The 70,202-nt window shown below is 50.9% G+C and overlaps 3 protein-coding genes across 5 annotated transcripts in view; 2 read left to right on the forward strand and 1 right to left on the reverse strand.

Annotated features, from left to right (window-relative positions):
• Susd3 (sushi domain containing 3) overlaps positions 1-2,535 on the forward strand; it is a 15,841-nt gene extending 13,306 nt beyond the window's left edge. For both annotated transcript variants that reach the window (XM_052156869.1, XM_052156867.1), the window contains one exon: positions 2,036-2,535. In XM_052156869.1, coding sequence (XP_052012829.1) covers positions 2,036-2,231 — 196 coding nt within the window. In that variant the 3' untranslated portion in view covers positions 2,232-2,535. The remainder of the gene's footprint in view (positions 1-2,035) is intronic.
• A 14,748-nt stretch (positions 2,536-17,283) lies between these two features.
• On the forward strand, positions 17,284-29,843 carry Card19 (caspase recruitment domain family member 19). Of its 2 annotated transcripts, XM_052156870.1 has the most exons (6): positions 17,324-17,448; positions 24,623-24,765; positions 27,318-27,471; positions 28,852-28,911; positions 29,048-29,119; positions 29,557-29,843. In XM_052156870.1, exons 1-6 carry the CDS (start codon positions 17,442-17,444, stop codon positions 29,670-29,672), a joined length of 552 nt encoding a protein of 183 aa, XP_052012830.1. In that variant the 5' UTR covers positions 17,324-17,441; the 3' UTR covers positions 29,673-29,843. The 2 variants fall into 2 exon arrangements, with proteins under 2 accessions (XP_052012831.1, XP_052012830.1); XM_052156871.1 differs by lacking the exon at positions 28,852-28,911 and having other exon boundaries at positions 17,284-17,448.
• An 8,068-nt stretch (positions 29,844-37,911) lies between these two features.
• Positions 37,912-47,176, reverse strand: Ninj1 (ninjurin 1). Its single transcript, XM_052156872.1, has 4 exons — positions 47,015-47,176; positions 40,442-40,670; positions 39,150-39,313; positions 37,912-38,557 (listed from the first exon to the last, which is right to left on the reverse strand). The coding sequence occupies exons 1-3, from the start codon at positions 47,087-47,089 to the stop codon at positions 39,159-39,161; spliced, it is 459 nt and encodes a 152-aa protein (XP_052012832.1). The 5' UTR covers positions 47,090-47,176; the 3' UTR covers positions 37,912-38,557; positions 39,150-39,158.
• Positions 47,177-70,202: the final 23,026 nt, after the last annotated feature.

Raw genomic sequence — 70,202 nt, forward strand, 5'->3', positions numbered from 1 at the left:
CCCTTTACTGTCGGGGCATGAGGGGGTTCTGATGGTGAGCTAAGAGTCCAAAGTGATCCTCCTGGATCTGCTGCAATTTGGGGGTTACTAGGTAGTGTATTGACTTGAGATTCTGGCATCTTGCGGAGTAGCCACAGTATGCTCTCCAGTTCTTCTTTCTCTGTTCATTTCTTTGCTATTGGTTCACAATGAACTCATGTTCTTTTTGAGAGAGAAAAAAATAGTTTTTTTTGAGTCAGGGCCTCATGTACCTAAGCTGCCCTCACACTATGTGGCTGATATCCTGAACTCAGGATTCATCTCTTTCTACCTCCCAAGTGCAGGGATTATAGGCATTTGGCACCATGCCCAGCAAGACACTTCCATAAATGTCCTGGAGGGCTGCCCTCTGCCCCTCTGCAGCCCTGCACGTTCCTTGGCTCTGGTGGCTTATTGGGCAGCAGAGCCCTGCGCGGCTGCACTCGGCTTCTCCTGATACACTTTGAACGTGGGCTTATGTGAGCTCCGGGCCTGCTTGAGGCTGCTCTCTGCCCTACTTGCTCACCTCAGGCAGCAGAGCCCCTGCTCCTCTCTGTGGGGTCTCCACCGCTTCATAGCTCATCTGCCTTGACTGGAATCACGAGGTACTTGTACCCCATGCCATCTAGACATCCCGAGGCCAGGCCTGTGACTCTGCCCTGAGGTCATTCGAGAGCTCAGTGAATTCCTGCCATCATCGTCATAACTGCGTCTGTCCTTGTGTAGGAGAGGAAACTGAGGCCTGGAGATAGCCACCTTGTATGGCTCCCTGTTACATATGATGTAACAGGTCTGATGATTTCAAAGAAAGTATCCATTTTCCTGTGCCATCGAATCATGTAGGGAACTGGCTCTGCCTTCCGCTCTCTGCCTGATGACAGGTCCTGTTTACCATGGCAACCTGAGGGCTTTGAATCTTATCCTTGATTCTTTTTGTTTGACTGGCTTTAGGTTTTGCTTTGTTTCCCAGGCTGTGTTGGAATTCCTGAGCTTAAGGGAACCTCCTGCCTCAGCCTCCTGAGTTGTTAGAGATGTATACCTGGCTGTTTTTCTTTATTGGGTAGCATCTTTGGGCTAATTCTAGGAGTGGATTGTTTAAGTCAAGTAGTTTGATTCTATGCCCCTCAGTTCCTTACAAGTTCAGCTAATTCTTAGGAGGAATGTCATTTCCAAGGGAGGCCAAAGTTACACAACAAAACGTCAAAAAAGAAACATGCAGAGGCATAGGAATATGTTTTATAAAGGCTCAGGCAGCAGAGGGCTTGCCTTGCATACTTGAAGCCCTGGGTTCAGTTCCCAATTCTGGGGAAGCTGTGCCTGGTGCCACATGCCTGTAACCCTAGCACTTGCTCGTTATTTCATTCACGTGTTCACAGAACCACTAAAGCATTGCTTAATTTCTGCTACCTGTAGTTTTCCTCATAGGGAGGGATGGAGAGAGCATTGGTCTGGGAATGCGTCCAGGAGGTAATGCTGGAAGCGACTGCTCAGGAGAGTCTACCTGTGGGAGGAAAGGGAGACAGTACCTCAAGAGAGGGGCATGTGTGTGAAGAGGTGGGTAGCCAGGCAATCTGAAAAGAGCAGAGGTCTGGAATCTAGAAGCTAGAGATTGGAATGGGGTCAACGGGTAGCCAAGGCCAGCTCATCACCCTGGAGAATTGGTTTGTGAGGGAGCTGAAGGGAACTGGGGCTATAGAAGGGAAGGTAGGTGGCCCAGCCTCCAAAGGGGACATATCCCAGAGAGGAGAGGACATCTTTTCTGGCCTGGGACATCCCCAGACCCTGGGTCCCTTGGTTCCCACAGACATTGGAACATCCCTAGCAAGTTCCTTTTCTCTGGGAACTGGCATGAAGAGAGCTCAGATCTAGGAAGATCTTGTGGCAGGGCTTGGGGGTGGCACTTCTAACAGGAGATGGCTGCCTGGGCAGTGGTCTAGCCTGAATCCATGAAGACCTTGGGTAAGCCCAGAAAGACCTATGACACTCTTCTCCCAGCTCCTGCCTCTTCTTCCCACAGAGACCCCAATGACATCAGAGAGCAGTCTTGTGTGGCCCGCAGTGTGGACAAAGACCCTTGGACTTTCAGGATGGGAACTCCGGGCCCCGGTGGCTCCTCCAACTTTCCATGCACCTACATGATGGTCCACCCAATGAACTCTGCGGGGCTGGCCCCTGGAAATCCCACAAGGCCCAAAGTGTACCTTCCAGGGTGACCCCACTAGCCAGAGGCCTGCAACTCAACATTTGCCCAGCTTGATATGGGTCAGGGCAATCACCTCCAGGTATAGGGGGCCGTTGGGAGCCTAGCTGACATTGAAGGCTGGGGCCCAGCGGGGAACAGTCTCTCCTGGAGGAGACCCCTGTGGCTGTTACAGGACCTGCTCATTGAACTGCTACTGGGGTGAGATCCCAAAGAAGTCACCACATCCAGGGTTCTTTTAGAGAGATTGAGACATTTTAAACAGACATAGTTTTGCATAGTAGAATATGAGAATATTAATAAAGTACTTTCAGCAATGCAGGTAGCCACCTTGTTATCATCTCCTGGGGCATGGACACACCGCCTGGAAGCAGGGGCCCCAGGACTTCATCTGTAAATTGTGGATAAGGGAAATAGATGTGTTTTCTTTGCATAAAACATAAATAGCGTGTAGCTGGAAGTGTAACTCGGTTGGCAGAATGCGTGTGTGTCATGCAGAACAAGGCTTCAGTCCCCAGCATCCTACAAACCAGGCAGGCTTGCTGGAACCTGTAATCCTAGGGCTTGGGAGGAAGGGAGAGGAGGAGGAGATGAACTTTACGATTGTCCTCAACCACATAGTAGGTTCAACCTATGAGCTATGGGAAACCCTGTCTAAATAAATGGAACTCACTTTAAAGTAGAAACCACTGTCCCAGCTGGCCATCCCATCACATCCTTGAATCCAGTTACTGCAAAACCGATCATGTATTATCAACCCCTGGAGTTCTGAGCTTGTTGGGGACATGAGAGTCATTGAGCTCTGGTTGCTCACAGGTCTGTGTTTGCTGCTGTCAGTCAATGGGACGTTCTGAAGCCTTGGTGGGAATAGTCTTCCTTCCACAGACACCCTCCCCCACCCGACCCCAGTTTCTACATAGCCTAGAGGCTGATTTCCAAGGTGAGATGTGATGTGAGTTCTAGATGGGAAGTAGTACTTTGCAGTCTTTTGCCTTGAAAGTCTCTTTCTTCCCATGTCCTGTTCATCAGGAAACCCCCTAACCAGCTGGGTTTCACTGGTGTGGGAAAGCACATGAGGTGGCAGACATGTTAAAGCCATCATCACATCTGCTGGGTTTACAATCATAGTCCAAGTCACTCGGGAAGCTGAGGCAGAAAGCTCACTTCTGAGCTGGGAGTTGGGGAGGGGGCTAGCCTGGACTGCATAGCAAGACGCCCCCACCCCATGTCCCCCATATCTCAAATAAAAAACCCTAAACCCCACCACAGCTCAGTGGTAGAGCCCTTAGAGAACATAATGTGGTTGGGCGTTCATTCTCCAAGTCAAAACCATCATAGTCACCTGGAAGCCAGCAACTTTGTCAAATCAGTTTTATAAAAGCTAGCCCTGCCAGGCATGATGACACATTCTGTTAATCCTAGCACTTAGGAAGCAGACCAGCCTGCTCTACATAGTTCTGGGATAGCCAGAGCTATGTAGAAAGAAACTGAGGTCCCAAAAGCCATGCCATGACCAGGCTTCTTTTAAAGAGACTCTGAGACATTTTAAGCAGATACAGTTTTGCACAGTAGAATAGGAAAATACTAATAAAGTACTTTCAGCAATACAGGTAGCCATCTCACCATCCTCTGGGGCTGTAATCTCAGCAACCCACCACAAGGCAGGGGCTAGGAGGGACATGGCAAGTTCAAGCCCAGCTTGATGTACATAGTAAGACTGTCTTTAAAAATATATAAATGGAAACTAAAAACAGACCCCAACTTACTGGCCTCAGGCCTCACTCTGAGGGAAAGGCTTTGTCACCCAAAACCTTATATGCATGCACACAATACATACCTGGTTGGAGGTGCTTTATAATTTTGAGTTCACTGTATCTTAGGCTCCGGGCTTCTCTTTCACGTTAGAGCCCAGAGTTTGTCTTGGCCAATTAAGAGTAGATCTCACGCAGTGCTGTGAGATATTTCAGTGCATAAAAGTGTTTGCCACAGAGCCTGGTAGTCCCCAGAAGCCACATCAACCCCCGCAGCTGACCTGATCTTTCCATGTACACCATAGCACATGCGTATCCCATCCATCCCTTAGGAGGAGGGCTAGAGGTCAGCAATTACGAGGGAATACTGCACTGAGAGAGGGTCCCTGCTGGGTGCCTCATAACCCCCTGTAGCTCCAGTTTCATGGAATCCAAAGTCCTTTTCTGGTTTCTGTGGGCACTTGCACTCACATGTACACACACGGTTTTAAAAGATCATACACACTTATAGTCTCCCACAATTTGGGATATGGCCTATCTCTGGCCATTGAGAAAAGTTAACTTTGTCCCGTCTCCTTCTGGAGGTCTGAAGGAACCGTGAGTAAGAGCCTGAAGAGATAAACAAGAGAAAGCTGGCACAGCTGTCCGTAGACCTAGGTGTTCCTTGCCTGCTGACGCCATGGTTATAATTTTTTACATAAACAACCATACACCTGATAGAAGTCACACTGTCCCTCTAATGAATGCTATGTATGTATCTGTATGTATGTCTATGCATATACATCCCCACACCAGCTAAAAAGACACTGGGTATTTTGCATTCTCAGGTAGTACATTGTGGACACCTTTGTTCTGATGCTCTTGTGCTCTGCAAATTTCCAGGGTCAGAGGTCAAGGGCAGTGGTGTGTAGGCTGGCAGGCTCAGAGCAGTATTCTGTGGGTCCTGTGGCCTCAGCTCTGCTGTGGTCAGGTCTGCTTTGCCACATTTCAGTCTACCAACCAGGGTTTAGATGGACAGCAAAAGGCTCTGGGTTCTTCTGAGGAACCACTGGTTCTTGACCTCTGGTGGTAATCAAGATGGCAGAGGCTGGACCTCCCACAATTTGGTGTATAAAAATTCTTTTTAAATATTAATTATTTTTATCTGTATGAGTGTTTTGTGTGAATGTATGTGAGTGTACCACACATGTGCCTGGTGCCCACAGAAATCAGGCAGGGGCACAGGATCTCCTGGAGTGAAGCTTATAGACAGTTGTGAACCATGTGGCTGCCAGGAACTAAACAGAGGTTCTCTGCAAGGGCAGCAGGTACTTTACCTGACGAGCTGTCCCTCTGGCCCCAGCCTCTTTTAACTTTCAGTTTGAGACACTGTTTCATTAAGTGGTTGGCTAGTCTTGAATTCATATCCTCCTGCCTCAGTTTCCCTAAGAGATAATCGTCTGAAGTCATCAGGGACCCTGTACTATAGTGGGTCTTTAGTTTGTGAGATGGGGGTCTTACTGCATTGCCCAGGCTAGCCAGGTTGTGGGCTCAAGAGATTGCCCCACTTTTGTCTACAAAAGTAGCAGGGACCACCTTCACCACACCAACACAGCTATCCCAGCTCCTACACCCTGTCTCAGTCAGGGTTTCTATTCCTGTACAAAACATCATGACCCTCTGGGCGTAGTAGTGCATGCTTGTAATCCAAGCACTTGGTAGGCAGAGGCAGGCAGATTTCTGAGTTCGAGGCCAGCCTGGTCTACAGAGTGAATTCCAGGACAGCCAGGACTACACAGAGAAACCCTGTTTCGAAAAACAAAACAAAACAAAACAAAACAAAACAAAACAAAACAAAACAAAACCATCATGACCAAGAAGTGAACTGGGGAGGGAAGGGTTTCTTAGCTTACATTTTCCACATTGCTGTTCATCACCAATGGAAGTCAGGACTGGAACTCAAGCAGTCAGGAAGCAGGAGCCGATGCAGAGGCCATGGAGGGATGTTTCTTACTGGCTTGCTTCCCCTGGCTTGTTCAGCCTGCTCTCTTATAGAACCCAGAACTACCAGCCCAGGGATGGCACCACCCACAAGGGGCCCTCCCACCCTTGATCACTAATTGAGAAAATGCCTTCCAGCTGCATCTCATGGAGGCATTTTCTCAAGGGAGGCTCCTTTTTCTGTGATAACTCCAGCCTGTGTCAAGTTGATACAAAACAGCCAGTACAATTGACCCCTTGTCAACTTGACACACAAACACATAGCTATTAAGCCTTAACCCTTACTTTCTTTGTTTTGTTTGTTTGTTTTTGGATTTGGTTTTTCGAGACAGGGTTTCTCTGTGTAGCTCTGGATGTCCTGGAACTCACTCTGTAGACCAGGCTGGCCTGGAACTCAGAAATCCGCCTGCTTCTGCCTCTCAGAGTGCTGGGATCACAGGCGTGCGCCACTACGGCCTGGCTAACCCTTACTTTCTTATTCATCCCCAAATCTAAATAACTTTAAAAGTCCCATGGTCTTTACATATCAAAATTTCAATCCTTTTAAAATAGCCAAAATCTTTTGAAATTCAAAGTCTCTTTTAAATTTGGGCTCCACTAAAATACTTTCTTATTTCAAGAGAGAAAAATATCAGGGCACAGTCACAATCAAAATCAAAATCAAACTTGAACCATCCAGTGTCTTGGATCCACTCATGATCTTCTAGGCTCCTCCAAGGGCTTGGGTCACTTCTCCAGCCCTGCCCTTTGTAGCACACAGCTTGTCTTCTAGGCTCCAGCTGCCTGTACTCCACTACTGCTGCTGTTCTTGGTGGTCATCTCAAGGTGCTGGCATCTCCAAAACACCGATGTCTTCCACTGCAACTAGGCTTCACCAATAGCCTCTCATAGGCTCTCTTCATGGTGCCAAACCTCAGCTCTTTTGCATGACCCCTTCAGTCCTGGGCCATCAATTGCAACCAAGGCTGCACCTTCACCAATGGCCTCCCATGGCCTCTCACAGTGCTGAGCCTCAGTTGCTCTTCAGGACCCTTCAAAACCAGTACCACCTGGGTGACTCTTAAATATCACCAAGTCCTGCTTTAGCACGAGGTACAACCTTGGCTACCTCTGGAACACAGCCTCTGTGCTCTCAGAAAACACTTCCCAGAAGATTTCACCTCAATGATGCTGGTCTCTTCTTAATCACTGCTAATTTCTTAGCTCCAGCTAGCCAGCATCAGTAGTTCCAGTAATGTACAGGTTTTACATTAGTAATTCTAGTATCTTGTTAATCATAGCGGATTCTTCGTCCCCAGCTAACCAAAACCACAGAATCTTTACAATCAAAACAGCATCAGCCCTGATAAGAGTCTTTAATCTTCCCTCTGAAATTTCACAAGCCAGGCGTCCATTTTCTGCATTGTTCTCAACATTATCTTCCAGGCTCTTACAGAAGATCCCACAGAGCTCTTAACACCCAATGGCTTTTCTAGATCAAAGTTCAAAAGTCCTTCTACAGTCCTCCCCAAAACATGGTCAGGTTGTCACAGGACTACCCCACTATACTGATACCAATTTGTCTTAGTCAGGGTTTCTATTCCTGCACAAAACACCATGAGCAAGAAGCAAGCTGGGGAGGAAAGGGTTTATTCAGCTTACACTTCCACACTACTGTTCATCACCAAAGGAAGTCAAGACTGGAACTCAAGCAGTCAGGAAGCAGGAGCCGATGCAGAGGCCATGGAGGGATGTTACTTACTGGCTTGCTGCGCTTGGCTTACTCAGCTTGCTTTCTTACAGAACCCAGGACTACCAACCCAGGGATGGCACTACCCACAATGGGCCCTCCCACCCTTGATCACTAATTGAGAAAATGCCTTATAGCTGGATCTCATGAAGGCATTTCCTCAAGGGATGCTTTTTTTCTTTGTGATAACTCCAGCTTGTGTCAAGTTGACACACAAAACCAGCCAGTACAACTCCCAACCCTTCTTTGGAGGCTTCATTTTCCTGAAGCCCAGCCAGATACTCCTAAATTAAAGATTACCCTGAACTACCAATCTTCCTGTCACTATATTCCAAGTGCTATAATGATAGGCACACACTATCACATCCAGTTTGTCTTGCTGGGGATCAAAACCAGGGTCTCTCTAGGCTCTATAACGAACCGCATTGTCGGCTCTCTGGTTATCCCGCCCTTTGTAGGGGCCACATTTGGCTGCTGCTTTCATCCACTGGCAGACCTGTGAATGGATTCAACCTCTCTGTTACTCTATGTGATGCTGCTACACACAGTGTGCCCTTGCTTCTTCGAGACTCAGCTTTCAGTTCTTTTGTTTATCTAGAGAATTGACAAACCATAACAGATCACTGTAAGCCCATCCTAACCCCAAGACATCATCCCTCAAACTGTGAGGCCAACTGCTTAGCCTGCACATCCTTATATGATCTTTGAATGGCTTCCTGACATGACCCTCTATTGCTGGTTCCCTCAGTCCACTCCAGCTACACCGGATGCCACACCGATACAGGAAGGCCACTCTTGGATCCAGCGTGTACTATAGAACCCCTCCCTAGTTATGCTATAGCACCTCCCTTCAGCCAGTTCTGTGCTCTGGCATAGCCAGTGGGGGAGCACTTGTGAGTCTGCACAAAGCCCTGTGTTGGATCCCCAGCATCATGTATGCATGCTTGGACAAGAATCATTTATCTCTGTTGGCTTGTGGGTGTATAAACTGAGGATAGAACCACTCTATGGTATAGTTAAAGGGAAGAAGATTGTTATTGTAGGTTTGAGAGAAAACAGCCAGAAGCATCTAGAAGAGTCCAGCGCAGAAGAGAAATAAGTAGACTGAACCCGGCCAGCAGAGTGGTCCTGGCCAGGGCTATCTGTGAGAGGGGAGAATACCAGGGAGAGAGAATAGAGAGAGCACAGTGAGAGAAGCAGGAGCTGAGCAGGGTGGGGGAGGGGAGAGAAGCCTGTGAGCTGAAGGGAGTTGAGCAGGGTAGGTCTCTGGAAGGATGCTAGCCTGGACTCTAAAATGGGTAAACGGTACTTGTGATACCTGTGAGCCTGGAGGCCAGCAGGAGAGTTGCTATGCTAATAGGCACCACAGATAGCCCTATGTTCCTTCTGCCAGAAGTAAGGGAAATGACTCCTTTTAGTAGATAGGAACCAGCTTCGCAAGTTCCTCCATTAGACATCTTCCTATAGTCCAGGTTGAGCCCACTGGACTGCCTTTTGGAGTTTGGGGAATTAGAGAATATTATATATAGATATTTAGGTATATTTCAGCACCAAGGGAAGTACTTTCGAGTCTATATTTAGAAGACAACCAAAGGAGGTTTGAGCCTGTGATTACGATAATGGTAGCCAGCGTTTCATTAAGCTAGATTAATAGCTTACCAGAACTACATTAATACGTTAAACTCTGAACTTTTGAAGTCTTAATACCATGAATCATCTTTAAGTCTGTTTTTTAAACATACCTTAAATCACTTCCTTAGACCTTCACAATTTATATTTACATACTTGTTTCACTTCCTTAGACTCTTATAACTTACATCAACTTTAAACCCTTTTTTTTCCATTCAGTCATTACAAGACATAGGTAGTTGATGATTGAGAGTAGTCACTGAAAAGCAAGTTCCTTTAAATAAAGGAATAGTAAAAAATAAAATCGTAGTAACAGTAGCACGATAGCTTGAGTTTGGTTTTACACTGAAGCCTGTTTTTCCACGTGCCGCCTGCCAGCAAGGTAGACCTGTCTATGAGTCTGCCTCTCTCAGGAGACCTAGTAGTAGCTCTAGAAAAAGCAGGACCTGAATTTTACATATGAGAGTTTTACATAGAGACAAGGAAGCTGCAGCCTTGGCATGAGCAGCTGTCTGGTTAAAGTCTGCTCGCAGCTGCTAAACTGATGAAGCTACTGTTGTGATCATAAAAAGAGAAAGAGGTGTGAGAATATGGTATACGGTGGTGTGGGGGAAGGGGGTGCCTCAGTGGGCCCATGCCGAGGCATCCCTTCCCCCTGAGGGACCAGACACACACAAGACAGTATAGTATGGAATAGAGTTTATTCAGGGCATGGAGAAGGGAGTTTAGGGGGCAGTAGAGGCAGAGAAAGGCAGAGAGTAGAGAAGCAGAGGCCAGACATGACCATGTGGAGAGAGGGGGGAGAGGAGGAGAGCCAAAGAGGGGGCAAGAGAGAGGCTAGGAGTGTGTGAGAATAAGAGGCAAGAGATGTAAGAGAGAGAAAGGAGGCTTACCTGGCTGTTGCCAGGTAACTGTGGGGCGGGGCTTAGACAGAGTCCTAACAACTACAACTTGCTATCAACACCATCACAGAGATGTGAGAAGGATAGATTTGAGTAGGAAGTATAATCCAAATGGCCTCTGCATAATTTAAAATGACAAAGACTTACCTTCTACCTAGACAGCCATTCAGGGATTGTCCAGGGTGATCTTGATGGCTCTGTCTGGGGCAGAGGTCATCCATCTTGGGCTGTTGCACAGGAAAGCATTAAGTCCTCTGGTTATACACAGGCCGGCATCAACCTTCAGCTGTCACACCTAGAAGGGCTGAGAGAGTTTTCTCTGGAGGAGGAACTTGGGAAAACTGACCTATTTTGGTAAGGCGCGGCGGAAGGACAGTCAACCCAACATGTCCACAGCTGGTCTAGGGCTCTAGCAGCAAAACAGGCACGGGGTGGTTCTTTTCCTGAATGGCCAGCATCAGCACAATTGAAGTAAGCTCCAGGTGGGGTCCGTTGACGTCCATCTCCTGTAGAGACAGCCTCAGCCGCTGCTACCAGAAATTGGTATTTCTAGCTATCAGGGGAAGCCTTTTTCACTAAATACCTTAAAGACCATATTCAGCAGATCTTTCTGGGGAGCTTGAAGGACATCATCTAATTGAAGTCTAATCTGGTTTCAAACAAACACTTATTTGCTTTTAGTTACCTTCTTCAGGCTTAACCATGACAGCATACACAGAAGGCTAGAACTTTCCCCTGTAAATGAATTCATTACATTTGTTCTTAGCATGATTACAAGCTCTGAGCACATTAAAGAATTTCATCATTTATGAAGTGACTGACCATTAACTTGCGTGTGCTATTGTCTTTAACAGTTTACAACACGCTAGTAACTTTCATAAGATTAGGATCTTACAGTTTTATTCTTGTTAAAGCAGGAGCTTTGCTATGCTAAGAGGCACCACAGATAGCCCTATGTTCCTGCTGCTAGAGCTAAGGGAAATGACTCCTTTTGGTAGCTAGGAACCAGCTTCACAAGTTCCTCCACTAGAAATCCCATAGTCCAGATTGAGCCCACTGGACTGCCTTTTGGAGTTTGGGGAATAGGAGTTCCATTTGGGGGCTGGAGAAATGGCTCAGAAGAGCCTTGGCTGCTCTTCCAGAGGTCATGAGTTCAATTCCCAACACCTATCTGGTGGCTCGCAACCATCTATAATGAGATCTGGTGCCCTCTTCTGGTCTGCAGGCATACATGCAGGCAGACTGCTGTATACATCATCATTATCATCATCATCATCATCATCATCATCATCATCATCATGGTTCCCTTTGGACCTAACAGTGGGGTCAGGAGTTCAGGCTCAAAGTTTCATGATGCCACAGCCAGATGTCAGCTGGCTAGGTGGGTAGTCGCATCTGAAGCCTCAATTGGGGCTAAAGATTCACTTCCAAGGTGACTCCCTCACCAGAGTAGGTGCTGGCTGGTGGCTGGGACTCAAGGACTTCTTGATCAACCTTAGGACTGCAGCTGCTTCTCCAAAGAATATGCCCCCCAAATGACCCAGCCTGGAAAGTCATACAATCTCCCCCAAGCTACACATGTGTCACATGAATCATCCTGGTTCCCTGTGGGAGGAAGCCACACATTATTACAACCATACCAAGAGGCAGCCATCTTGCCTGCTGACAACCTCCTGAAGCATTTTCTGCCTCTTGCTCTGACACAACTTCGGAGTTTTTTGTTTGTTTGTTTGTTTTGTTTTCTCAAGACAGGATTTCTCTGTGTAGCCCTGGCTGTCCTGGAACTCACTCTGTAGACCAGGCTGGCCTCGAACACAGAAATCTGCCTGCCTCTGCCTCCCAGAGTGCTGGGATTACAGGCATGCACCACCACCGCCCGGCTCTGACACAACTTCATAACACTCATTAACACCTACACAGATGTGTGTCTGTGACCTCCCATTTGTGTGTGTAGGGGTGTGGTGGAGAGGGTGGTCTCCCTTGTGATTTGGTTCTGGCTTGAGCATTTAGGAGATATTTATTGAATAAATTAATAGATGAATGGATGGTGTCCTCTGGTCACATGAGAATGTTGAGGACATCCTATCTTTTGCTTAACATAAAGGCCCCTCATGAGCCACTGCCTCGTCATATGGTTCCGTTCACCTTCAGCTGTGCAGACCTCCCATACATAAGTACCATGTACCCCACCTCCAGCTTGGGGACACTTTGTCTAGCTTCATCCTCTCAGGAAGGCCCAATAACCCTGTCTTACAGTATATGTTCTTGCCTTTCTGTCCCTTACCGCAGTTATAAACTGTATTATTCACATACATTCATTAAATGACTACGGAACAAATGTGTGTATGCTATAGCACAGATGGTGGCCAACAGGGAATCATCTTCAGAAGGTAACTGACAGTGCTCTGGAGTTGAGAGCACGGTGTCATGTGAGATGGCCTCAGAGGTCACAGAGGTGGTAACATTGGGGCTGAGACCAGCCCAAGGTAGGGAGGACATCCAGTGGGGAGCTGGGGGGACAGACACTCAAAGGCCTGGAAAAGGCAGGAACCACTGAAGGGCCAGGAAGGACATGAACTCCAGGGAACAGCCCACCTTACAGTCACAGCCCTGGTGGCTTCCATGTGGAGCGCAGCTGAGGGGACAGGAGAGGACAAGAAGTGCGTGAGGAAGTAGCTGCCAGTATCCAGGTTAGAAATGAAATAGCGACCACAGAGGTGGGAAGTGGGCTGGATATTTGGGATATCTGGAAGAGAGAGCTGACAAAAGAAGACGGAGCAGGTAAGTGGTTAGGTATAAGGAAGGGATGGTGAAATCAGGGACAGGCTTCTCCTTTCTAGTACACACTGCCCTAAAGGGAATGAGTTTCTCTGTGCAACTTTTAAAGTTTCTTGCTCTCATATAGCAGACTCTCTCCTCAAACTCAATCTTCCTGCCCCAGCTTCTCAAGTTCTGGGATCACACGTATTTTCTGATATTTGTCATGCTGACATAATGGGACCATTAGATCTTGACAATGTTTTTTTTGTTTATTTTGTTTTTCTTGGCCAAACTTTAGTTGGGCTCCTACCCAGGCCAACTACACCTCCTTGTTTAGATTAAACAAATGTCCCCATGTGTCAGATTATCATCCCCCCTCTATATACGATGGAGTTCCTCATCCGCACCATCTTCCGATGCTATCTGATCACCTTGGCCTGCCCTCAGCAAGAATACAGAAGGTCACGGTCTCAGCCTGCTTTCTCTCGCTGTAACTGTTTACCACGGATGGGAGAGCTGGTGTGCCTGTCTGGAGAGCATAGTTTATATATCTGGAGCCTGGTGCCAGCATCTTCAGGACATCTGACAAGGGTCTCCCTGCTAGACAGCTCAGTGGAGGACATAGTGAGAGGCGGCAAGCTTACCTTCATTACAAAGCCACTCCTCATACCTCACTAATCCCCTAATCCATTAATTCACAGTTGGATGAATCCATTTGTGAGGGCAGAGCCTTAATCACCTCCTGGCAGTCCAACCTGGTCACAACTCATTGTGTGGATTAAACTGAATGAGTTTGAGCTGTGAAACTCAAACCCTCACAATTAGGTTAGCCTTACACGTTGCCTGTTTGTGTGTGTGTGTGTGTGTGTACATACTTGAGTGTATACACGATGTGTATGGTGCATATAGAGACCAGAATTTGCAGTACAGATTTTTATATGGGTGCTGAACTCAGTTCTTCAAGGCGAGTGGAGCAGACCCATCTCCCATCTCATCTATCCCATCTCCCCAATCCCATTACTCCAGATGCTGCCTTTCCTTCTTTGATACAGTCTCACCTCTTCCCAGCTAACCTTAAACAATGTAGCCAAGGAAGACTTTGAATTCCTCTTCTACCTGCCTCTGCCTCCTGAGTACTGGGATCACAGGTCTGCCTTACCATGACTAGCCTATTTGGTGTTGGAGATCTATCTAACCCAGAACTTCATGTATGCTAGGCAAGCAAACATTCCCACCAACTAAGCTACAAACCCTAGTCCTCTTGGTGTCTCTCAATTTTGTACCTGCCAGGCCTCCACACACTTATTCTTTGGCTATAAACTATTCTTACTATTTCAGAATAGAGCCGAGTTTTCTTCTGAGCCTAGCTTTTATTCTTTCCCTCTACTGCAATGGTCATAAGTCTGTCTCACAGGCTGTGACTTTTGATCAGCTCATTTGACTGTGGCAGTGAGGGCTCCCAGCTCCTTTGCAGGAGGTGAGGTACAACATCAGCAAGCACTCTAGAAACCTGCACTGCATTTCCATATTCAAATAACATTAAGTCAATAGGTCCTGCTAGCAGAGAAGCAGCAACCTGTGCCCTTTAGGAAGAGGAGGAGAACCCAGGGCCTATCCCTAGACCCAGGGTCTAACTTACACCTCTTGTAGATCCTGGAGTTGACACTGGGTGTGTTTTGTAGTCCCCTGTGTACCTGTAGCTGTCCTGTCTCAGACTATGGTCTTCTCTACCTGCAAGCTTGAGGTGGGGGTGGGGAGGGGCCTCCCATATGGTCTAGGATGTAGAATTTCTGTGAGCTGGAGTGGTGTCCTTGGATCAAATGTATAAGCTCTGGAGTGCTAAGGAGCAGGCAGCCTGTAGTTGGGATGCCACCTCCAACTGCTAGAGTGGGTGAGGGACACTGCTCTAGGCCTCAGTTTCCCTTATAGGATCAAGTAAGGTCCTCAGTCAGGTTCAGGAGAAGATATAAAGGTGGAACGCCGGCCTTCCTGATGATGAATCTGGCAAGGGATGCTTAAAAATGGGTGGTTCAGGAAGCCCTCAGTCTCATCCCACTGCTAGAAGACAGTGATGGATGTGCAATAATTGGGGTCAATCCAGGAGGCGCTTCAGAATGGTCCCAGTGGGGTCTGTGCAGGGTTTCTACAAGATGTAGCCCTTGGATCTAGCCCAGACTGTCTCAGGCACACATGTAGGTCATGTGACATACACACTATCCCCTGCTCCGGAACAAAGTCTGCCCATGCTGTCTGTCCCTCTGCAGGCACAGACAGGTGCTGAGGACAGCTGCCTGCTGACTCTCCATCTGCCTGATGGAACCTAAGCAAGCCTCACTTTCTGCAGTGTTTAGCACAGGGCAGGAGTGTATTGATCACTACCATTGGGTCCAAGAGTTTGGAGCTCTAAGTGACCTTGCAAGCCAATCTCCAGATGCATTTTGAGCCTCTCACTTCTAAGATGAGAGGTTGCAGCACTGGGGTGGAGGTGGGGGGGGGGGTCGAGGCAGACGTGGAGGGCTCAGGGACCCAGAGGATTTCTGGACTGTCCGGGAAGTGTACCCAGAGCTGGGGCCCCTTTCCTGGTTTTGGTCCTGATCTGGTTCCAATATCTCAAGTTACAGCTAGAGTGTGCCACTCTAGCTGCACCAGCAGAGAGGTAAAATCTGGTGCCTGCTGCCGTTGCTGGCTGTGAGGATCCTGCCTCTCCCACAGATCTCCATTTCCTAGCTGGGCCTGGGCTTGGGGGCTTCCTGTGATGGGTACCAGAGATGGAAACACCAGGCCTACCTACAAGAGAAGGGAATCAAGTTGGGAGGTGGAAAGATTTATTGCCTTAGGCCACACATTTTATAGTTAGGAAAATTGAGGCTCAGTCAGACTACACGACTTCCTTAACTAGGTTGCAGTGACAGTCATCTGTCCTCTGTGTAAAAGGGGGACTTGGGGAAAGGATGAGCCACCAGACTCACTGTTAAGTTTCAATTCATCACTGTTGGGCTGAGGCCCTGTTCCTTGTAGACTTTGTTTGGTCCACAGTTGTCAGGGAACTCCCACCAGCTTTTTTTTTTTTTTTTTTTTTTTTTTTTGCCAGACCTGACCTCCCTGACATCCTATGTGACTGTGGGTAATTTTCCTCTCTCTCTCTCTCTCTCTCTCTCTCTCTCTCTCCTCTCTCTCCTTACTTATTTATTGAAATTTTTATTAATTATTTTTATACACTCCATATTTTATTCCCTACCCGCCAACCCCTGTCCACCCTCCGACTGTTACACATCCCATACCTCCTCCCCTCCCCCTGTCTGCACCTCCCACCCCACCTGCCCTCTAAACTCCCCGAGGCCTCCAGTCTCTTGAGGGTTAGGTGCTTCATCATCTTGAATGAACACAGGCCCGGCAGTCCTCTACTGTATGTGTGTTGGGGGCCTCATATCAGCTAGTGTATGCTGCCTGTTTGGTGGTCCAGTGTTTGAGAGATCTCGTGGATCCAGATTAATTGAGCCTGCTGGTCCTCCTACAGGGTCGCCCTCAGCTTCATTCAGCCTTCCCTAATTCAACAACAGGGCTCAGCTGCTTCTGTCCATTGGTTGGGTGCAAATATCTGCATCTGACTCTTTCAGCTGCTTGTTGGGTCTTCTGGAGTGCTGTCATGCTAGGTCCCTTTTTGTGAGCACTCCATAGCCTCAGTAATAGTGTCAGGCCTTGGGACCTCCCCTTGAGCTGGACCCCACTTTGGTCCTGTCGCTGGACCTTCTTTTCCTTGGGCTCCTCTCCATTTCCATTCCTGTCGTTCTTTCAGACAGGAACAGGTCAGAGTTGTGACTGTGGGATGGCCCCCCTCTCCCTCATTTGAAGCCCTGTCTTCCTGTTGGAGGTGAGCTCTGTAAGTTCCCTCTCCCTACAATTCTCATCTCTTTTAAAACTCGGTTTCTTCATCGAGGAGATGGGAGTACGGTGGCCAGGGCACAGCAGCAGAACACTGAGCTCTCTCGACTCGGCAAGCACCCAACCCGGAGGTGGGGCGGGGCATAGGCGAAGGGGCATGGGCCGGAAGCTATTGGAGAAGCTGTAGAGAGCAAGCCTTGAGCCAGGACATGACTTGAGTTCTCTGGTCCAGATAAAGACTCCGGTACTGAACTTCTCTGCTAGGTCACTTAGATGCTGGCTGGAACGAGACTCTCGGCTTCGCTAAGGGTGAAGCTCCTCGGGGGCGGGGCTCTCTGGAATGCCTGGTTTAGAGTAAGGGAAGTTGTTTAGAGCCCCGGCTGTTCCACTGCAGATGCGTCCCCAAAGCTCCGTACGGAAAGGGGCGTGGCTAATTGGAGGGATGGGCTTGGGGTTAAGATGTCGTCCCTGGGCGGGGCCTAGAGGGAAGAGGCGGGACTTAGGGCCAGGCCTGCGGGGCGGCGGTCACCGGAGCCTCGGGCCCGGCGGCGGACAGCCGAGGACGACGGGGCGGCGCCGTGTCCTCCGCCATGACAGGTGGGCGCAGGGCCAGGAGGGCGACGGGAGCCGAGTGACCTTGGCGTCAGCTCCCGCCGGCGACGCGGGCGTAAGAGGCGCGCGGCGGCGGGGTGTCCCGGGCTCTGCGCGGCGGGCCAGGAGCGCCAGGGGGTCTCGGGTACGGAGTGGGGGGGCCGTCGCGGGTCAAGGAGGCAGAGCAAGCAGGTGAGCGCTCACCCGGTGCACTGCAGGGCTGCACCTGCGGAGCCAGGCGGTGTCCCGGGACGGGATGGATCTGAGAGAGGGAAATGGTGCTCATCGCCAGTCTGCTGAGACTTTAGAGCGCCGATTGCTCACGTCTCCTTTGGAGGCGGGACCAGCGCTGCAAATCTGGGTAGCTTGTGGTACCAGGGAGACGCCCCTGTTTCCCGCTCTAGATGGGTCTAGAGAATTCGGAACCAACAATTGGATCCCAGTTCTCCAGGCTGGCTTGTTTGCCCCAGCTCTTTGCTCTGGGGACTCACGCACATTATTCCTGATCCCAGAGGAACACAGTGACATTACAGTGCTAAGTTATCCCTGTAAAAGAATGCTGCGAGGATGAGTCAGCGAGGGACCCCGGCTGACATAGAGCCCAGGGAACGTGGTAGCTTCCACATCTGGGAGTCTCTTATACTTCATATGGCAGGGTTCACCTGGGGATAGCCCAAAGAGTCGAGGTAACCCCAGAAGTCCCAGGGGTCTCTAAACTGGAGTCAGCATTGGTCATGCACAAAATAAGACCTCACTGGCCGCAATCTGGTGACTTCTAGAACAGGTTAGAGGAGACCCCATCTTCCAGGTGCTTCTTGTTTTGCAATTTGTGAGCATTATGTGTAGAGCCTGTTTTGAGCCCAAAATATACACTCTTGTTCAGAATGGCCGCGTGGGGCATAAGGAATATTATCATGCCTGTGTAGAAATGGAGAGATAAAAATCTCATGTTGGGTGAGTGTCCCCAGACCACCCTGCTGATCAGTGGTAGGAGCAGAATGGGAGCCTTGGCCTCAGCATTCTTGCCTGGGCCCTGCCCTGCCTCTGGCTTTCTCCAGTAAGTTCATCAGGATGTGTGGGACAGGCTGCGCTGGCCTCCAAGGGCCCACTGCAGAGATAGGATAGGATGCCCATGGAGAATGAGGCACCCATCTCCAGGAGAACAGACAGTTGATGTGTGTATGTGTAAGGGGTGGGCGGGGCTTTTGGCTAGAATGACACAGCCAGGCCCTGACTGTGGCAATGGAACTGTTTCCCCTCTGCTGTCTGTCTACTTGTTGGCTTTTTGACTCCTCTGAGCAGCCCTAGTGGGAGATAGGGACTGAAAAGCAGAAGCCTGAGAGGGTTGGATGGGCAGCCCTGGGGCCACAGATCCTTTCTTCTTGGCTCAGTGCCCTAGTGCGCCAGCAGGGGGTCTGCCATACACATTAGTCTTTGTGTGTGTGTGTGTGTGTGTGTGTGTGTGTTTGGTGGCTATATGGATACTGAAAGTTGTATCTTCACAGAATAGGTAGCATCCCATGGAGTGAGTGATCTAAGCCAAACCAAGTACTATGTCAAGGGCTTCTGGGAGTGATTCAGCGGGCAATTGAGGCCCAAGTTCTGGACCCCAGGACAATGGTGAATTTTTAGAAGGGGACTAAATAAGCTGGGCAGGAGTCAACCAGGCATTCCCAGCCTGCTGTGTGGGTCCTGACTCTGGTTGTGAGCTGCAAACGGAAGGCTCTGGGACCCTGGGGGCAGAGTAAGGGCAGGTGGGACCAGCTGCTTCAGGGTCCCAAGTGCCAGAATGAGGGCTTAGGCCTGGGCTGCAGAAGTTGAAGATGAGGTAACAGGGGCAAGTTTCTGGGACCAGTTGTCAGGGAGAGAAGATACAGGCAAAGGCTCAAAGATTCTGCACAGAGTGATCTATCTTTATCTAGTAAAGGCGGTTTTTTGGCCTTGTTTACCGGAGCCTGGTATCCAGGCAGAGTCTTGCCTGGATTTCTGTTACACCCAGGGGCTGCCTCTGTGTGGTTATATGAGCAGCTTCTAAGAGCCACAGGAAGACAGGACGTACATTGCCCTAAAGCTGCTGGCCACAGCCCTGGGCTGGGCCACCCATGGCAGGTGACTCAGAGCTCCTGTGACTCATGACTTGTGGGCAGCAGAGTTCCGTCTTGGCTAGTGGCTCTCAGGGTAGGAGGAGGCTGCTATCCACCAGCAGACCTCGCCTCGCCTTGGACCTTGGACTGAAGCCCACTCATTCCAGAATTCTTCAGTGAGTGCCTACTGTGTGTGTAGCCTTGGACACCCTGGCACACTGTAGAGTGGGACAGCCTTGGCCTGCTCCTGTCTGGAAGAGAACAGAGCCTTGAATTCACAGTGATTCATATGTAAATGACAGAAGCAGAAAGTCAAATAGCAGTCCTAGCGTGGCTGTTACCTCCAGGCTGATGGCCGCCTTATAACCTTCTGCGCTGTCCTTCATTCTCCTCTCTGAAAGTGGGGCAGTTGCAGAGCCGGTGGGAGGATGGAGGTTATAGGTAGGTATAAATAGAACCACAAAATGTCTGCCCTGTGGGTCGTTCTGTGAGTTAGCTCGGTGTTGTTCATTTGAACTCTTTAACGAGAAGCTGCAGGTATGGGAGCACCTGGCAACGGGTAAGTCGCTGGGTGTCCCTGGGCTGAAGTCTGTCTCCTATACACACTGTCAGGGGCCTGGGCCAGTATCCCCAGTCTCCAGCTGCCATGGTGAGGCGGTGCAGATGGCCTCAGACAGGGATGGAATGGCCGATGAGTCAAATGTGGGCCTTGGGGAAACGATGGCTTTCAACCAGGACAGCCCTATACCTAATCTCTTGGGAGTAGCTTCCTGGGCCAAGGGTGTGCTTATGGGGTCTTTGATGAATGCAGCACCCAATGTCACACCCCCAAGTTCCTGGCATAGGGGAAGCATCTTGATGGGCTGTGCCCACCTGGGTTGGCCAGGACCCCACAAAGCCACCTTCAGAGATGGGAGGTTGCAGGAGTCAGGAGTCAGGAGTCAGAGCAGCTAGGAGGAAGTGGTAGGGGAACGGAGATGTGAGCGAGGCAGCCTGTTGATCCCAAACCCCGGGATGAAGCCAGGGCCAGGTCTCACCTTTCCTGACATGGTGACCCTATTTGTAAAAACCCAATCTACCGTATAAAGGTCTAATCCAATTGGAAGCAGATACATACACTTGCTTTCAGATTTATTTTTTGCCTGTGAGTATTTGCATACTTGCATGTATGTGTACCATGTGTGGGCCTGGTGCCAAGAAGGTCAGAAGAAGCCAGCAGATACGCTGGAACTGGAGCTGTCAACCATGTTCTCGCCAAGAGTAACGTGTGTTCTTAACCAGTGAGCCTCCCCTACACACACACACACACACACACACACACACACACACACACACGTACGTGCGGCCTGCAGCTGTGTAAGCATTAGCCAGGCAGCATCTAGATGGTTCTGTGATGCAGAAAGCTCCTTTAGGCTCCTTAAGTAGTCTGTCCCAGCTCAGGGTGGCTCTGATTTCTGTGACTCCCTTCTCCTGCCCCAGTTTTTCCACAAACATCAACAATGGAATTTTCCAAATAAGTTTTCCTAATAGACGTATTTTTTCATTTATTTCTAGTCTATTTCTTTTTCTTTTTCTATTCTATTTCTTTGTCGCCCAGGCCGCCTCAGCTTCTCCAGTAACTAGGACTGCAGGTGTACACTGCCTAGCTCTGGGCTTTATTTTGGGGACTGTTGACTGAAGATTGGGGAAATGGACTCCCCACCCCTGCCTCACGTCATTACTGTTTTCTATCCACTTCTTATCATTCCTTGAAGCCCAGAATCTGCATTAGTGTTCCCTCCATGTGTTGGACATTCCATGGGCTTTGACAAATATTTTATGCCCTCGTACTGAATAGTTCGCTGCCTAACACTCCCCTGTGGCCTGCTCATCCCTTCCTCTCTCCCTCCCTCCTCATGCCTGGCAACCACTGATTTCATTGTCTGCTTGGTATTGCCTTCTCTGCAGCCTGGTGTAATTAGAGCCATAAGGTCTGGGGCTTCTCAGACAAGCTCTTTCACTGAGCAAAGCGTGCTTAAGGCTCCTCCACACCATTCCGTGTTGCCAGTTTATTTATCCCTTGCAGTGCTGAGGACTGAACCCAGGACCTTGTGCGTGCTAGGCAAGCTCTCTACCACTGAATTGTATCGTAAGTTTTTTATCTTGACGTAGGGCCTCACTAAATTGCCTAAGCAGACCTTGAAGTTGGAGGCCCTTCTGTCTCAACCTAGCTCGTCTTTCTCCCCACATCTTGTGGTGTGTGTGTGTGTGTGTGTGTATGTGTGTATATGTGTGTATGTGTATATATGTGTATGTGTGAATGTATGTATGTGTATATATGTATGTATATGTGTTAGTGTATGTATATATATGTGTATTGTGAATGTATGTATGTGTATGTGTTAGTGTATGTATATATATGTGTATTGTGAATGTATGTATGTGTATGTATGTGTGTATATGTGTTAGTGTATGTGTATATGTCTGTATATGTGTTTATGTGTGTATATGTGTATGTGTATATGTGTGTATATGTGTATGTGTGTATGTGTGAATATGTGTATGTGTGTATGTGTGTATATGTGTATGCGTGTATATATGTGTGTATTTATGTGTGTATAAGTGTTAGTGTATGTGTATATGTCTGTATATGTGTTTATGTGTGTATATGTGTATGTGTCTATATGTGTGTATGTGTGTATGTATGAATATGTGTATGTGTGTATGTGTGTATATGTGTATGTGTATATATATGTGAGTATGTATGTGTGTATATGTGTATATGTGTATACGTGTGTATCTGTACGTGTGTATGTGCGTCTATGCACATGTGTGTGTGTATGTGTGTGTGTGTGTGTGTGTGTGTGTGTGTGTGTGTGTGTGTGTGTGTGTAAATAAGAGGACAACCTTGGTGGCTGTCCTCACCTTCTACCTTGTTTGAGATGTCTCTCTTCTGTTGTTCACTGCTAAGTGTGCCAGGCTAGATGGTCCACAAGCTGCTGGGCATTCCCCAGTCTCCAGCTTCACTTTTGAGGCAGGGTCCTAGAGTTCACCAGTTCAGCTAGACTCCATGTCTAGTGAGCTTCAGGGATCTGCCTATGTTAACCTCCTCAGTGCTGGGGTTACAGGGAAATGCCAACACTCCTGAGGTCCTGGGCTCTGAAGATTTAACTCTGGCCCCCACACCTGTGTACAGCTCCAAGCCCAGCTGAGCCATCTCCTTCCCGGGTTCTTCTTCCTTTGTCTTGCTTGCTGCTGCTGTTTTATTTTTTGTTTTTGTCTTTGGTCTCACATTATTTAGCCTAGACTAGCCTTGAACTCATAATCGTTCTGCCTTGGCATTCCGTGATGCAGATGTCTGTCACCGTACCTGGCCACCCTCTGTCATCTCTGACATTAGTAGTCTGAGCCATTTTTTACCAGTCTAGCTAAATATCTGTTAATTCTGTTGACCCTTTCAATGCATAAACTTTGATTTTGTTGATTTTTCTCTATACTTAATGTCCACTCTGTTATCTTCAGTCCAGCTGGTGCTATTCTCTTCTTCTGTTAACTTTGTGTTTGGCTTTTCTAGTGTTCTCCCTCTTTCCCTTACAATTTGGCTGAGGTGTAACGTTAGAATATTTACCTTTTTTCTTTTAAGACAAGGTCCCACTGTGCACTATGTAACTCCAGCTAGCCTCGACTCTATATAGATTAAGGGGGTCTCAAACCCACAGCAGTCTACCTGCTTCTGTCTCCAGAGTGGTGGGATTGAAGTGTTGCCACACCTGGCCCAGCTTTCTCTTTGTGGCCCTTGTTTCTCCCCCCACCCCCAGGCACGCCTGCCTGCCCCCTCCCCCCCACAGGCTCGCCTGCCTGCCCCCTCCCTTCCATTTGCTGAGTTTGTTTCTCATTTGTCCCAGCGTTGTTTTCAGTTTATTTTGTGGTTTCATTTTAACGTATTAGTAGTTGAATTCCCACAGATTTGTGAACTCTGGTGGTATTGATTCCTCGCTTCTTGTCACGTGATCAGAAAACAGCATTTGATTTAAATGCTTTTAAATATATGAGGATTTATTTTGTGGCCTGGGATCTGCTTGTTTTGTGATCTAAAGTATGCTTAGTATGCACGTGGGAAAAGTGTGGGTTTTTTTTATTACTGGGGAGTTTGTTTTGTGTGTGACTTTTAGGTACAGTTGACAGGACGGGAAGTCTTCCGTTTCCTTACTGATCTTATCTGGTTTTCTGTTGTTTAAAGTGGCATATTAATGTCTCTAAATATGATAGAGCTGTCTGTTTCTCCCTTCAGTTCCACCAATATTTCCTCATATTTGGGGCTCTGAATCTAAGTGTTTATGTGTTTATAGTTGTTACATATTCCTGATAAATTAATTTTTTATTCACATATGCTGGGTATTTTTTTTTAATTTCTTGTACCAGTTTTGACTTAACATATATTTTGTCTGATACTAATACAGCTATGCCTACTCTGTTTTGGTTTCTGTTCACAATCAAGTGTGTCCAGCCTGACACCTGAGGGCCACCTGTGGTAGGTTGTGTCTGCAGACAACTATGACTATATAGCCCAATACAAAATCAGAAACTTGCTTACAGCATTATGAGGTTGTTTTTAAACATAACGTTTGTAGATGACTTCCCATGTTGAATGTCAAAAGGTCAGAGTTGCCTATGTGGAATGTCTTTTTAATTCCTTTCACTTTCAGCTGACTTGTGTGTTTAGCTCTGTAATAAGCATTGTCAGTATTTAAGGCCATTCTGCTAATCTTCACCCACTGATTAAAGAGTTCAACCTATTTGCATTTAAAGTAATTGTTGATGACGAAAGATTTATCTCTATTTGTGTTTTGCAGGTCTTTTAGCTTTTTCAACCCTCATTTTTACCTTTACTGATTTCCTTTGTTTATTTTTTTTTCTTGTGGTAACATTTTGATTCTCTTATCTATTTTGTGTATTTTGTATAGATATCTTCTTGGTAGTTAACATGAAAATTATAGAGGCACCCTCCAGAGAGACTGCTGCCCTTCCAGCAGGTGTGGGCTGCCTGGTTAGCGCCAAGGGTGCCATCTTTGGTGAGGTTGTGCTGGCTCACCTCACGCTATCCACATGTGTTCCAGATCAGACCTACTGTGACCGGCTGGTACAGGATACTCCTTTCCTGACAGGACAGGGTCGCCTGAGTGAGCAGCAAGTAGACAGGATCATCCTCCAGCTGAACCGTTACTACCCACAAATCCTTACCAACAAGGAGGCCGAAAAGGTGCCGAGGGGTGAGCGGGACCAGGGAACCTCTTGGGTGTCTCCTCTCGGAGCTGGGATAATCGCCACAGGCCCTGGATTGCTGTCTCAGGAGACGCCTCAGGAGCTCGCAGGAGTCACCTGGGCTTGGGCCAGTCCTCGAGGTCTCAGATCATCAGATCTTTGTGCCTCAGTCTTAGATGTTCTTGTGGCTGCTGGTCCCTTCCAGAGTTATGAGAAGGTGGCAGTTGGTGACGCACAGTGTCTTAGTTAGGGTTTCAATTGCTGTGATGAAACACCAGGACCAAAAGCAGGTTGGGAAGGAAAGGTTTTATTTGACTTATATTTCCACATCCGTAGTCTGTCACGAAAGGAAGTCAGGATGGGAACCCAAACAGGGCAGGACCCTGGAGGCAGGAGCTAAGGCAGAGGCCATGGAGGGCGCTACTTACTGGCTTGCTCATCATGGCTTGCTCAGTCTGCTTTCTTACAGAACCCAGGACCACCAATCCAGGGCTGGCACCACCCACAGTGGCCTGGGCCCTCCCCATCAATGCCCTACAGGCTTGCCTACAGCCTAATCTTATAGAGGCATTTCTCAGTTGGGGTTCCCTCCTCTCAGATGACTCTAGCCTGTGTCAAGCCGATATAAAATTAGCCATCACACATGACAACACACGATGACATAAGAATAGGAGGGTGCGGAGGAAGGAGGGACCACAAGTCTGGGACCTGGAGCTGGGTATATGGCTCAGCTGGCAAAATGATTTCAGTGTGAACACAAGGACTTGAATTTGCATTCCTGAACCTGTAACCCTTGCAGACACAGACAGGCAAGAGCCCAGGGGTTTGCGGACAAACTGTTTAGCCAAAATGGTGAACTCCAGGTTCTGTGAGAGACTGTATTTCAAAAAAAGTAAGGTGCAGAGTCATTGAGGAAAGCAATCTGACACAATCTGGCCTCTGCATTCACCCATGGGCAAGCACCCATTTCCCCCCACACATACACATACACACTCGTATACTCACAGTCTGGGACCACACCGTGGCTCTTTGCTCTGTGTCTTCCAGAGGGTCACAGGAAGTGATGGCTCACCGTTTTCCTCTTCATTCTTCCTTGTGTTTGTAAGGCCAAAAGGCCCAGCCTGTATTAGGTGGGCAGTGAAGGCTGGCCCCACCCACAGCCAAGCTTGGCCTGCCTGGCCAGGCAGACTCGAGGGAGGCTGGTCCCACAGAGAGCTTCAGCACCCAATCTGTGACATAAGTGTGCTATTCCACTTGGCTCAGAGACTGGGGCACGCCTGCCACACCTGAGCCAGGTGACGAGCTACCAAGCACATCCTTTCTGGACCATTCCCAGTTCTCACCTATAGCCCTACAAATAGCTGGAGTCATCACCCCATTTTACAGAGGGGGCAACCAAGGCCTCGGGGGTCACAGCTACTGACACCAAAATAGTTCTGCCAAAGATGGCATTTCAGATGCAGTCCCTAACCCTAACCCTAACCCCAACCCTAACCCTAACCTCAGTTGGCTTTTGAAATACTAGACTCACGTCCATACAAGCTGAGCAATAATAGCATTTGTCCCCGGGGTTTGTCTTGGGGTTTGACAAGGACTGATCCTGCCTTGTCTCTCCAGGCCTGAAAAAAGGACCCTGAGAAGCCCTGGGCTTGGGGACAAGGGATGAAATTTGGGCCTTGCCCCCACACAAGTTTCAGTGCATGTCTCTGGCAGTCTGCCAAGACTGGAGGAACTGAACAGGACACTGAAGGCCAGGGACCCACTAGCCCTTTGGGGGTCATCCCTTCTGGGGAAACACCAGTGATTCCTTTCTGGGAGGTTGTCTCAAAGCAGCAAAGTTGGGCTGGACAGAAGCAGAGTCAACTCAGGTTGCCTGTCAACTCAGACACTTACAGCGTGAGCCGCACAGTGACAGGCTCAAATTCACCACATTGTGGCACAGAAGCCTCTGAAGTTCCTATGGAAAAGGGGGAAGTCCCCTCTCATAGGCCCTGCAGGCTTCTGTTATCTCTGGCCAGTTTTCAGCTGTCGCCACCAGGGGTCAGCACCAGACCACAGCCTTCTGGTTCTGGGCTTGGTGCCAAGTGGTCCGTCCACTGACCTTCACTACCACAGCAGAAGAAACTGTTCTTTTCTCAGTTGGCTTTTGAAATACTAGACTCATGTCCCCACAAGCTGAGAAATAATACAATTGTCACGTATGCCGTTACCCGTGCTCTGTAACAACCCCACTATGTGGGATTGTTTCCCTTTTACAAGAACTGACTCCCAGAGGGTTGAAGTGACTCACAGAGGTCGCATGGGGAGAAGCTACATTGGGTCTTATTACTTAGGGTGATGTCCCCCACACCCTGCCCTCTCGGTGACCTCTTCCAGCCCGTTGCCCTGGAGACACAAGTATTAGCCAAGGCTTAGCCTCTAACTGACTGCTGCAGTGTTGGGCGTATATGAGGGCTGTGAGGACTCTGAGGTCTGCGGCTCTGAGGCTGGGGTCCTGAGTGCTGTGCCTCACAGCTGTCCCCTCCAGCCTACCCTTTCTTCTGCCCCTAGTTCCGGAACCCCAAGGCATCCCTGCGTGTACGGCTCTGTGACCTCCTGAGCCACCTACAGCAGCGTGGGGAGCGGCACTGTCAGGAATTTTACCGAGCTCTCTACATCCATGCCCAGCCCCTGCACAGCCACCTGCCCAGCCGCTACACTCCTCGTAAGTCCTACCCCTTATCCCTACCTACAGCGTTCCACACTCACCAGGGACAGCACCAGGTCAACTGTTGGCGGCATGGAGGCCCTCAGTGCCTCATGCCCAGCCTGGGCATCTCCCCCCTTCCCTGTCCCTCCTCGGAGATCACCCAGGGAGAATAGCACAGGCTGGCATATTGGTCTGCCTCCCCCTCTGTCCTCCTCCCTTTCTGACGCTCGCTCCCCTCCCCGTGCTAGCTTTCACATAGAAGCCACCCTTCCACGGAGCCAGTCTGCCTCCCGTTGTGTGCCATGGCTGAGTCTTCATTTCTTTTTTTTTTTTTTCTCTTTCTTTCTTTTTTTTTTTTTTTCCGAGACAGGGTTTCTCTGTGTAGTCCTGGCTGTCCTGGAACTCACTCTGTAGACCAAGCTGGCCTTGAACTTAGAAATCCGCCTGCCTCTGCCTCCCAAGTGCTGGGATTACAGGCATGCGCCACCACCGCCCGGCTTGAGTCTTCATTTCTAAGTTCATAGCAACCTCATTCTTATGTCCCTGTGCTCCTTGGCCATCTCAGTGGAGCGTGACCACGCCCACAGCAGACCCCAAGTCTTCTGCTTTTGTTCCCTCCAGTCTGTTTATGTGGGGACTTTGTATAGTAAGAGAGATTGTGATCTCAACACCCTAGGTGATATGTAGGTTGCAAAGGTCTGGGGCGGGGGTGGTCACTGGAGCTGCTGGGACCTGGATTTCACAGCAGGGCCTGTGTGGTGGCTCAATTCCAAGTTTCTCTGCTCAGAAAACTGGGAGGAGATGCTGCACCAGTCAAATAGATGAGGTGGCTCTGCCCATGAGCTCAGCTGGGACTCTAGGTGGGGTCTCTGATCCCAAGGAATCTTTCCCAGACCTCACATGCCGGTGTGGACACTGGCGGACAGAGTGAACAGGCTCGCCCTCCCCCCTCCTCTGAAAGCATTTCACTGGGTTCTTCAGAACCCTGCTGGAGCCGAGCCCCATCCCCACTGGAACCTTTTATGGTTCCTAGGTTCCCCTGGGGCCTGTGTGGCACATCATCTGCCTGCTAACCCTGTGGGGACATCTAGGGAAAAGTTCTTGATGGTGGATATTTGTCCTGCATTTGGTGACTTAAGGCAAACAGGACACTCTGGCCTATTCCACACCTGTGATGTCCTAGAAACTGGACCAAAGGAAACCCAGATTTACGCAGTGTCCTCTGAAGAGCTGACCTCACTATACCACCAACTGGGCCTGCCCACAGCACCCAGTGCCGCGGCCACGAGTGAGCCCAGCATCCTCAGGAGTCAGAGACTGCCTTGGGCTTCCTTGGGGACAACGCCACTCTCAGCTCAGCCCTCTACTAACCACGCTCTGTGATTTTGTTTCCAGAGAACTCAGATTGCAGAGAGCTGGACTGGGCCCTCGAGAGCCGCGAGCTGAGTGACAGGGGTAACGCCCCCACCGCCTTCTTTCTTTTCCCTTTTCCCTCAGGGCTCTGTCTGTGTCCCAAGGGCTTTCTGTTAGGGGACAAGCCCCTGTGGTGCTCACCAACTGGATCAGGCCACTTACACTGCTTTCTCCCCAGGACCCATGAGCTTCCTGGCCGGCCTGGGCCTGGCAGCGGGCCTGGCCCTTCTCCTCTACTGCTGCCCGCCAGGTGAGTGCCAGCCACCTTGAAGCCCCTAAGCGAATGATGGGGACCAGAGAATGACAGCTTATTAACAAGAGGAGCTGAGGGTCTGCCATCTTAGGGTTATCTCCCCGATGAGACTTGATCTCCTGATCTGTGGTATCACAGCCCTTACACGCCCAACCCTGCTGAGGCTTGAAGCTTGCTGCCGGCCTCACCGGCTCTACCTTTGGGGATAGGGCGGTATGGGCTTGTATCCTGAAGGCCCAAGGCACCCAGGCAGGAGCTTATGGTCTCTGGGGGTCAGAGCCAGTTCTGATCTTTGAACCCAAATGTGAAGACCACATGTGAGTGGGAGGTAGAGGCAGGATCGTTGCCGTGACTGATTCAATCCAGAGGTGTCCAGGACAGAGCCCCCTTCATGGCTGCCCCGTGGGTTGCCATTCCTTCCCTTCATCTTCCAGACCCCAAAGTGATGCCCGGGACCCGGCGCATACTCGCCTTCTCACCTGTCATCATTGATCGGCATGTCAGCCGCTACCTGCTGGCCTTCCTGGCGGACGACCTCGGAGGACTCTGACGAACCCAGACCCTGGGCCTTACTTGCTGCTTAACCAAAGAATCCCCTGGCTGCCCACTGTGGGGGCCTGTACTTCTTTTTCTAAATACTTATTTTTCATTATTTATAATTTCTACGAGAACACATCACCTTCACTCTATAAGGTGCTTAATATTAAATGTTCCAGCTGTATCTGCCTGTCATGTCAGTTCTTGGGGTGTCTGTCTGTCAGTCTCTCTGGGTCCCTGCCCTCTGCCTGGTGGTCACTGTCCCAACACCAAGTCTCAGCTCCTCCACACCCTGTTGAGCCACCATGTCCTGGAAGGTAAAGTCATAATGGAGCTGAGCCCTTGAAGCCAGATCCTAGTTAATATCCAGTGTGGACATGGGATCAGTGCTGTCACAGATGGCTGGGTGTGACTGGACACCAGGCCTCAGCTGTGTGCAGCACCTTAGGAAACACAGTCCTTGTCACTGACCCACAGACCACCCTGCCCAGGTGGAAGGCATCTAGACAGAACAAGCAGTTCATAGACCCCTCTAGGCCTTTTAGAGATGAAAAAAGTTGTGGTACGTTTGAGGTTCTCTGCCCTGGTTCTTCACACAGCTTTCTGGGACCTTATCCAGCTGTTCCTGAATCCTAGATTCAGGGTCTCTGTGTCGTTCCCTTGACTGAGGACTTATATCCATCCTGTTCAGGGAAGGTCCCATGTGGATGCCGGGAGGGTGAACACACAAAGCTCACAGGTGGATGCTCTGCCTTTGGCTTCCATCTCTGACCCCTCCTCTCCAGGGTTCTCCTGCCTTAGTGTATGAATTACACTGACCAGGGCTGGGATGGGGGTTGGGGAGGACCCTCTAGCCTTCCACTACTACTAGATGCCTGGGATCCTATAACTACCCTCATCTTATAGATGAGAAAATAATGGGTCAGAGCCAAGGCCACACAGCAGAAAAGAGGCCAACATGAAGGTATCCCATGAGCGCTTGTGTACAACACATGGGTTATTCTCAACACATTAGAGCACACACACCTTTATCCACATCTTCACGAAGATTCCTTCCCCGAGGGGGATATAAGCCACACCAGTTCCTTCTTCTGACCTCCCCGAAACGGACCAATGTACGGTTCCACTAAGTTCACTTTGGAGAGCTAATGAGTTGATCAGACTGATTTATAGGGGAAAGAGTGAGGAGTTATGGGCAGGAGCGTGGGGTGGGGGCAGAGGTATTAAATCAGCCACACTGTGTGGAGGGAAGGATTGAAGGAACCAGAGGGGTCAAGGAAAACCTACAAAATCAACTAACCTGGACCCATAGGGCTCACAGAGACCGAGCCGCCAACCAGAGAGCATGCATGGGACTGACCTAGGCCCTCTGCCTGTGGGTAACAGTTGTGTAGCTTGGTCTTCATGTGGTGGGACTCCTCACAGCAGGAGCAGGGGCTGTCTCTGACTCTGTTGCCAGCCTTTGGGACCCTTTCCCCCTACTGGGCTGCCTCATCTAGCCTCAGTAGGAGAGGATGGACCTAGTCTTCCTGCAACTTTATATGCAAGACTGACTGGTATCCATGGGAGGCCTGCCCTTTTCTGAAGAGAAAGGGAGGAGGAGTGGATGGGGCCAGGAGGGGGGAAGGACTGGGAAGAGAGGAGGGAGGGGAAATCAGTCAGGATATAAAGTAAATAACTAAAATTTTTAAATTAAAAATGAATTTATTCTTCACTTTAAAAAATAAATCAGCCACACTGGAAGGTCTGTACCCAGCATGCATGACTCGCCGAGGACACTTAGCCAGTGCCTCCTTCTAGAACTTCCCCATCTGTATGCTCAAGCCCCTCTCCTAGATCTGCAACCATGGGCAATTAGACAGATCTGGTTGGGAAGGGCAGCTGCTTCCTGAAGGGAGGGGTACAGTGACCCCTCCCACCCCTCCCTTGAACGAGGAAAGTCAGTCAACAAGCCCAGCTGTGCCATCTTTTGTGAGCAGGCCCAGCCAAATCATCGAAGATGGTTAGTTTGGCTTAGAAAGTCATCCTGTACTTCAGCACACATACAAACATATGTGTGTGTGTGCACAGTACTCTGGATGTACATATATGCTCATGCTCTGTACATGTACACGGTCACTCACATGTATGCCGCATGTGCAGGTACACAGGTCCATTTGCATGCATTCTCACACATATAAGACACCAGACACAGGATACGTGTCAGGACACCTGATGGGTTTGGGGCAGGGTGTCTGTTAGGATCAGGATTGGGCCAGGGTGCTCGGAGAGCGTGTTCTTGAGTGTCTCCCCCACCAGTTCCTCCACACCAGCCTTTTTTGAGGAAACATAACATCGTGAACTTGCGGAGTCATCATGAGTCTGTTTTCCAGCGAGTTTCCGGAGCCACACGTGCTACAGTTTGGAAAGTACACAGACAGGCTCAAACTGAAATGACCCGAACGTGAGAGGAGGTGGGCATGGTATTGGGCCCCCAGGGAGGGGTTCCATTCAGGTCATGGGCTCATGAGAGCCGCAAACACAGGAGAGGATTCTGGTATAGTGCACATGCTCCACTTTGCGCCATGGGCGAACTGCAGGCAAAGGTGAAGGAAGGCTGCTTGTTTCTTTCTTTCTTGATTTGTTTTTGTTTTGTTTTGAGACAAGGTTTCTCTCTGTAGCCCTGGCTGTCCTGGAACTCACCCAGCTGGCCTGGAACTCAGAGATCCACTTGCCTCCCATGTGCTGGGATTAAAGTCATTTGCTACCACTGGTGGCTCTGGCCCCCAGTGATCATGTCACTGTCCCCACCTCAGAGTTTCAGAAGCAGGGAATGCACTTACTAGTGTCTAAGCCCCACCCCTCTAACACAGGAGCCCTACCCTGGGTACCCACTCGTGACATCTCCATGGACCAATCCCCTGCCACAGAACCATGGCCACAGAGTGTCATGTGAACTGACCACTTTGTTGGAAGGTTACCCAATATGTGACACCGTGTAGGTATCCGTCACCTGGGGAAAGTGACAGATGCTTGTGTGGATAAGCTCAACTTGGCCCTAGAATGTAAAGAGTTTCAAGGGGCACTGAAAGCCAGCTTCTGTCAGCCAAAGGCTGGGAATACCTAGGGTGCTGGGAAGGTTCTGGGAATGGTCCCATTTGACATCATTGAATATGTCCTTCCTGCCGGGCGGTGGTGCTGCATGCCTGTAATCCCAGTACTCTGGGGGGCAGAGGCAGGTGGATTTCTGAGTTCAAGGCCAGCCTGGTCTACAGAGTGAGTTTCAGGACAGCCGGGGCTACACAGAGAAACCCTGTCTCAACTCCCCTCCCCCCCAAAAAATGTCCTTTTGTAGAGATGCCTGAGAGACCTGTGAGCCCTGGTCCTTTGGGCTGTACAGGAGAGCATGCCCTACTGTCAGCCTGTTTAGCTTCCCAGGATTGACAACTTTCTCCTACGCTGAGGTCCTCAGCCTGCCAACCCCTGGACGCAGGCTGTCCCTGGATACCCCTCCAAGAGTGCCCCAGCCACTTGAGCTCCACTCCATAGCTGGACTCAAAGCCCGAGGCTAAGGCTTTCAACACCCTGGGCTTTAGCTGCTGCCTGCTGCTGGGCTGGGTCTCCACAGGACTTCTGAATCCCATGGAGGAGACAGTAAAGGAACTTCCTGCCTGGACCTCAGAATCCCCATCAGACCCTGCCCTTCCTTCCAGCCATCCTGTCATCTGGTGCTTGTGACCTAGAGTGAGTTAAGTCAACAAGAAGCAAGGGGCACCACAGGCCACTTGCTCACCGGATGTCCCTCGTAAAACAGGTCAGCTTGGGTTGCGTGCCAGCACCCCACAGCACTAGAGGTTCCTGTAAGGACTAAGCCAGTCGCTCAGTAGAAAACCCTTGTCATCTATCCTCCGTGTATCCCTCCGGTCCCGGGGAAGATGCCCTGACTCCTGGAGGCTGTCTTGGACACTCAAGTGAAAACAGGGTGTGCTTTTCAGGCAGTGCTCCCAGAAGGCAAGAGGATGGTAGGGGTAATCCACAGTGGAGAAGCCCTCCCACCACAAGGAGTCTGAGGTGAAGGGGCCAGTGGAGGGGGTTCTGGAGTAGAATGGATACCATGTGGTGACATACTGAGCAAGCACACAGGTCAGTGGGGACACAGGGACACAGGGACACGAGGGTGGAGCCCCGAAATGCATCCGCATCTTGCACAACCCAGGCTGATGATTTGGGGGTGTTCTGATTCTGCTCCTGTGTGCTGTCATTTTTCCAGTTACTGTTGGGTCAGCATCTGCGGGCTGCACCACCTTCCCTAGTCAGCATCTGCGGGCTGTGCCACTTTCCCTTTGCAGATGGCTCAAGGGACCTGCCAAGGTCCTCTAGCCATGCGCCCAGTCAGCCATAGACCATGGCTCTCTCTGCTGGATCCTGGGCACATGCCCTCCTTCAGACCAGATGAGGGCTTGGGACAAGGGGACCTGTTGTGCTTTCTATTGATGTTGGCACCTGGAAGGGTCTGGGAAGATGGAGAGCTGAGGGGCACAGTTCTGTCCTGTCGCCGCTCGGTTCTCTGCCCCTCGTCTGTCAGTGAGAGAATGGGGACCCAATTTAGACAGCAGGAGAGTACGCATGGCATGGCGTAGCTCGGAGAGGCACTGATTAAATCACCATTAGACCCTCCCACCTCCGCTTTTGTTTTTGTATTTTGAGATGTGGTCTGGTCTCATTCTGTAGTCCAGACTGGCCTTGAACTCACAGAGATCTGCCTGCCTCTGCCTCCCAAGCACTGGGATTATGAGTGTTTGCCACTGTGCCCAGCCTCTCAACAATCTTAATCTGATAACAAATAAGATCTTGGTATTGTCTTGCCAAGGATCCAGGGCACCAGGGCACTGAGCAAGGTTGTGGTTCAAGGATCCTCATGCCCTGTTTTGCAGTTGACCCAGCAGGTGCCATGGGTGTGAGGGAGGGGTTATCCTGGCCTGGGAGTGGGTGGTGGCAGAGGACAGTGAGCTAGGGTGCAGAGAGAAGCAGGTGGGGTTCTTCCTGGAGGCCCCGCAAGATTAGTGGGACTGGAGTCAATGTTTTCCCAAAATTAAGTATCTGGAGGAACAAGAGAAAGTCATGAAAGATAAAAAATGGAGTTATCCCATGAAATCAGAAGGGAGAAGGCAGGCAGGAAATTAGAGCTGGGGTAGGCTGAGCGTAACAGATGTGGGGAGAAGGAGACACCTGTCATCCAGCTAGCCAGGAACACATCAGCATGTAAAACAGGCCCTTCTCTCAGCCAAGCCTCGGTGCCCAAAAAGGTTCTTAAAGGGCACACGTGGTGAGGGCAGAAATGCTGCAGGGACACCCTATAAAACTAGCAGTGCTCAGACACAGCCAGTGTTTGTTTGCCACAGGCGGGATGGGGCAGTGGTGGGTGGAGGGCTGGGCCAGACCAGAGCTTCATCCCCATGAGAAGCAAGGGGCCTGGGGAGATGCTCAGCTGTGCAAACATGAGGACAAGATCCCCAGCACCTCTGGACAAAGCTTGGCATGGCGGTGTGTGCCTGCAGTTCCATTGCTGGGGAGGTTGAGGCAGGAGAATTGCTGGAGCTTGCTGGCCAGCTGGTCTAACAGAAATCAGTGGATTCCAAGTTTACTGAGAAATGCTGCCTCAAAAATTAAGTTGGAGCCGGATAGTGGTGCCGCATGCACTTAATACCGGCACTTGGGAGGCAGAGGCAGGAGGATTTCTGAGTTTGAGAACAGCCTGGTCTACAGAGTGAGTTCCAGGACAGCCAGGGCTACACAGAGAAACCCTGTCTCAAAACCAAAGCAACAAAAAAATTAAGTTGGAGTGCTTTTGGCCTACACATACCCCCCCCCCACACACACACATAGTAAAAAGCACAGCACTAGGCGTACCCATTACTCCCAGCCCCAGCAGAGGCCCCTGACCCTCAGGAGATGAAGCAGGTGTAACTCGTTCTCTGCATATCAGTGTTGGCCTTGCGTCAAGCTAAGTGCTGGTAGGGGCAGGTGGCATGGGTCTCTGAGTGTAGGGGAATCATAGAGGACAGGGCTGAGAGACCAGGGACACACTCACCAGGTGATGGGTATTGAGGGACGGGACACCCCCCCCCCAAGAGATCAGGTCATAAAGGGTCCTTTTCTCATCATAGGCATCAAATGCCCGGTCAAAGGTCAGGTCTGAGCACAGGTCCCTGGTGGAGGAAGATACATGCTCTCTCTGAGGCGCCCTGCCCAGGGAATCTGGCTTGGGTGACAGCCTGACCTCAGTGAAGCCACTACAGAGCCCCTCTAGTCCCATCTGGGGTTTCCTCTTTTGATGAAGAAGGAACTAAGCCATGTGTTGACCAACATCCGGCTGCCAAGTCCAGGCACGCAGGTGGCTGCTGGCCAGCCCACGTTGGGGGACACACTAGGGACACAGTGCCAAGAGTTATGGCCCCAAGCCAGCCTGGTCAGACCCATGCTATCTGCACAGGATTCTAGTCTCCACAGCTCTTTCTCAGACTCTTCTCACCCAGTCCCTTATGTCGTGTGCCCCTCGGTTTTGAGTTTGTGAGTTCTGGGCCCCGTCAGTTCTCTTGCCTCAGCTTCCCGAGTAGCGGGGACTACAGACATGGACCCGCACACTCAGCTTTCCCCCTGGAACTTTTTTTTTAAAGACGGAGTTCCCTATAGCCAAAGGATACTCTCAAACTCACTAGGTAGTTGAGGATAACCTTGAACTTCTGATCTTTCTGCTTCTGCTTCTTGTGTGAAATTACAGGAATCGTATCATAACATCGGCTTTCCTGGAGTATTTTAAAGGGATCTGGCCATTTCTCCCATAGGTGTTTTCTCTCATCCATCACATGGGTACCCAAGGTTGCAGAAGCTTCTGTGATGTCTTAGGGCCCTAGTTTCTAGGGGCGCTTACCGCTCCTATGAGTGAGGAATAGATAGGGAGTCGGGGTTTTGAGGAACTAAGCCCTGGCCCCTCACTCTAGACCTTGGGAAGGATGCTGAGAGAGGGCAGAGGCTGCAGGGGATCAGGTATGGGTAGGTTTTACACCTCAGAGCACGGGGCCAACATTAAGAAACTGGGGTAAAGGGCTGGGAGGTACAGTGGGAAAAAGAGCAGGAGCGGGGTGGGGGCTGGGAGCCAGCTTCTGCTGGGTGACCGAGAGGGTCCCTGCTGACCGTGGGCTGTGCTGAATGCCACTTTGGAGATGCCTAAGTGCCAGCCCACGGTAGGCTGGCACCAAACTGAGTGTCAGGGGGAAAAGAGCACACGTGTGACCCCACCCAGGCCACAGTTGGTAACTAAAGACAAGAGCATGGCTGTTTCCCAGGCTCACACAAGCTGCCTTTCCCTGGTACAGGACAGCCAGAGAGAGCCTCAAAGACCCCACTTGACAAACCGGGCCTGAGGGACACCTCCTGAACATGGAGAGGCTAGAAGGGGCGTGTGGCGTCCCAAGTAGGATTTTGTCATATTCTACTACAATAACACAGCCCCTGGGCTTAGGACTGAGGTCTGCAGTATACACTGTCATTGGTGCATCAGGCTGATATGCAGTTCTGGGAAAGCCAGCAAAGGCTGTTTCTAGCACTTGGCATGCAAACACTGGGCAGTTTTAAGTACAGAGAGTTACAGTGTCTTTGTCCCCAAGAGAATAGCAGACTCCAATTTCTCATCATGTAGCAGTTGGGGCCCAGGCACGGGTATTCCTCCTATATCCTGAGGCGATCAGCAGAGCAGGCTCCCAGTCAGCATACCACATGCCTGCTAAGATGTTCACTGTGTGAGGGAGTTCTATGAACTATTCTCACAATGTGTGTGCATTATATTCATGGCTTTGTGTATCTGTAGAGGCCAGAGGACAAAAATCAAGCGTTAACTTCTATCACGCTCCACCTTAGTTTTTGAGGCCAGACTTACTGAAGCCAGGGCTCACCGGCTGCTCCCCTGCCACCTCCCCTTCGACCCCAGCACATGCCACTGCACTACATGGATGCTAGGGATTCAAACTCTTGCTTGTGCAGTAAATATTTTCCCACTGAGCCCTCTCGTCAGCCCCTCCTGAAATCTCCTTGTGCATTTACTGGAAAAAGGCTGTCAAGCCTCAGATCCCACCATCTGTCTCAAAACCCACCCCTAAACAGAAGGAAAGCTGAGAGTTCAACCAAGTGTGGTTGAACGCGCTGATGCACCTGCAGGGGGGGACTGTCTGGGAGTGGAGGATGGTGTCCCAAGAGCAGAGGGTGGCACGTGGAACCCAGCAGGGCAGAACATAAGCTTTATTGTCATTCCTGATTAGAAAAGTGGGGCCTGAACCCCTGAGTTGGGGGCTGGGGCTCCTCCCAGGTCACTACTGGTAGAAGGACCAGCGTGACTTGCAGCCCCCATGGGCATGGCTGCCTCCTGATGGCTGCCAAGCCCAGGCACTGAGGCTGGAGCCAGCAGGTACTGATAGCTGTCCAAGGTCCCTGGGTCAAGAAACAACAAAGGCAGCAGTCTCCAGGGTGACCTGGGCAGACTCCATGAGAAATAGGGTCACTGGTGTATCAGCAAAGGGAGGGGCATATCCTGGTCCTTCTGGAATGTCCTGAGGCAGAGGCCAGTGCTAGCCCCTCATCGAGTCCAATCATGGATTTGCTGCATGTCCTTGGGTGGGCAGTGACCATTCTCTGGGCATGGGTTTCTGTGGAGCTGTCCGGTTTTGACCTCCTTGGTCCTGTATCCACTCCCACATGCCTCCGGTAGCCGCTGACACAGCAGTCACAGTTGGACGGAAGTCCATCCCCAACCATGGTCTAGCGGTGGCCACCTTGCGCTCTGCACACAGGAGAGGGATGCTTTGGGGGTACAGCAGTTGCTGGGGTCTGGACAGCTGGGCTGCAGGTCAGGTACCTTTAAGGTCTCTGGAAAGATGAAAAAGAGAGGCAGGCATGAGTGCTGCTAGGCCAGCTAACAAAGCCCAGGCTAGAGGGTGCTGAGTTCATGCTCGTGAACAGATGGTGGGCATCATGGCTACCCAGCCTTGGGTGTCAGGATCTGTTCACCACGGACCAGGTGCTACAGCCCTTCCCACGCTGATACAGTGTTCCTGGGTGTCTGTCAGGACTTAAAGGACATGTTCACAATGGTGACAAGAGCCAGTGAGTAGTGACCATGGCCACTGCCTAGCAAACCCCATTTCTCCAGCTGTCAGCAGCAGCAGACCATGCAGACAGCAGCAACTTGAAGCCTCTGGAGATAGCTCTGGAGACATCCATGAAGAAGACAGGCCAGTGGGACAGGGGCTATGTTCCCATAGGCCCTAGTACCCTCGTCCTGGCCAGATGACCTACACACCTGAGTGTGTCCTCTGAGGGACATCAAGGACTGCATTCAGATGATTAGTAGTGGCCTTGTCATGCCATATGTGAGGGACAGCCAGCCCAGAACCCACCACACCTATAAGCATCCCACGGCGGTGGCAGCAACGGGTCTCAGTGTCCCATGCCAACTCACCTTGGTGTCCTACTGCCGGGGCGCCACATCCATTACAGGCTTCTGGACCCCGAAGGCCGTAATGAAGATGTTGACCACCACGATGATGAAAACCAGTCCCGTGGCCAGGTTGTTCAGGAAGTCTAACTTGGCGTGCTTGGCCGGGTTGTTGAGGTCATACTTGACTGTGGGTGAGAGGGACAGAGGCTGCTCAGGGAAGCCTGGGAGGGGGGGGAAGTGTCTAGGGAGCACTGAGAGACGAGGACAGGGCTCTTGGCCATCACTAGGGTCTTATTCCTCACTGGAAAAATGCTAAAGGCATGGACGCCCCTCCCTTTTATATCTGCCACTTTCCCCGTGGGGAAAAGAAGCCCGGGCAGGTCCAGTGCTGAGATGTCACTCTGGCTGCCAAGCCAGGCCAGGTTTTGTTTCAAAGGCAAAAGTACTGAACTCCTCCTGAGGCTTACTTTACAGACCACCCCGGCAATCTACCTCAGCTCTGTACCCATTGCACAGGTAGTGACCGTGAGGTCCCAGAACATCCCTCATTAGTCTAAGGTCACACTGCCAGAAAGTAAATGTGGCCCTTGCCATCCCTGATGACATCTTCTGCTCTGGGCAGGCACCAAGGTTGCCCTGGCAACCCCAGCCCACTTTCCTATCAGCTGTCCATCAGGCCTATGGTCACCTGTGGGCCATCTACTGAGGTGATGATGGTTGCGAATCAGTGGTTATACTCCGCATGTTGGATTTTCACTCAGAACCAGAAAGAAGAGTTAGTTGGTCCAGGTCCAAGGTCATCTTCTGGGTCCAGAGTCATCTTATATCCAGAAGCCCTGACTCTTCGTTCTCTATTCCAGAGTCCCCTCCTCAGTCCCCAAGACATCCCATCTCCCTGCAGCCCCACCTCTTGACCCAAGGTCTTCTTCTTGCTTTCTAGGTAAGGGTCTCTTCTTTGCCTCCTGTATAACGTGGCTGCTCTTTGTTACTGGACATAGGCAGCAGGGTCAGGCCTGAGCTGCTCTGGGCAGGGAGGGCTGGCTGGCAGAAGCTATCTTATGGCAGGGAGCCACAGGGACCCAAGGAAGTAGGTACCTGATTCCCTCTGCCCCTGCACTACCCCACCGTCCAGACCCTGAGGACCCTAACCTCACTCTGCTTTCAAAGAGCAGGGTCAGATGTGGGGAGCGGCAGCTTGGATCATAAGCCTGGCTACCTGAGGGCCAAGTGCCTGAGGTAGACCCACGGCTCCACCCACCTCACACGTCTCCTCCCTCCCCATCCCGGCGCTGTGCAAGCAGCCGTGGTCCTACCCAGGAAGATGAGCAGCACACCCACTCCGATCTGCAGCACGAGGGAGATGGAGATGAGGACCACAAGGGGCACGAAGAAGGCGAAGTCATTGCCCTGCTCCACCACGGCCTTCAGCTGCGACGCGTTGGCCATGAGCAGCGCGATGTCCAGCATGCTCTCGGCCGCGCTCTTCTTGTTGGCATAATGGTTTACGTTGATGGGCCGGTTCCTCACACCCCAGCGGGCTGGCTGTGGGGAGCAGAACAGGGTCAACTTGGGGCTCTGGGGCGAGCTACAGGAAGAGGTCAGGACAGGGTTCCTGTAAGGCCCCTGGAGGTAGGGCTTCTGTTGCCCCAACCCTGGCAAGTGATCATTACTCCAAGGAAATTTCCTGGAGTACAGTTCTGTGGAGAAGGAAGCAGAACACCAACCTCCACACACACACTGTCTCCGGCGGGGAATGCCCGTGACTCTCACTATCCTGTGCAGCCGGTATTCCTCTTTGCCTACAAACCCTTGGCTTCCCCTCCCCCAGGGTCTAGACTCCTGAAGGTACCAGGAAGAGAAATGAGGTGGGAGTAGACAGGTTCCTGCATCTGGCTCTGGCTTGCTAACTCTTCCTGGGCTGAGCCCAAGAGCCTGGCCAATCCTGCCTTGGTCCCCCTCCCAGCCTCAGCCTTATTCTACACACAGTGTGACCCCACACACAGTGTGACCCCACACAGACATCACCCTCAGCTTCAGCTTCTCCCTACAGGATGGTTTGGTCACCTTGCTGAGCTACAGCTACTCATGACTATGCGGCACAGAGCAGGTGCTCAATAGATGCACCGCCATTCTGCATGCAGTAGAACAGGATGTGTGTCTCCTGATTTCTCATAGTAATCCTTAAGGGCTTCCTTAAGGGTAGGCACCCCTTGGTGCCATCCTCTCTCTTAGAGCTAGATGCAGCAGCTGCCTCTCCCTAGAGGCCATTCCCAGGTCACCTTCCCCCTCTCTTACATGTCCAGTCACGAGGGGCCCTATAGATCTATCTCTACCCACAGGGGCGTCCCCTTCCAGATACCCCCAAACTCCGAGGGGCTCCCTGGCGGCCTCTGCTTCCAGGATTCCGCCCTGGATTCCCCTGGTAGGACCCGGCCCTCTCCTGTCATGAGAGGTCACCTCTCTGGCTGGCCTGCCTCATTCTAAGGCACCTTAATTGGCTGGCGTCCTCTTTGCACGGAGACAGTCGGCTCTCTCAAGCTGCCCTGGTCGGGGCCCCTTCTCAGCTACCTAGGAAAGTCTCACCAAACCTAGGCTTAGCCCTTTGTCCACTGCTGCCCTGAGCATTGAGCCCTGCACTGTAGCCTCCAGGGAGTGGGCACGGAGCTGAAAGAGGTGGTCAGGGCCTGCTGTTGGCAGCCAGCCACCTGGGGCCACCCGGAAAGATCCTGTTTCTAGACTCATGAAAGATGCAGGGACTGGAGACAGTGCCGTCGGGCTGTGGGGCAGGCGTTCACTGCACTCACGTGACTATTTTCTGCAGGTCAGGAAGCCTAAGGCAGGTGCCACTAAACTGACAGACTGTGTATCGTTAACCTGAAATTTCTCCTGAAGTCATGTGTTAGAGAAGGAAGGTGGTGTGGGTGATGGGAGGCACAGGTGGGCTCTGCTACCAGAGCCTGAGCTATGACACGCAAACCGCCAGCTTTCAACGTAAGCTGCACCTTGAATAGCACTTGGGTCAAAATTCTTACTTAGGAGCACGTTCTGTGTGTGTGTGTGTGTGTGTGCACGCGTGCGCATGTGCATTTGTATATAATTTCATGTGTATATGCAGTTGTATGTGTTGTAGAAGTTTACACGTGTGTGGATGCACATGAGTATGCATCTGTGCTCAAAGTACTGTGTATGCATGCCCATGTGTCACACAACACATATATATAACACATAAGCACATACAGATAAACAGGCCTACATATGTATGCACACATAAATAAACACAGAAGGCGGAGCTTTTGGCAGTGAGTTGGTGGCGCAGAGGTCTGCAGTGGATGAAATGAGACCCCAGGCTGGTCTTGCCGGCTGCTGGGCAGCAGGGAGAAGTTCTTTCATTCTGAACCACGTAAAGGCTTCCTGACCGCATGGTCACAAGGAACAGCAACATGAATGGACTCCCTCATGCCCCTACCCTCACACACGGCTCTCTCCACTCTTAGTCACAGCCGCCTGGGCCCCTGCTGGCCTCACTCACTTAGGGAGCAAACTGAGGCTCTCTATACTGTAAGCTCCACCCAAAGCCACACAGCAAGCAGGGGCCAGGCTACATTGTGAACTTACGCTTTGGGCTCCGAGCCCTGGAATCCGAGAGTCGGAAGGGACTGGGCTCTCAGGGGGCTCTGTCTCTAGGTCAGGACAGCTAGTCTTACTTAGCCTCAGTGTCTTGCTAAGTCACAGAGCTTATAGAATTAATACCCAGAGGTGGCTCAGAGCCCTTGGGTCCAACAGAGGCTACAACCCATCAGCCACCTGCTTACCTTTTACCCTGTAAGACGGTCATAAGGGCCTCAGGCTGAGGGACAAGCCCAAAGGTAAAGCAGGCTATTACATGGTGTTAAACTCCACCTCCTCACAGCCTGGCTCTGTGTCCCCACGTTTGCTGCCTATCTCCCCTCCTTTGAATCTGGGACTGCCATCTGGGAAATTTGTCTAAAACTGAATAAAAGGACACATTACTACTAGAGATCAGTAGATGGGCTCAGGGGGCTTTGCAGGATGCCTCCAGGGTCTGATCCTACGCCATGCTGGTGACTGCCACACAGGCCTCTCCTGGGATGCACAGTTGGATGGATCCAGGGTGTCCGGGCCACCCAATCACAGATCAGGGAGCCCTGTTGGTCTAACTAGCTGCCTGATCATGCTAGGAAACTGCCTGTGCCAGTGACCTGGGCAGATCAGGAAGAGAACACACTGGTTAATATGTACCAGGGCACACTGGAGTTCCCCGAAACCTCAGCAGCGGCTGGGAACTGGCTATTTCTTCTAAAACCCAGGAAGGACCATTGTGGGTTAGTCAGCCCATTCAGGGGGCTGTGCTGATGAGGGCCTCGTCATGAGGCCTAGGGCCACCTGGTTGTCCCTGGCTGAGGTGGGAGGGCAGTGGGTACTTAAGATCTGGCTTAGTCATGGCACAACGGGGATCTGTGCCCATCAGCTTGACCCACAGAGCAGGGTGCCATCCTTCACGAAGACATCCCCAATCTCATCACACCAACAGCCATCAAGGTGACTGTGTATCAGTTAAAAAGAAAAGACAGGAAAATGCAGGGGACTTTAGAAGGTGGGGCTCGGCGGCTCTGACCTGTGGGGACACCCTACATCAAGTGGCAGGGCCAGAATGTTCCTTTACTCTCAATGTCCCGCTCTCCCCAGTGACTTAACTTCAGTCACTGAGCAATACCGGCACATGAATAATGAGACAAGGAAAAGAAAGGCCAAGCCAGGCACAGGTCTTCCATTACCCAAAATGTTGTCCTAGGTGACCCAGAGGTCCAAGTCTAGATAAATTCTGGATGACCCGAGCTGGACTGCTCAGAGGCCCTGTCAAATACCAGTCATTAGGCCGTAGGAGTTACTATGGTGTGGGTGCAGCAGCTGCATGCACACCCCTAAGCTAGATCCAGTAGGAAGCACCTGTGCCAGCCTTCTGTGCCCCAGTCTGCGTTGCTTGCCCATGCCCTGGGAGCCCAAGAAGCAAGACTGAAGTTTCTCCCGAATTCACACATATTCCACTGGGCAGGAAACCCCAGTGAGACAGCAGGAAGCACAGGAGGCGGGGTCCCCACAGCAGCTGGGCCACGGGCTGGGCAGACTTGCTTCCTGTGGGTCAGAGCTGACCAGGAGTGACCCGGAGGCCCACTAGGATGGCCTTTAGAACTTGGCTAAGATCCTGACTGTCCCAGGATTGGCCAGGCAAGCAGAAAGGAGAAAAATAGGTAGCTTCTCCTGGTCACCGAGACCAGGCAGAGGGAAGGCCAGTGTACAGGACATAATACCATGACCTGGAGACCTGAGATTATGGCCAGAGCTACCTCAACCTGCATTCAGTGAGGGGCAAGAAAGCAGGGCAGGCGCCACAGGGTTATGGCCCAGGTCCATCTCAGTCTAACAGGAAGCTGCCCCCAGCGTCATGGTGTGAGTGTGCCATTTCTACATTAAACTGGTGTTTAACTGTGTCTCAGCTGCCAGGTAAAAGTGAGCTAACTCTCAAAAACTGGATCAGGCTGTGAATACTAACAGGGACTTTAGGTAATTGCCTCTGGGGAACCTAGCATTTGGAGGGGCGTGGGCAGGACTTCCCCACCAACCAGGGTGGCTCTGCTGGGCCTCAACTACCTGGGAGGTAGTGGCACCCCTTTTTCCAGAGGGGAAACTGAGGTTCCCTTGGGTTCTCATTCCAGGGATAGTGTTGTTCTTCCCAAACTTCTATGGATATCACCATGAGACAGTGGAGAGTGTCTCTGGAGCTAACGCCGCCATGTACTGCATTCTGCCTCAAGCATTTCCTTTATGTCAGCCATATATAGTTTTTCCTGAACAGAAGCACGTACTGTGTCACTTCATAGATGATAAGCTGAGGCACGGAATGCTGACACAACATGCCTCAGAGAGTTGGAGGTAGGATCCTGAGGTTGGGCAGGGGGACTGGGCATCAGGTCTTCAAGGTTAGCTGCACCTCAGAGAAGCATCCTGTCCCCAGTGACTCTAGACAAAACCTCCCACCCAACTCTGTATGGTCTCGGTACTCAGCCTCTGGTCTCCATTGCAATGTTCCTCTACCTAGGTGCTCTTCCAGTCACACTAGAGGGTCAGATCTGTCCCTTCTGTAAGCCACTGCAAACAACTCCACCACACAGGGAGCCTTCCCGGACACTTATGCTCCCTACTAACCACCACGGCAGGCAGGCAGGCAGGCAGCAGGCAGGCAGGCAGGCAGGCAGGCAGACAGGCAGGGAGGCAGGAAGGCAGGGAGGCAGGGAGGCAGGGAGGCAGGGAGGCAGGGAGGCAGGGAGGCAGGGAGGCAGGGAGGCAGGCAGGGAGGCAGACAGGCAGGGAGAAAGCCCTACACACCCCTGAGAAGCTAATGTAGTTGATTTCATTCTCCCAGTTGAATGGTAGGAGGATATGTCTCTCCTTCTTGTTCCCAGAGGCAAGACAGTGACCCCTGAGTAAATGAACCCGATCTCGCCTGTGTCTGTGCTCAGAACTCAATGGGGGGGGGGGGGCACGGCCCATCCAGCTGTCTGCAGAGCTGAACAGACATAACACTCAAGGGCAAGGCCACTGGTCAGAGACAGCCAGTTCCCCCTCAAATCAGCTTCCAGACCACTGGTCCACCTGTTCCTGATTTGCATCCCTTGTCCTTAAAGGCAGAGAGATCACTGATTCTTTATTTTAGACCCACACACAAAAGGCCCAGGCAGATGGTGGGCTCCCCAAAAGGAACTCAGTCAGGGGGTCCCTTGCCCACTGCTTCCAGAGGGTTCACACATTTTGGCAGAGCCCAGGTCTCAGCTGGCAAACCTGAACGAGCCCCAGGGCTCTGTCCTGTTTTCTCGTCTCATCCCCGGACAGACATTTGTGCTCCCACCTCTTGCTCCTCCTTCCCGAACAACCCTGTTCCCACTATATGAACCTGGGTAGAAAGTTTCTTGTTCTGGTTTATTTTGCACCGCAGGGACTTGTGGAAAATCCCAGCCTGGTGCAATTTCCCCACCCCCATCCCTGGGGGGTCGGAAATAGAAAGAATGTCCAAAGTCAACATGTCACAGAGGGACAGAGGGCCATGCGGGGTGGTACAAGTGAAGGCTGGGCCCTGGCATGCTCAGGCCCTGCCCTGGAGGTAGACTATGAGGTGAGAGGTCAGGAAGGATGGTCCCTCAAAATAGGCATCCGACCACGACTGTGGCCCAGGCCAGGCCGAGCAAACTCGAGGCAGGGCTTTACAATCCTAGAATTGGCACCCTGAAGACTGAGAACGAACGTGGCGTTCTGTTTTTCATAGGCAGGTGACCACAGCAGGGACACAGCCTCGGGTTTCCCCCTATCACTGCAGCAGGCGACCGTGTGGTCACCGGGTGGTGACGTAGCTGTCTGCCTGGTGCTGGCCTCCAACCAGGAGGCGGTGACTTCTCTCCCGCCCACCTCAAGGCACGCAGGAGGAGACAGCCCGGAGGCGCTGGAAGTTGGAGGGTGGTGTGGGAGGCAGGAGAGTCCCGGAGAGCAGGATGCCAACCTTCTCCACCCGAGGAGTGGTGCCAGCCAGACGCGGGCTCTGCACAGCGGGGCGACGGCAGCAAGCTAGACCGCCCGGCGCCTCTGCCTACCTGCTGTGCTGGCCCCAGACCCGTGGGACCACCATTTGTGCTCGGGACAGGTCAAGCACGACTTTGCCCGGAAGCAGCGGCCACCACCACCACCACCCCGCAGTGCGGACGCCGCGCGCGTACCCGGCCCGACGCCCACAGGTGCCCACTGCCGAGCAGGGCCCAGAGAGGGCGGCGCCGGCCAAGGTCACACAGCAGCCTGCGCAGGGGGTGCTGAGATCTTACCAAGGCGTCGGGGGAACCGGGGGAGCCCGGGCGCAGGTCGCCGTTGAGCTCATACTCCTCAGTGCCCGACTCCATGGTGCGGCCGCCCGGGCCGCCTAGCACACGGCCTGAGCGCGCCCGCGCCTCCGCCACGGGCTAGGGCTGTACGCCCGCCCCGCTCCGCCCCGCTCCGGCACGCCCCGCCCCCGGCACGCCCCGGCACGCCCCCACCCCCCACCCCCCCGCACGGCCGCCCCCGGACTCCGCCTCCACCCGGGGCGGGTCCCGGCCTAGAAGCCAGCTGCTAGAATTGCGTCTGGCCCGGATAACATAACTCCTTCTTGATTTCCCCAATTCTCAGGCTACTTCACGATGGCTAGGAAAAGCAGCCCAGCGCCTGTCCTTGCGATGACATCGGGGCCCCCAGGAACCCTGTCTCAAAGTCGTTGGTCAAGCGGGGGGTGGGGGGAGGCCCTCTAAACTTTGAACATGAACACTTGATCTTTTTTAAAGTGAGGCCAAGGGCGAGCCCATGCTGCCCCATGGTGAGGTTTTTCCCTTGGGGAGGATGCGCCCTGAGGCTGTAAGTCTGTCCCTTCAGGGAAAAGGAAATGGAAACTCAGGAAAAGGGTGTCAACGGTTAATCCAGGCTTTCTACTCTAGGACCCTCAGCCGTTTTGCCTGGAGAATGGAGATACATATGAGGGAGGGCCTCCTTTACAGACCAGAGACTGAGAGAAGCAGAAGGGATTGCTAATGTGGCAGCTTTAGTGTCCAGAAGGAGCTGACATCATAGCCCAGGATCCAGGGATATTAGGCGTTTGGTTGGCTACTGCTTTCCTTAGCCCAATGGACCTTTGTGTCCCAGTTCCATGTCTTGAGAGTTCTCCTGGCCCAGGAAGCTAGGTGGAGTGGGGAGGTGATGGGATGTTGTCGTCCAAGGAGACACACCAGATACAGGAGTGTAGGCCAGCTTCTTCCCGACCCTGACTTCCCTCTCAGGCCCCATGCTTTGCCTGGGCTCAGGAGTGCCACGTCACATGTGAGCATTCTCTCCTGGTGTCTCCTAGAGTCTCAGAAGGCGTAAGCCGACTATGGGACTCTTAGAGAGATTATAAGCCTACCTTATAATTATAATACCATTCTGTGACTGAGTGGCTCATCTTTCTATGCAACTTCTTGCCAGCTTGTCTTAGCATAAGACTGGAGTTTGAAGCCAGGCGGTGGTGGCACACGGCTTTAATCCAAGCACTTGGAGGCAGAGACAGGAAGGTGTATGTCTGAGTTCAAGGCCAGTCTGTTCTACAGAGCAAGTTCCAGGACAGCCAGGGCTACACAGAGAAACCCTGTCTCAAAACAAAAACAAAAACAAAATAAAAAAAACAACAAAAAAAAGATACCTGGGTTGAAGAGATTGTCTTAGTAACTAAGAGCACTGGCTGTTCCCTCGTAGCAGCTCACGACCGTCTTTAATTCCAGTCCCAAGGGATCTTACATTCTCTTCTGGCTTCTGTGGGTACCAGACATACATGCAGGCAAAGCTCCCATCTACATAAAATAAAATAACAAAAAAAATGATCTAAAAAGAAGAAAGAAATGGTACCCAAGGCTGTCTGTATACCAGGTGCTGTTGCAGGCACGACAGGCTGGAATCAGACAGCAGAAGCCTGCTCTGTGGAGCAATCAGACACACATAAGAGGTCTGGAGGCCAGCACTTTGTGAAGCCTGGTGCCACACTTCCTAAGAGCAGGGCTAAGGGTTGAGGAGCGCTCGAGAGACGCCTCAGCAAGCAAGAACCCTGTTGTTCTTGCAGAGGACCCGAGTTTGATTCCCAGCACCACACTGGATGGGTCACAAACACTCCGGCTCCAAGGGATCCGACAACTTCTTTTACACATGCATTGGTGTGATTTTTTTTATTATTTAATAAATAGCAATTATTTGACAATCGACTTGTTTTGTTTGGTTTTTTGCTGTTTTCTGACACAGGTCTCACTATGTAGCACTGGAAACCAGTGCTTGCTCCACACGTGGGCATGGGATGCCCAATTCTGCAGGTTGGTTTCAGAAGTGAGACAGATGGCACAGAAAGAGCCAATCGGTCAAAGGTGTTTGTGAGAAGATGGGGTTTTCCACAGACCCAGCTTCAGGGCCTGATGCTCCGTACCTCTGTGTCACCCGGGGTGACAGGAAGCTAGGGACAGAGACTGAGGGCAGCAAGGGGGTTAGATTCTAACTTGGCCCTTTCTGGCTCTCCCATCTGTCCACTCCTCAATACTTTGTCCATTTGGGTGTCCTGGGGATTAGGGGTGCCAGTGCCTACCCTGGGACGCAGGGAACCTTACACTAAGTAGAGTGTATGAATTCCACAGCCCACAGGTCAGCCTGCCAAGTCCCTGTTGGGCTGGACCCCACACTGGAGCAGGCGTTTGGGAGCACCAGGGCATGCAAGGGCAGCCATGACAAGGCTCGCCTATGATACCTAAGCAAGTTTGAGGGTGTGGCCAGCTGGCTTTGTCTGGCTCTGTCACAGGAGGAAGTCTGAGGTGAGGCTAAAACAGTATGGCAGAAGGGCACTGCAGAGGAAAGCTGTTCACCTCAGAGTGACCAGGAAGCAGACAAACACACAAATGAAGGGTCTGGGGGAAGGTCTACTGAAGCAGAAATTTAAGGGTTCTTTGGAAAGTCAGTTGGCTGGGCCAAACATGTGAAGGAACGTTTTGCTGAAGTGGACACAGGAGAGAGGATGTTCTGCTAAAGCAAGCACTTGAAAGAACATGTGATTAAAAGATCCATTGCTAATAACAGGCGTATATTGGTCCTCCTTACATTGAGTAGTTGAGCTGAATTCATCTGAATGCCATAGAGAGAAGTACACCAAAATCGTCTGGTAGTATACTGCAGTTTCTTGTCACTTCCAAGGACTTGGGCTGGCTGATTGGATATATGTGCTGAGGCAAGGCACATGGAGGACACGTGATGTTTGGAGGGTGAAAATAGGACTCCATGGAGCGATGGAGACAGACCTTGGCTTGCTGGTACAGCTAGCTGTGTAATGCTTGTGGGTCTTGAGTCTTCACTGATCGTCCCTTCCCTGAGAGAGGCACAGCTGAGAACTTCTCCTGGTGTTCCTGTTGGTCCCTCCTGCTGACTCGAGCCAAGGCTGAGGCCTGGCTGTCTCTGCTAGGCTGTGTCACTGCTGTTGCTAACCTGACTCTACCGAAATGGACTGCTGGTGCATCTGTGAGGTGTTTGCAAGTAGACTGAGCTGCCCCTGCTTGCTAACCTGGGAACTGAACTGCCGATTTCCAGACAACACAGATGGGAGTTGCTCTAAAGAATCTTTCTAAACAGGTCCACTTCCCTCCCTACCCAGTATCCTTTCTTTTCCACTACCTGGTTGGTGGTGGGCTACAAGGAAGGTTAAAGTGTTTCAGAACCATCATTAAAAATAGGATTTGAAAAAAATTAAAGTTACAGTTTACCTTTGAGAGGCACACTCCAGCAACCCAGCTCCTCTAAAGAGGCCTCATATCATGTCCATTCTTCTAAGTACCGCCCTCAGACTGCGAATCCACTGATTAAATCAAAGCCCAGGGAATCCAGACACCTCTCAGTACTTAGATGCGCCAGCTGGGGACCAATACTTCACCAAAGGAGTTCCGGAGTGACAATTCATACCTACTTTCTAACCGAGGATACAAGGCCCAGAGAGATTGTCACAGCCTTAGAATTGCCTGAGGTGTTCCCTCAGGCAAGGTGTGGCATGTGGCCTGTCACAGTGGCAGTCACGGTTCCCCACTGAGATCAATGATGCCTCACTGACTATCCACTGGTGCTGGAATCTGTAGTGCTCTCTCTCTCTCTCTCTCACACACACACACACACACACACAAAGTGTGCATGTGAGCATGTGTGTACATGCTCATGCTCATGCCAGGGATCAAACCTGCAGCCTTGTGTGTGTTAGTTAGGCAAATGCTCTGCCATTGGACTACATTGCCAGCCCTGCTGGCAATCCAAATCTGTAATATGCATGCCAGCTGTGAGCAGCCATCCCGAGTCAGTGCCCCTTCCTACTCTTGTGGGCAACTCCATCCAAGTGGGTACTCCAGAAGGTGGGGGGGGCAGTGTGTGTGTGAGTGTGTGTGTGTGTGTGTGTGTGTGGTGTTCTGGCAGGCCTCTGAGATACCATCAGAACCTGTTCAGCCCTTAGAGCCTCTGAGCAACTCCAGCTGAGGGTCCTTAGTGCTATTTCAGAGGGACACAGGAGGACTGTGATGGTGCATTTGAACTGTCATGCTGTGTTGCTACAATTACTCAGTGTTCCACCCCTGGCCTTGGGCAGGGCTTCTTCTCCTCCAGCCTTGTTTCCTCATCTGTCAGTGGGAGAGAGGAAAGGCCGAGGCACGTTGAGCTTTGCTGGCTGGCTGCCCTTCTAAGGGAGTCTGCAGGGGGTTCCCAGTCTGCTGTGTCATCCTTTCTTACCTATGCCCCTCTTCCCTCTGGGCTCAGGAATGTTTACCAGACTTCTCTCTGCTGCCAGGACCAGTCTTAAAGGGACAGTGTCCACTGTATCCCTGCTGCCCATCTGGTTTCAAGGTCTGCTAAAATCCTGAAAGAGTAAGACATCTGGTAGTCCTCCCCTAGATGCTGGCTCTGAGCAGACGGTCCATAGGAGGGTGACCTTTGGAAGTGTCCTCAGGAGAGAATCAGAACAGGAAAGGGTCCAGAGAAGTGTGGCTGAGCCCTGTGTGTACGCAAGGCCCACACACAAACATGTCTGCATCTGTTTGCATGAGGGCGCTGAGTCTGCCAATTAGCTCAAGGCCAGTATCTCAGGCTATTTCCCCAGCACTGGGGGACTCATGCTGATAGAAACAGGATGATCTGTGCTGCGCACATGTCAGACACCCTCCCCACTCTGAGCTGTGGGCTTTGGGGTTGTATCCTAGTTGGTAGGTACAGCAGGAATGCTCTGAGAACGGTGTGTGTGGGCCTTGAAGGTTTTGTTTCCAGCCCCTCCCAATGGTACTAACTCCAGTCAGCAGCCCTGCCCTCCTAGCTGCTCTGGGCTGGGGCGATGATTCAGTCAGTGAAATGTTCTCTTTGACAACACCAGGACCTGACTTTAGTCCCCAGTATCCTCATTTTAAAAGCTGGGTACAGTGGTGTGCACTTGTAATCCCAACACCAGAGCTATGGAGACAAACAGATTCCTGGGGCTCCCTGAGTATCCCACTAGCTTAGCCTGCATGGTGAGCCCCAAGTCAGGAAGAAATCTTGTCTCAGAACAAAGGTTGCTAGCGCCTGTGGCCTTAGTAGGACAGAGGAAAGGCACAGGCATTGTCACAGTGAACAAGCCCACAGATGCTACTTCAGTGTAGAAATAGGGTGCCTGTTATCCTTGGTGGCCCTGAGACTGGGGTCCAACCTTGCTAGCTTTGGAGGAGATGGGGATCCCACACACAGGCCTCACATGTCCCTGAACCATGCCACAGAGGCCTCTCTAGGAAAGTTGGAGCCTTCCCTCTTACCCATGTACCCCAGGAACCTGGGTATAATCCTGGAATCTGAGCTCCCACACAGCACAGGGTTGTGGCTTTATGAATGAGGGGCACAGTGGTTAGACAGCCTATGGGACAGACCAGGTCTTCACAAGCAGAGAGTGCTATTCCATCTCACAGAGAGAGAGAGAAAGAGAGAGAGAGAGAGAGAGAGAGAGAGACAGACAGACAGAGAGAGACAGAGAGAGACAGAGAGAGAGAGAATGAGGTCAAGAGTGACCGTGTCATGCCCTAGTGACACTGTTCCTACCCATGCTCTGAGCACAGAGGCAGGAAGGGAGCTGTGGTACCTGGCCCTCAGCCCCACACTCCTGAGTTTAGCTTTATCCATTAATTCTCCCTTCCTGCCAACTAGAAATGAATGTAAATAAATGTAAAGACATTTTAGACTTAAGGGGACCTTGAGCAGGCAAGCCTTGCACAGCAGAGCCAAAGGCAGAAGCGGCCTGTGTTCCTAACAGCTGAAGCCTAGGCTCTGCCCGGCCTCCCCGCTCCCATCTGCCGACTGCCTCACTGTACGAAAAACAAATTATCTTGTTTTGAAACTGCTTAATTTAGTCTTCTTCTGACACTCATCGGTCTAACTCAACTCTAGTTTTAAAGTCTTAACACTGGCTGGGCATGATAGAGTACTTTCTTAGCAAGCACGAGGCCCTAGGTTTGACCCTAGCATCAGATAAAACCAGAACACTGGTATACGCCTGTAATCCCAGGACACGGAAGGTTCAGACAGGAGGATTATAAAGGTCTGTCTGGGATATGTGAGATCGTGCCTTAAAAAAAAAAAAAAAAAAAAAAAGAGGACAGTCAAACTCTTTGAAGGCTTGCTGGGAAATCCCTCCCATGCCTCTGAATAAGCCCTGTCATCTCTGCTCTGCTTTTCCTTTTGTCCCTTTGAGACCTTTCAACCTGTGGGCCCATTGTACTCCTGCCCAGTCTCCAATAGATGGCTGTCACCTGATGGCCATGCACCTGTTCCTTGGGGACCTCCCTGCACCTGGGTATGGGCCTGAAAACACTGTGTTTGTGTGTGCGCGGATGCTGTATGCCACCCCATCCTGACCAGCATCTGACCACTGTCAGTCTGGAAGGGAAGGTCACCTTAGAGCTCAGGTGCCATCCACTGTCTGGTGTCTGTCTGGGGCATGGCCTGGCTACATCCTCTATTCATCCCCTAGGCACGATGCCAGGTGTCCCTTGGCCCAGGCAGTGATCAGCAAACCACTAATGACAGAGGCTGCCTGGACTCCTTATTCTTGGCCCCCACATGGACCGCACTGAGGTCCACCAAGCCACTGGTCAGAGAGTGTGGGAGTGAGGGCGGCAGGCTGGCGGGCGGGGGGTGGTGGGGGTAGGTGGCCTGTGGCTTGGCAAAGAAACATCTGCAGGCAGGTCATCTCTCCTTGCACCTCCTGCTTTTCTTCTGATGGTGCAGGTTGAGCTGGGCTTTTAGCCACTGGGCCCAGCGTGTCTGGGAGCTGGGGAGCCATGAGGAGGCGGTGCATCCTTAGTAAATGGGCTCTAAGCGAGTGCTCAGTGCTAACCCAATCATTGGGGACCCACAGGAACTGTCAGACACTGATAGGGGACTCTTAGCCAGCTGTTCCCAAGAAGATTCCCAGAGAAGCCTAGGGATACCTGGCTTGGCCTCTGCATACTGTGTTCCTCCAATCCCAGCTCCTCAAAGACTCAACGCACCCATTCCTCTCAACCCTAAATCATTGAGGCCCCTCCACAGATGATGCAGGAGAATGAGGGGGCTTGTTCTTGTTGTGGGTCGTCCTGATGCTGTTTGTGTTATGATGTTAATTTTGCTTCCTCAAGACAGGCTGCCCCAAAGAGGAGAGGTGATTTCATGTGAGCCTTCTCCCCATTATGACTGCTCCAGTGAAGGCTAGAGCCTGTGACTGGGCAGTGGAAGGGAAAGATGGGGCTGGAGGATTTAGAGAGTGGGGGAAGAAGGACAGAGAAAGAGGAGGGGGAAGGAGGATGGAGCAGAACCGCATGGCCTGGAGAAACCACAAGTAGCAAGGGGCGTCATTGCTGGGGAATTGATTAGGATCATGATAGAGCTGCCCAATCTATGCATAAAGCTTGTAAAGATAATAACTGAGTTATATGGTCTTTATATGGGCTTATGGGGTAAGAAATTGCTGCAACATGTTCTCGCCTGACTGCAGCTGTGGAGTGCCCATATTGTTCACATTGATGGCTTTTCTCTTAAATAGTTCAAGGAAGTAGCACTTGCCACTGAGAGCAGTAAGTATGCTACAGGTGAGAGACCCAGGCCTGGCCTGTATCAGATCCAGGCTATGGCCTTTGCTTAGGTAGCTGTGCCTATAGAAGGGGGAGGGGGGACTAAACAGGTGGTGGTGCATGCCCTTAATCCCAGCACTCAGGAGGCAGAGGCAGGTAGATCTGTGAGTTTGAGTCCAGCCTGGTCTACAGAGAGAGTTCCAGGATAGCCAGGGCTACACAGAGAAACCCTGCTTCAACCCCTCTCCCCACAGAAAGAAGGGGAGACCTGAGACTTGAAGACTGAGGTTCAGCCCAGTGGCTTCAGTCTATTCTGGGCTACCTGCCTACCATATCCAGTTGCTTGGACCCACACCACCATTCTTTCTGCCTCCTCTATGAACTGGTATGCTCCTCAGCCCTGAGGATGTCCAGTTTTAGGCTCCCACAGAGCCCCCAGTAAGATAGGGCTTTGGTCCAAGGCTGTGGATCCCTACTGCCATCCTCTGTCTCTCTGCTGTGGCAAGGACAAGATAGGGGCCAGCTGTGTGTTTTATCTACCATGGGAATGCCAGCCACCCTTTGCCTAGAAGCATGTCTTTCTTAACTGGCCTCTGATTTGGTCTATGGCTTTCAAACTCAAACACACTTCAGGAGTAGAAGACCCCTACCACTGCCGGTAGTGGGGACAGCACGCCGGGCCCTGCCCAGCCGTTATTCTCAGTCATGTTTGGAAAAGTCACTCTGAGCCACTGCACAGCCTCAGCAGCCCCAAGGAGGAGGAGGAAGGCTCAGGCTGTAGATTTGGTTAAGGGACAGAATGGGGGAAGGGCAGGTGTCCTCTATGGTGGACCATCAAGACTCTTGGGTGTGGACTGTTTGAGGTGAATAGGTGTGAAAGTGCTGTCCTTGATTCTTTACTGCCTAAGATCTGCAAAGGAGGAGGTCTAAGGAGATTACCCCAAGCTTCACAGGCTGGCTGACACCCTTGAATCCAGGCTGGTGTAGCCTGGATAAGCGTGACCATCTTGGGATGATGGGACATTTAGCCTCGTTAACAGGCAATGCTTGCACTGTCACCACACGGACTGAAACATGACTGCCAGGTGAGGAGCAGGGAGCTTGGCCTTTAGTGTGCCCTTTGTCCTATGACCTTCGTGTCACAATGAACCTGCTCACTAGAAAGGTCACAGCTCAGGGCTTTCTGTTTCATTTCTTTTCCTCACCCCTGGGTTCACAGAAGACTAGGGAGCTGACAAAGTCTGAAGAAGTGGATATGGAGGAGGCTCTGGGGTCTCAGGAAGAGTTTCCAGAGAAAGTCAGGTATATAGATAGCCCTGCAGCTCAGGAGGGGGCAGAGCAGGCCTGATACAAAATACTGCCCATCCGGTCTGTGGGTGTTGCCTATGTTCTGTGGAGCTGCCTCTGGGCGGCTCCCCAAAGGCCACGTTTCCTGTCCTTGGCTCAGATGGCGTCGGCTGGCAGGGAGCCTAGCCCAGCGGGCCTGTTGCTGGGCATCTCCTGAGTGGATAAGAACCTCCCAGCACAAAGGGGCATTTATAGGCACGGATGGCATGTCTCCATGTGAACACAGGGAGGACAGAAATAGCCTTTCACAGAGCACCAGCAGGGCTGGGCTCGCCTGCCCTGCACCGGGGCAGATTTCCAGCTCCGTCTTCAAGCTGAACAAGTTGTCTGGGGTCAGTCGTGAGATTCCTGGTTCCGAGGAGGAGACTCCCTGTCACCTTAGACTGAGATGGTGGAAGGTATAGAAACAGGAGTTTGGAGAGAAAAGAAATGAGAAAAGGGGAGGGGAGAGAGATGAGGACCCAGGTCACACCTCTAAGACGTTGGGTGGGGTCTGGGGACTGCCCTACCTCACCTCTCCTCTCACTAAGCTGGAGCTGGTGTCTCACAGTCAGGGTGTGATTTCAGAGTCCCTGATGGTGCCACCTTCCGTAGATGTCCAACTTGGTCTGCGTTATTTCTTCTCCATCTTCTGTCCCTCTGAGTACATCCAAAAAGAATGATATTGTTAGTAGGGCAGTGGTTCATGGTTTTAATCCCAGCTTTCAGGAGGTAGAGGCAGAGGCAGGTGGATCTCTGAGTGAGAGGCCAGGCTAGTGTACAGAGCGAATTCCAGGACAGTCAGGGCCACACAGAGAAACCCTGTCTCAAAAACAAGAACTAAACCAACCAAAAAGAAAAGAATGATGTTCCCTTTGATGCTACAGACTTGGAAAGTAGGGAGGAAAGGGGGTTCAGGGTTCTGAGGCGGCTGGGGCAACACATCAGTAGAGGCAAGAATCAGATTGTGTGTGTGTGTGTGTGTGTGTATTCTGTCCTTGGTTCCTCTTCTTAGAAAGCTACCAAGATGAGTCAGGGATGGGAGAGGGGAAGTCCACCCTGAGGAACTTCCAGAATGATTGTCATTTCCCAAAAGTCATACCTCTAGCCACTGTGGTTGGACTGAGTTTCCACCTTTTGTGTGTGCATATTCATATATATGTATGTATGTATGTGCATGTTATAGTGGCTAGATGTCAAAATCATGTGTTATTTCTCAGGAACTGTCTATGTTGTCGTCATCATCATCATCATCATCATCATCATTTTGAGACAGATCTCTCATTTGCCTGGGCCTTTCTAAGTAAGTTAAGCTGGCTGGCTACTGAGCTCAGGGATCCACCTGACTCTGTCTCCATGGTGATAGGATTGTAAATCCATACCAGTATCCCTGGTTTCTTCCTTCCTTCCTTCCTTCCTTCCTTCCTTCCTTCCTTCCTTCCTTCCTTCCTTCCTTCCTTTCTTCCTTCCTTTACTTGGGTTTGGGGATCAAACTCCGATTCTGGTCCTTGTAAGGTAAGCATTTAACTTCCTGACCTATGTCCCCAGGCTCCTTTGTGCTTTTAATGAGTACCACACAATGACAATCAGATCCTAACACATGCAACCCAGGAACACATCCCAGCCATGGCCAAAACGCAATCCATCTGTTATGAATTTTATAGTATCTGTGTGTTTAAAACCAACACTGACACAGTGTCCTGGAGAGATTAATAAGTCACTGAGTTGTTAGAAACAGAGGTTGGAAACTTAAAGGTTTGGCTGGTAGAGAGTCTCTTTTTCTTCAACATGAACAAAGGTTTGTGATAAGGCGTCTCCCAGGGTTGGGTCTTCACGGGCTTTTGTAGAGTCTAACTTCTGCCCTCAAGGTGGCTGTAAGCATAACAACCAAGGAATAATAGGTTTCCAAGAGTGGGAGTGACTTAAGCACACTGAATTATATATTATATTCACTTGGTGGGATATTGGGACAGTCACTGATCATTGAGGCCAGGCACCAACATAGATGCATGTTTACAAAAGACTCCAGAGAAAAGACAGGCTATCTAAGCCCCTGTGATTATTGTGGGTTTACAGAATGTCTGTATGAGACTGGGAGTGGACAGGACAAGGGATTGTTTTCAATATATCATCTGTCTATCAGTTTATCAATCTATCAATCAATCTATCTATCTTTCTATCTATCTATCCATCCATCACCTGTTATCTATCTATCCATCCATCCCATCATCCACGTATCATCTACCTATCTATCAACTATCTATCTATCCATCCATCCCATTATCCAGGTATCATCTACCTATCTATCAACTATCTATCTATCTATCTATCTATCTATCTGTTTTGAGATGGCATCACAGCCTAGGTTTACCTCAAATTCACCATCCTCCTGCCTCAGCATCATGCCACCAAACCTGGCCAAGTCATAGTTTCCTTTCTGTGTGTAGTATGTGTATAGTACATGCATCTATGTTTGGGGCGTGTGTACACCACAGGGCATAAGTGAGGGTTCGATGGTCCTCACCTTCTGACTTGCTTGCCATGAGGTCTGTGGCAGACAAGTTTACGGCTGCATACGTCTGGCTAGTGGATCCTTGACCTTCCTGGGATTCTCATCTCTGCCTCCCATCATGCCATGGGAGCACTGGAATCATAGATGTGGGTTCTGGGGGAATCCAAACACAGATCCTGACACTTTCGAGTCAAGTGCTTCATCCACCGAACTGTCTCTCCCCTGCTCCCCACCCCCACTGTGTCTTTTATAAACGTTCCCAGAGCTTGATTTAAATATATGCATACTTAATTTTTTTTCTTATTATAAAAGCATGTTCTCTGCTAGAAAACTTAGAAAACCAAAGTGAATGAGAAGGAAAAATACTCCTACCCAGAAATAATAAATGTCCTCATTTGTCGGCAACTGTGTGCCACTGGGCCAGGGAGCCGCCCGTCCTCTGCAGTGTTTACGTCTGCTCCTGTCCCTTGGCACCCATGGGACTTGATCTTGGTGCCCCAGGCCTGTTTGTCCGCTTGGCTGCTGCTCTTCAGGTAGTTCCTCCCGCTCCTGGGGCCACAGCATCCCAGACATGTTCCTCCCGCAGTGGGTAACAAAAGCTCCCAGAAGCACATGAGGAGCATGTGTGTGTGTGTGTGTGTGTGTGTGTGTGTAGTGACAGCGGGGAACCAGCCACAGTTACTGCTGCCAGCTTTCAGCTGATACAGAAAGACAGGTGAGCTGAGCGAGCCCTTTCCCATGGGGCAAGGGGCTGGGTGCGACATCTGCTCATCTGCCAGCAAACCCGGAAACACATCTTCTCATCTGCTTCCTGCGCCTTCTGACAAGGATCCGTTGCAACGCAAGAATCTTTCTGTAGCTGCCACTTTCTCCCTGAACCGTGTATTATGGCTGCATCTTTCCAAGTCAAACATTTATTTTTTGAGACAGGCTCTCACTGTGTAGCTGAAGCTGACTGCCAATCCGCTGGCTTTTGCCTCTCAGACCTTGCATACAACCATAGACAACTCTATTTTATTCTATTTGATGGTCACTCCGTGGCTTATCCAACCTGATTGTTATTGTAGTGTCTATTTCCATCATGTCTTCTAAAAATGATGTAGCTAACTTCTTTTGGTAGCTAACTCTGTGAACATATTAATTTCCTTTTTTAAAAAATCTATTTATTTATTTACTTATTTTATGTATATAAGTACACTGTCTCTCTCTTCAGCTGAGCACTCTTCCAGATGTCCTGAGTTCAGTTCCCAGCACACATGGTGACTCACAACCATCTGTGAGGGGGTCTGGTGCCCTCCTCTGGTGTGTCTGAAGAGAGCAACGGTGGTGTATTCATGTATAAAATAAATAAGTAAATCTTTGAAAAAAACAAAACAAACAAACAAACAAACAAAAAACCACCACTGAGCCATCTCTCCAGCCCCAAGAATTAATTTCTAAAAGCCGATTATTGATTTGGTGGTTGGTGGTTCTTTCTCCTGTACTCACACCCAGTGGGATCTTCCCTTGGAGTAACTTGGGGCTGGCTTGTGTGGCCAACACGACCCAGCAGAGGTGACTCAGGAAGCCCGGAGGAGGCCCACGTGAGGCCAACAGCTGCACTAACTTATCCTGAGTAAGATTCTCCCGGAAGGCAGAACCTCAGCCTGACCCCACTGACTGCAGCCTCTGTGAGACTCCAGCCAATCCCGAGGGAATCTGTGTTCCCGCCTCTTTGAGACTCCAGCCAATCCCGAGGGAATCTGTGTTCCCTTGGCAGCCTGGAGCGCAGGCACTTGCTAGTGCCCTGTGGCTGCAGGTGATGATAGAACAGCGGCCATCGCAGCATCCTGTGAAGGACTCAACGAAACAGCTGGGAGGAAGACCTATGTCTGGCAGCCAGCAGCTCTGAGGGGAAGGGTCAGATACAGACGGGAGACTGTGCAGCCCCGCTCTGCCTGTGCCCTCATCCCCAGGGGAAGCTTGGGGCAGAGCGTGGGCTTACTGCTGTAGGTGGTTGTTTTGTCTGTATGTCAGCCTTTGCAGCATGTGCATTCCTGGTGCCTTTAGACCCCAAGAGAAGGTGTTGGATGTCCTGGAACTAGAGTTAGAGATGGTTGTAAGCGGTCGTGCTGCTGCGAGGGAGTGCGCCTGGGTCTTCTGGAAGAGCAGCCAGTGCTTTTACCGTGAGCCACCTCTCAGCCCCCACTACTTCTTCTTTCATCCTTCTCCTCTTCCCCCTCCCCCGTCCCTTTCCTTGTTTTGGTACCAGGCACTGAACGGAGGGTCAGTCGTACTAGGCAAGGGCCCTGCCACTGCACTACACCACAGCCCACCTTCCCACCCTTGTGCTCAGGCACGTCTCATCAAGTTGTCCAGGTTGCTCTTGAACCCATGACACTCCTGCCTTCGATGGCGTAGCTGGGCTTACGGGTGTTTGTCACAGGCCTGTCATTCACATCTCTTTGTGGTGCCTAAGTTTAAAAACTTGGTTTTTCAAGTCTTTACATTATTGACACATCTTTTTCTGATGCACGGTTTAGAAATCCTTTTCCCAGTTCTGTACCCCAGCATCCCACCCCTCCTTTCCCAAGAGGCTGAGACCGGCATCCTGCTTGCCTGCCGTCTCTCATTTTCTTTTTCTTTTCTCTTCCTTCCTTCCTTCCTTCTTTCCTTTCTTTCAAGCTTCTTCTTCTTCTTCTTCTTCTTCTTCTTCTTCTTCTTCTTCTTCTTCTTCTTCTTCTTCTTCTTCCTCTGCTTCTTCTTCTTCTTTTTTTTTTTTTTTTTGTCGCGACAGGGTTTCTCTATGTAGCCCTGGCTGTCCTGGAACTCACTCTGTAGACCAGGCTGGCCTTGAACTCAGAAATCCACCTGCCTCTGCCTCTCAAGTGCTGGGATTAAAGGCGTGCACCACCATTCCCCAGCTTGTATTACTCATTTAATATATGAGTACACTGTTGCTGTCTTCAGACACACCAGAAGAGGGCATCAGATTCCATTACAGATGATTGTGAGCCACCATGTGGTTGAACTGGAATTGAACTCAGGACCTCAGGAAGAGCAGTCAGTGCTCTTAACCACTAAGCCATCTCTCCAGCCCTTCTCTCATTTTCTTAATGGTGGCTTTTGATAACCCAAGCCTTGAATTTCATGAAGTCCAGTTAACCACATTTCAGGGTTGCACTTTCCAGAGGCCTCTATCCCCTGTTGGCAAAGGCTGGCCAGGCCCAAGAGCCTGCTGGAGGCGCCAAGGTCCCGCAGTTCCTTCCCGCTGAGCGCTTCGCCAAGCTTGACCAGCAGAGGGCGCTGAGGCGCTGCGGGACACGGGGCTCCTCTGAATTCCAGAGGACTTATGCTCAGTGCTCAGTGATGCTACTGATCTCTAGACCCTTTCGTTTTCCCATAAACCAAAAGCTGGCCACAGCCCCAATCTGCTTACTTTCTGTTTCCCTGGTTCTGACCACTCTAGAGACCTCATTTCAGTAAAGCCACACATTGTGCAGCTCTCCTGGAACTGACTTCTCCCCAACCCCCACTGTGTCCACACAGCCGACCAAGTCAGAGTGGACATCTGGACTTCGTTCCTTTTCCGGGTTGAATAGCATCCGGTCACGTGAATAGACAAGTTGCTTACCTCGTCATCTGCTAATGGACATGTGCCCTGTACCAGTGCCCTGACTGTCATGCACATGGGCGGACAGTACATACTTACTACCCAGCGAGTGCAGAGGTGACAGTTGGGGGTTACCCCTCCCCACTGGCACCTGCTCAGTGTTAAGACAGAGTGAAGCTCAGATTGACTGGGAAAGGAACCCTCCAGAACCTGCACGCATGCTTAGAAGTTTGCTGGTGCTAGGCTGCGGTGACATCTGTGACTTCTGTGCTCCCTGTTCCCACCCCACCTTTCAAATGTCTCTTACAAAGCACTCACTCTGACAGCCCTGGACTAAGGCTCAGTCAGACCCTGGGCTGGGATGCTGAGGATACCAGTTCCCACACCTGGCACCCTGTCCACGCTGTAGGCTGCCGTCCAACATTTGGGCCTCCCACACAGCCCATTTTCCTGTGGAGCTGTTCCTGTCACTGGCTGCCATTCTGTTGGCACCCAGAGGGCTTGCCTGCCACCCAAACAGCAGATGGCCGGGAAAAGAGAGCTAGTGCACATATCACCCAGAGGAAAAAAACGAATGCAATGGGCAGACCGTGTGGTCAGGGAGGCGTGTGGCTGACACATGGCTTCTTGTTAGGGGATGCCCAGTGCCAGCTGGGACCGCCATTGTGTGGGCAGTGTGGCCTTTGAAGGTTGATGGCTCGTGACCCCACGGGGCCTGAGCTGCAGTGCCGGGGGTGGGGTGCAGGGGGGCTGTGTAGGATTTTATGTTTCCTTGTCTCTTTGTTTCCTAGGCTTGCAGGATTCCCAGAGATACAACCCTTTCCAGTTCTGGTCATAGTTGTGTGACTTGGTCATATGCTCAGCTGGCACATTAGAGGAGCCAGGCCCCGGGCCAGGCACTGCATACACTGTGCCATTCAGGGCCCGGTGTGACTGTGAGTGTGGCAAGAACGAAGCATCAGTTCTCAATAAGACAGACATTTCTTCCTCGGCATAAAAACCATGCTGAGGTTCAGGACAGGCTTGGGGTGGGAATACCACATCCTCAGAACTCACTTTCCTCTCTTCCTGCTTGGCTAGACTCCATAGATAGCTCCACCTCCTGCCCCCACAGCTGCTTGTGTTCCAACCATCTAGCTTTCATCCCAGTCAGCAGCGAGGAATGGGAGCCAGAAAGGCACCCCCCCCCCGACTCTTGGAGCTCTTTAGAACTTTCTAGATGCCCTTCCTTACATCTGGCAGCTCTGCCTAGCTACAAGAGACTTTGGGAGCTGCAGTTTCTATTGCAGTTGTGTTTTCAGCTGAAGTTGAGGTTTTCTAGGTCTCAGGAAGAATGAAATGGCCGTTGAACCACCTCTATGACACAGCCCTGTTTTTAACCAGTTCTGGTAACGTCTGAAGCTTATACCTTACACACTCAGCATAGCCCAATTATACAGCACGAAATTCCGTGGTCTATTGTGAAACTTGTTCCCAGAAGTCAGTGCGACCAAAGGCTACGGAGTGCAGTGGGTCACTAGGTGGGCCCAGAGATGCCATCACTGGGAGCAAGTTCAAAATGTCTTCTGCCCTAGAACTTTAGATCTGGAAAGATCCGTGTGTGCTCAGCCGTGATCTCCAGGGGTGGGAGCAAGTTCAAAATGTCTTCTGCCCTAGAACTTCAGATCTGGAAAGATCCGTGTGTGCTCAGCTGTGATCTCTAGGGGTTCCCCACGGACCCTAGAGCTCTCTCCTGCAGGTCTCTGTCCCCATCACACTATGGAGATCCATTGCTTGTGCCGTCTGCCTCACGTGTCCCCTTAAACAGCACTCAGCCCAACAGAGCTCCCTCCCCCTTTTCTCTTCCCCTCCCCTCCCCCTTTTCTCTCCCGCTCCCCTCCCTTCCTCTCCCTTGGCTCTTTCCCCCTCTTTTCTCTTTGCAGTATTGGGGTCCCAGGGCCTCCTGAATACTAGACAAGCATTCTACTGCTGAACCACACCCCAAGGTGATTCTTGGCAGGTGCTACTCCCTGGGGGTTGGGGGGAGGGTTCTAGGTAGATGCCCTAATGCCGAGGCAACCCAGCCTCTCTTTGGGTGTGTGTGTGGGGGGGGGACTTTTAATCAGGTGCTCTACCACTGAGCCACAAATGCCCTTACCTCCTCTTCTTCTTCTCCTCCTTCTCCTCCTCTTCCTCCTCCTCCTCCTCCTCCTCCTCCTCCTCCTTCTTCTTCTTCTTCTTCTTCCTGAGACAGGGTTTCTCTGTGTAGCCCTGGCTGTCCTGGAATTCACTCTGTAGATCAGGTTGTCCTTGAACTCAGAAATCCACCTGCCTCTGCCTCCCAAGTGCCGGGATTAAAGGCGTGCGCCACCACTGCCGGCTTCCTGTTTTTCTAATAGACAAGTTGCAGGAGAATTCTCATGGCACATGGCCCGCCCACACTTGATAGTTTTCGGCGTTCTCACTGAACCATGCCCGTCACCAGATGCAGGATGTGTTCAGCATCCTCCGTTTCAACTTCATTTTTGGAATAGCCATATCAAGTGACTGTTGGATTCTAAATGACTCCACCTGCTCAGCCCCCACCTCTCCAATGCAAGCACGGTTATTTTTGAATTCAGGTCTGTTTCTTCCCGGAGTCTCTCCCTGCAAATGTGTGAGTCAAACACACAGAGAAATGTTCTTTCCATGTGCATGGATGAACGGAAGGCCTTCCTCACACTCCTGGATTTTCGCATCCTTCCTGAGGGCTTCTGCCTGTTTTTCAGGGCCACCTGGATGGCCCCTGCGCGTCCTGCTTACTGGGACAGGACCAGGAGGCTCACAGTCCCCTCTTCTAGTTTTCCCAGCTATCTGCTGCAGAAAGGTGACTGGCATTTTCCTTCTCTTGCTCCTCTAGACCCCTGACCCACATGTCAAGGCAATAGCCTCAGGCACTGACCTGGACTCCTTCTGATGCCCCTCAGCTAACTATCTCAGGGGCCCAGGATTCTCATGAGGATGGTGTCTCTGTTTTCTAATCACAAAAAAATGTTTATTGAGCAGATAAATGAATGGATCACTCAGTTCTGTTTAGTACTTCTTGGACCTTAGGCATTTAACTTTCGTGAGCCTTTAGCTTTTTCCTCTGTGGAATGGGGACATAAATCCTTATTTATCTACTAAAGGTGATATGAGGTTGATATTTGAAACTGGGGATGGCCTGGGGACATCTTAGAGAATTCTCACTGCTTCTTTTCTTTCCCATCTAGGAGCACAGAGGCCACTTTGTCAAGTCCTAACCTGAATGGCCCTGAGCTGGGCGGTCCTCTTGCGGTTGGAAGGTTCCAGCCAGGCCCCACCTCCAAGGATGGGACAGCAGGGTCTGCAATACCTGAGGCTGCCGGAAGAGGTCGCAGCGTATCGGGCTCTGAGGACTCAAGGGCACCCTAAGGTTGAAAAGGAGAGAGGGCAGAGAAGTTCACTGCAGGGGCAGCAGAAATCAGGTAAAAGGTTTATCATGCACAAGCAATCAAAGGGGAGAGGAGCACAAACTGGACTCCATCAAAATATAGAACGTTTGAAAAAGAAACCCACAGAAGAGAGACAGTATCTGCAAATCTAATATCTGATAAGGGATTCATAGCAGGGTTTTACAAGGAACTCACAGAACTCAACACCTGGACGCCCTAAACAGCAGATGTCGGGACAGGGGCAGGGCAGCAGAGTTGAGTGACAGTGTGAGCGGTTACAAAGTTTCTTCTCTGTTTGACGGGTGAATTGGCTGAAAACAGTACAGCAGAAACTGTAGCCATGCGGACTGATGATTCTAGGGAAATCATCAGGAAAGTAACACAAACAACATTGTGACATTGGATTAGCCTCAAAATGAAAGGTGCAGCGAGCTAACCTGTTAGTGTGACAGCTGGAGACAAAGTTCTCCCAGAACAGAGAGGTGCCAGGGAACTTCTAGAGGATAATTTAGAATAACGTTTTGGGGGTGGGGGTGGGGAGCATTGGATGGCACTTGGCACACATGTAAGAGTCTAAAGACAGCATTCAGGAGCCAATTCACTCCTTCCATTATGTAGTTCCTGAGGAACAAACGCAGGACTTTAGGTTTCTCAGCAATCACCTATACCCACTGAGCTATCTGCTCTGCCCTACAAGGAATGTTTGCTCTTTAGAGCTGGGGACATTGTTTGACAGTGTTCAGGCAGAGATCACTGTTGAAATGGCCTTATAGGAAACTTCTTATTCTGCCAACTTTCAGAAATCTATCATCTTGTAAATAAATTTCCATGCCTCCCTCTTATAATAAACTGATGGTACCTATACTAATGAAACACGTGCACATGTACACACACACATACACACACACACACCCCTCAAGAAACAAATCCACTTGAGGATAGAGGATCCGAATAAAAGAACAGCTTCAAGGAAGATATGTAAATTGACTTGGCTTGGGGGTGCAGGGTGGAAAGAAGCTGGGTATCATTAGTCACAGAACAAACAACTCAAAACCACAACGCTACCACTTCACAGATGGCAGAACAACCAGAATACAAACATAAATAAAAAGGACGTGTCAGCGAGAGTGCAGAGAAATGGAGCCCTTGGCATTGCTGCGATAGTGTGAAATGGCAGAACCTCATAGTATTTAATACTGCCTGGAAGGTCCTCAAAAGGTGAAATGTAGAAATATCTACTTCGACCGGGCAATGTGTGTGTGGCATAGTCCTTTAATCCCAGCACTCAGGAGGCAGAGGCAGGCAGATCTCTGTGAATCCGAGGCCAGCCTGGGCTACAGAATAAGTTCTAGGTCAGCCAAGGCTACATATATATTTAAGTTTAGAAAAACAAAAACCAAACCAAACCAAACCAACAAACAAAAAAGACAAAAAACAAGCTATGAAAATATTTATTGTTGCCAGGCAGTGATGGTACACATCTTTAATCCTAGCACTTAGGAGGCAGAGGCAGGTGAGTCTCTGAGTTCAAGGCCAGCCTGGTCTAGTCTACAGAGTCCCAGGACTACATAGAGAAACCCTGTCATGACCCTCCCCTGCCCTGAATTGCAGGTTTATTCATAAAGGATCAGAAAGAACAAAGAATAGAAATAACTTAGGGTCTTCATAATGTGGTGAATGGTTGCACAGAACGTGGTCTATTCAGCTTTGAAAAAGCACTGAAGTTCTGATGTTTTATTGTTGAGTCTGGATGAAACCATGTGATCTGGAAGAAACTGAATGGAAAAAAAAGTGTTGTGATTATAAAAAGATAAAGGGGTAAAAGATGGGGGTGTGGTGAGGTGTGGGGGAAGGGGGTGCCTCAGCAGGCCCATGCCAAGACATCCCTTCCCTGCCAAGGACCAATCACATAATGGTATAGCATAGAATAGAGTTTATTTAGGGCACGGGGAGAGGGATTAAGAGGGGAGCAGAGGCAGAGAAAGGCAGAGAGAAGGAGATTGTAGAGAAGTAGAGGCCAGCCATGACCATGTGGAGAGAGGGGGAAAGGGAAGGGGAAGAAAGGGGAGCAAGGGGGCAAGAGGGAAGAGAGAAAGAGAGAGGAGGGGCAAGCAGCCCGTTTTATAGTGGGCCAGGCCCACCTGGCTGTTGCCAAGTAACTGTGGAGTGGAACTTAGACAGAATCCTAATAAAAAGAAATGAAAAAGAAAAGATGTGATTGACCCTGGGTTTGATGGAGGAGACATTTATTGTAGATAAAAGGTAGAACATAGCCAGAGGCAGAGCCGTCTGGAGCGTCCAGAGAGTAAAGATGACCCTGACCCAGGCCGCGTGAGGAGATGGGGGAGGGGAGAGAGGAGAGGAGCTGAGGAAGGGTAGCTGAAAAGAGGCCAGGTAGAAACCCAAAAGGATTATATAGGGATGGACAGCTGGAGGACAGGCAGCCCAGCCCCTAGGCTGAAGGAATTTAGGGTAGGGGGCAGAGTATGCCAGCCATACTCTGTAACAGGTAGGGACTGAGGAATGCTGGGAGAACCTAGTGACCAGTACCCATTTTGATACGTTAATGGGCCCTCAATTAGCCATTTGTCCTGGGTTTAAGACCTAACAGAAAGCAGAAACAAAAACTAGGTTGTGTGGTCAATTTACATGAATTGGTCAGTACTGGGAGTTCCAATCAGGAAGGAAGTCCGGAGCTGCTGTAGAGTCCAGGAGAAGGGGAGGGGAAGCTAGCTCACCATTACACATGCTTTGGTCTTAGATAGTGGTGATGGTTGCTCAACCTTGTGAATGTCATATAACCCAGTGAATTACTTTCTTTGAAAAAACACAGTCTGCCAGGTGTGGTGGCGCTTGTCTGTAATCCTAGGGATTGGAAAACTGAGACAAGAGGATTTTGATTTAGAGGGCAGCCTGGCCTACATAGCAAGCCCTTATTGTCAGATATACTTAGTGACGTCTGAATTATGTCACCATCATAAAAAGACCCGTTTCATGTAAGAGCGCATTGGCTCACTTCCTGGCCGCACTGGACTTCTGGAAAACCTCAGTATGATGGTCAGCGTTTGTACCCAATTTCCAGAGATGTTCCTCTTCCCTTCCAAAGCCTGTTTTCTTTTGTAGCATGCTGAGAGGCTGCAGCCAGGGACTGACAGGGCAGTTGGGACAGCTTTATTCCCTGTCTTAGGGCTGGATGTGGAACAATCGCACAGGAAGACCATCTGGGCAGTTGTGTGTTAGGGTCTGGGGAGGGGCTTCGCACACCTGCTAGAGGCTAGACCCCACAATGCTCACAGAACACAAGCAAATTCTTTATGTGTGTGGAGTGGGGTGGGGTGGGGGGGTAGGTATTCGTGTCATGGCATACTTGGAAGACAACCTTGGGTGGTGGTCCTCCTCTTCTGCATTGTCTGAAGCAGGGTCTCTTGGCTGTTGGCTGCCTGTGCATATACCTCAGGCCCTGGCACTTCAGGGAATCTCCTGCTTTTGCCTAACAGTTCTATGCATGGGTGCTTGGATTACAGATGCATGCTTCTGCAACCTGCTTTTACACGCGTCTAGAGAGTCAGGCCTCGCACTCTCACGGGAAGTTCTTTAACCCACTGAGCCCTCGTGGGTTAACCAACATAGCGGAGGAGTTCTTAGAAGTTCTTAGGACTTCAGAGTTGCAGCAGACGCCCTGGAGTGTGACCGGATTCCACTGAGTAGCAGCCCGGGGCGTGGGCTCGGTGGCAGAGTGCGTATGCAGGCACGAATGCTGCTGCTGGAGAGAACAAAAGAAGCCCGCCCGTGTTGCAGCCTGCCCTTCGCAGGCCCACCCAAGGTACCAGCTTTCAGCAGCTTTGCTGGGTTTTGAATCTTGGCTGGCATGAGCCTCCCCAGGGCAGAGGGAGGCCTGTGAAGACGGTCCTGGAGACCGTCCATGTCATAATGCTGTGCCGGGCTGGAGGGAGGGCAATCCCCATCCCACAGGTGGTGGCTGGAGATGGGAGAAGGTGCTGGCATCTGAGCTTGGGCCCCCGCGTATCTCAGTGTGTCATTCATGCCTGCTAATCTGGCCCCTTCCCTCCTCTCCCCACCCCTCTTTGCTGTCTTCTGTCTCTCAGCAGACTGCTGGTTCCTTTTACTTTCTCAGGTCCTGCCTTGCAGATGGGGAGGGGGGTCTCCCCGTTGTGGTAGGTGAGACCTCCCCGTTGATAGGTATGACTGCAGGCGGTCACGGCTCCCATTTTGCTCTAGAAAGGGTGTGGACACAGCTTTAAGATGACCTGAGCTGCATGATCAGGCAGTTTCTTATGGTCAGGAGGTCCCTGTGCCTCCTTCGGGGCAGCTTCCTCAGACACAGCTTGAGGCCCTTTGTGGGACCAGTGTTTGCTAAGCATGGGCTTAGTGAATACGATTGCAGAAGACACACCCAGGTATGCAGCTGAGGAGGGGAACCGGGTAAAGCAATACACTGGGGTCCTGGGGAAGGCGAGGGATCCATCTTTTGTGGGTCAGATGATCTTTTATTGAAATATTTTC

Source organism: Apodemus sylvaticus, chromosome 14 (genome assembly GCF_947179515.1).
Source record: "Apodemus sylvaticus chromosome 14, mApoSyl1.1, whole genome shotgun sequence".
NCBI classification, from domain to species: Eukaryota; Metazoa; Chordata; class Mammalia; order Rodentia; family Muridae; genus Apodemus; species Apodemus sylvaticus.

Bases quoted from the DNA above. Each gene is read 5' to 3' on its own strand.
- Card19 (XM_052156870.1), top strand. The intron at 24,766-27,317 runs GTGCCGAGGGGT...TTCTGCCCCTAG, and splicing joins CCAACAAGGAGGCCGAAAAG to TTCCGGAACCCCAAGGCATC. The intron at 27,472-28,851 runs GTAAGTCCTACC...TTTTGTTTCCAG, and splicing joins GCCCAGCCGCTACACTCCTC to AGAACTCAGATTGCAGAGAG.
- Ninj1 (XM_052156872.1), bottom strand. From the start codon at position 47,089: ATGGAGTCGGGCACTGAGGAGTATGAGCTCAACGGCGACCTGCGCCCG. The intron at 40,671-47,014 runs GTAAGATCTCAG...TGCTCCCCACAG, and splicing joins CCGGTTCCCCCGACGCCTTG to CCAGCCCGCTGGGGTGTGAG. The intron at 39,314-40,441 runs GTAGGACCACGG...TCTCACCCACAG, and splicing joins TGTGCTGCTCATCTTCCTGG to TCAAGTATGACCTCAACAAC.